Source organism: Haliotis rufescens, unplaced genomic scaffold (genome assembly GCF_023055435.1).
Source record: "Haliotis rufescens isolate VD_foot unplaced genomic scaffold, xgHalRufe1.0.p SCAF_27, whole genome shotgun sequence".
NCBI lineage: Eukaryota > Metazoa > Mollusca > Gastropoda > Lepetellida > Haliotidae > Haliotis > Haliotis rufescens.
Genome location: NW_025963968.1, coordinates 6,801,991 through 6,864,660, shown reverse-complemented (window position 1 = coordinate 6,864,660; position 62,670 = coordinate 6,801,991). Strand labels below are relative to the sequence as shown.

The following is a 62,670-nucleotide window of genomic DNA, read 5'->3' as shown; positions in this document are numbered from 1 at the left end:
ATCACACACACACCACATAGTAACAGCACTACGTATGCGTCACAGAAATATCTGCACTCGGTTTATCGCATACGAGAGACAATTCTAATTCAACATATATATATATATATATACTGAAACCCAATAGTCTTTGTTTGAAGGAAAGTAAATTTAAATCATTTATACCTGGGGTAAAATGCTGTTGTTACCGAACGACATCCTGAAAGTATCGATTCAGAATGTTTGACAAGTTGCCGTTCACCACTGCTTGTGATAAAATAAACATCATTTGGCAACGTATGAGCGGAAACTCAAACATTTTACCTTCCTTGTGTTTGAAACCTAAGAAGATAGGATAGCATTCACTCTCTCGGTTTAACTCATATATTGTATGATACGAATGCGTTCTGTATACAGCAAAAGAGGCGCTCACATTTCCTTTTACATTCCATCAAGACCATCTTTCCAGTGAAGATCACTTTTCACCCTGGTATCCAGCCTTGGCAATCTTGGAAGCTTGACCACTGTCACCGGGGTGTTAATTGGCTCATGTCACGGTGTAGTGACTTCGCGGTTCCTCGGCTTATTTCCAGCACCGCTCGGCAAAGTCCGGCGGTCGCTATGTCAGTACATTTCGTGTTGGATATTTAGTGGCCCGACTATTTCATTTCATTGTAATGCAATGGCACTCAAATCATGTATTGAGTGGATGTATGGTATCTCTTATATGTTCGCTGCCTTATTCTTGTATTGAAAATGTTTTTGTAACTATGATTTGCAAACATAAGGGGAATTTATATGAACACTTAGATATTTCCCATGTGTTTATGAGAATTTGTGCCTCATCAGCAATTGTTCATAGCTTGTTGTGTACACTTAATGATACCGTTGGATAGCATAGGTTCAGCGCTTTATTTTGAATCTTACACCTTCAGCATAGATATAGAATTTTGTTTGCATTGCTATTAGTGTTTTTCCCGCGTGACACACGTTGGCTAGCTATAGGGGGCCCTGTCAGGAGAGACTGGCCTCTCTGACACCCACGCGCTGTATATATTGACTTTTTTCTAGATATCGTATCTTCATCCTCCATGTTTCGTCAAATCGTTCATGATTGTCTCGCTACTGGAGTGGTCACGGTCGAGACTCAGGTTTCGTCAGTTAGTGTTTTTTGGGACTAGGATTGATCTAGAATCTGACATAGTCTGGTTGTACTGCACTAAACTTAGTTATTAGGGTTTGTAATACTCAGTCATGCTAGTAATCCGTGGCCCTGGATAACCAAGATTCCTGTGATTGCATGTTATTTGGAAATTTTAGTATTTCCTTGTTCAGTCAAAGTGACTGAAACTTTAGTCAACTAAGACTAGTCGATATCAGACTTAATTTTCTAACTTGTAGTCTAAGTGACTTATTTTAGGGATACACCCTCTGTGAGTATTTAACCCAGCCGAGGTTATTCACTCATTAGAGTGTGTAGTTAATTGACGCAGACAGACAGACAGACAGATTGTTTATTTGAGTCTCACCTCACAAAAATAATTACATAAAAAAGGACATAAAAGTGAGCCACCCGTTAAGGGTTACGAGAGAATTAAAATATATCACAGTATGTACAGCATAAATATATTGGTGTAAAAGGGGTATGAAAATATACTACCCGTAACTAGCCATATAAAAAAAAAATCGTTGGAGAATTAAAAAGCAGGTTTTGGCTGTAAAATATACATAATATTTAAAAAGTACAATAAGTTTGTCAGTATTGCATAACTCAAGAAAGTTGGGATAGCTAAAATTCACCTTTTCGTATGAACTTTCACGCAAATCATCGTACACAGGGCAACCAAGCAATACATGACATTCATCTTCAATACTTTCCTTACACTGAAAACAAACTCTTTCATTCATATTCATATTCGTATATCTGCCTGTTTCCAACTTCAGAGGAGCAGTACCTGATCTAAATTTGGAGAATGCAGAGCGGTAAGAATGAGGCATAGACATACTTACATAACTTTCACATCCATACCCATCTTTAAACATTCTATACGTACGTAATTTGTTACTGGTCGCAGCCAACTTAATTGGCTGTCTATGGATCTGGTCGGTATTTTGTCAAAGTGTTGTTATGTCTAATCATTTTATTATTGTAATACAGTTGCTTAGTTAAGCCGCTGGTATAGCTGCGCTAATTTAATGAATCAGTGATCCTTGTCAGCGCTGATTGTGTTTATCTTATCCTTTATTGTCATCAACTAGTACAATTAGCCGTTATCAAAAAGCGTGTGAAACTTTTACCACAGTTCCTTTATTACTTTATTCTCATTTTATGACACCCCTGATCATTGGAAGACAGCTCCGTGACAGTGCCAAAGCCCAACACACAAACAGCAAAGCCACTTCGTCTAATGGGAGCCTGGAGGTACCAATCAACAAAGAAATGATTATGAGTCGATATCGAAGGGAGAGGTGAATGTTATTATCACTGCAATCATATTTTACATTTGATATTGCCATTGAATAGTGTACTACCACTCTATTGCGTACTGCCATTGTAATTGTTGTGCAGTAATTTGTATAGAATTGTAAACCTAGTTAATTTTGTGATGTAATTGTTGATTGTATACCATTTGTTGTTTGTTTGTTGTGCACAGGTGTATTGTCCTTGTGTAACGTCAAATGAATTTGCTTTTATTTTTGACAAATTGTCCTGAAACCGAAAGACGATCGGCTGTAAAACACATCGATGTGCGTTTCCTGACAAGAAGGAGGGTTTGTGGGTATTAGGATGTAAAATTCCCAAAGGCCATGTGGCATGAAGATCAGAGAGCACGGCTAACACTCAACAAGAATTATTACCATGCATCAGAGAGCCAGTGTGTGATTTGGTTGTCGGTATGGGCGCATACGTAACATTTCCTCATGGGGCTCCACTAAAAGGCCGGATTCCCTGAGCGTGATTATTTCAGCACTTAACTTAAGTAAATAACGCTAACCTTCCCAAAGAAAACACATTGCGACATTTCGCAAATTGAATCGTGTCCAAATGATGAGGAGTTGTTGCATCTTATCAAATAGCGATCGACACTTGATCGAAACCCGGGAATGAGTAACTGCGTACTCCCATATTCGTCCCCATGGCCATTTTCTTTCTTAAAGAAATAAACAACATGTCGTGACTCTTTGGTGCTCCATCATCGGTGTTGCCTAATGGTAATTCCAACAAATTTCACAACATTCAAACCCGTTGCTGACTCGTATGAAATCAAATAGCCAACGATCGTCTCGGACTCGCTCCACTCGCCTAACCTGAACTGAGTTTTATATTATGGAGCTAGAATGTTCTGTTGAATATTTCTGAGTTGGTCATATTTTTTATTCAAGTATTATGAACATATTTATCGAGTCTGTATCCTATCTTTCTCTCTTTATTTCCAGACCAGTCTATCATAGCTGTCCTATGTTCTCGTTTTCTTTTCAGGAGAACAATTGAATTGCCTTTGCATGTGTTTATGACGGGTGCCTCGGTGGGACAACATACACTCACCTTTTCCCGAACACCTGGTATCGTTGCTTTTTCAAAGTGATTCATGAACATATGATTTAGTCGGAATCGTACAATGGATTCTGTTGTTAGCAGATATTTCTTATGATTATGGAAATGATTCTATCGCTTTTATCTAGGACTGGTGTATTCTTACGCCATCCTTATGACATTCACGGAAATTTCCAAAGTTGAATTTAGATAATATACTAAATCAACTTGAGTGATAAATATATTATTACTACACTCGTCGTACACACTTTCCTTACAAACGGTGTATTTAATTATTCTCGTTAAGTAGCCATTGCGGTGTGTGTGCGTGCGTGCGCGCTTTCGTGTGTGTGTGCTTGCGTGCGTGCGTGTGTGTGTAGGTAGGTGTGTGTGTATGTGTGTGGTTGTGGGGTGTTTCTATTGGTGGTTGGGGTGTTTGTGGGGGTTTGGGATGGGTCGGTTTCATTCCCGATGGCAGTGCTCAGATAAACAGAACCCGTGTTACCTGCTGAGTCAAAATGAATCCTATCAACCATTACACACTACTTTATCCTCTTTCACTGCAAACTCAGCACTCAAATTAGCACACAATTACTACTGCAAATACTTCTCACAAAACAACGTGGGCGGTTGTAACAGCACAGGACGTGGGTACTCCACGACATTCCTACACTGCACGAATGTGGGCGAGCAGATGACACTAGGAAAGATTAAATGCCATATATTGTGTATATACTGCCATTTCCCAGAGGTAATCAAATTCTTGCAGTGTAGGGACAGCATCTACGCTTCACATTAGACACATGATGCCCGAAGAGTCTCATTGCATTCCCAATAATACATTAAATAGGTACAGTAAGCAGTATTGCCGGAAGCACTCCTGTATGTGGGTTTGTAACTGGGGTTCCAGGGACGGAACTAATTTAGGCCCCTGGCAATTGTAAGACATACATGTAGCACCTTCGATTCAATTCATACACAACCCACTGATTATATTATATCCTAAATATTATGTTATGATACCAGACTAGCAACTACTGACTACCCTTAGACAGCGTCTTAGTTTAACACAGTTTTCGCACAGATTTCTGAAGATTTTGGAAAGGGGTTTGCAGCTTTTATTTACAGCTTCCAGCTATTAACTAGAAATTAGTACCAGACTTCGGAACATCGTCCATCTTTATGTGAAATAATTTGTTGCGACTTGACCATCAATATCCTGAAGATATCCACGTGACTGAAGAACAAAATCATTCCAGCTGCATTATTAATTACATCCCCTAAAGCGTTGTCCTTGGTTTCGCTCGCACGGTGCTGGCCAGCACATGAAGGTCAAAAGCACACTCTCCAACGCTGAAGAAGCTGTGAAAAAACTGTGCTCATCTATTTCAGTGTGAGTACCAATGTCGGAGGTGGACAGGGGGAGCATGATCGTTATTCCCCGGGGATGTTATTTACAAGAGACATTGTCCATATATGTCCAACCTCTGGTGATCATTTGTGTGTTGTTTAAGCAAATACCCATATTTTCTACTCTCGTAAGTAGTGTCATAAAGTATAGTTGTGCTCTGATCTTGTATAGTTAAAGTACGAGGACATTTTTCTATGATGCCGAATTTAAGACTAACCGTGTGTTGTATTTGAGAGGGGTTTAAAATCAATTCTATAATAAACGTCGCTGTAAACTGACAATAATCGAACAGAAGTGTCGTCTAATTCGACCAAGCTTATTCAAGAATAATAAGACATTCTTTTCTCATGTGCTCACCTTTGTTAAAAAGGCAATTTGGTTAATGGTTGGCGGAATTGTCCCACAAAGCTTTGCGTCAGACGACGCTTCATGAAGTAACCTGAAGGCATTTAAGTACACCAGATGTGAACAATGTTACATGCAAATACCCATTTATCTTCAAGAAATCGGATTCCATTTAAAAGAACTTCAGTTCGATGCTATAATTTTGTTTCGTACTCTCATTCTGGTTTATATTTGTATTCAAAAGTATTAGAGTTGTTGTGCTAATACTCTTCAGCGGCCTAATGCATTTCAGATTAACACTAATCCCTCAACATTATTAGCTTCACATCCAGTATTCAATATAAAGTGTGCACACATCGGTGTATTATATTTTAATGTATCCTGAACGCGAGAGGCCTTAACTAGATTATGTGTTTTTTCATAATGATCCAACAAACACACACACGCACGCGCGCGCACATGCACAGGCACATACATACACATACACACACATGTACACAAACACACATGTACACATGCACATACATACACACTCACATGTTCACACGCTCACACACATGTACACACGCACATACACACAAACACACATGTACACACGCACATACATACACATACACACATGTAAACACGCACATACACACAAACACACATGTACACACGCACATGCATACACATACACACACCATTACACACGCACACACACAAACACACGCACATACACATATACACACGCGCATACATACACACGCACATTCATACACATACACACACATACATGTACACACGCACATACATACACATATACACATACATGTACACATTCACATACATACACATGTACACACGCACATACATACACATATACACATACATGTAAACACATTCACATACACACACACACACACATGTACACATGCACATACATACACATATACACACACATGTACACACGCACAGACATACACATATACACACATGTACACACGCACATACATACACATACACATATATACATGTACACACGCACATACATACACATAAACACACACATGTAAACACGCACATAGATACATACACATATACACACACAAACACACATGTACACACGCACATACATACACATAATCACACACACACCACATAGTAACAGCACTACGTATGCGTCACAGAAATATCTGCACTCGGTTTATCGCATACGAGAGACAATTCTAATTCAACATATATATATATATACTGAAACCCAATAGTCTTTGTTTGAAGGAAAGTAAATTTAAATCATTTATACCTGGGGTAAAATGCTGTTGTTACCGAACGACATCCTGAAAGTATCGATTCAGAATGTTTGACAAGTTGCCGTTCACCACTGCTTGTGATAAAATAAACATCATTTGGCAACGTATGAGCGGAAACTCAAACATTTTACCTTCCTTGTGTTTGAAACCTAAGAAGATAGGATAGCATTCACTCTCTCGGTTTAACTCATATATTGTATGATACGAATGCGTTCTGTATACAGCAAAAGAGGCGCTCACATTTCCTTTTACATTCCATCAAGACCATCTTTCCAGTGAAGATCACTTTTCACCCTGGTATCCAGCCTTGGCAATCTTGGAAGCTTGTCACTGTCACCGGGGTGTTAATTGGCTCATGTCACGGTGTAGTGACTTCGCGGTTCCTCGGCTTATTTCCGGCACCGCTCGGCAAAGTCCGGCGGTCGCTATGTCAGTACATTTCGTGTTAGATATTTAGTGGCCCGACTATTTCATTTTATTGTAATGCAATGGCACTCAAATAATGTACTGAGTGAGTGTATGGTATCTCTTATATGTTCGCTGCCTTATTCTTGTATTGAAAATGTTTTTGTAACTATGATTTGCAAACATAAGGGGAATTTATATGAACACTTAGATATTTCCCATGTATTTATGAGAATTTGTGCCTCATCAGCAATTGTTCATAGCTTGTTGTGTACACTTAATGATACCGTTGGATAGCATAGGTTCAGCGCTTTATTTTGAATCTTACACCTTCAGCATAGATATAGAATTTTGTTTGCATTGCTATTAGTGTTTTTCCCGTGTGACACACGTTGGCTAGCTATAGGGGGCCCTGTCAGGAGAGATTGGCCTCTCTGACACACGCGCTCTGTATATATAGACTTTTTTCTAGATATCGTATCTTCATCCTCCATGTTTCGTCAAATCGTTCATGATTGTCTCGCTACTGGAGTGGTCACGGTCGAGACTCAGGTTTCGTCAGTTAGTGTTTTTGGGACTAGGATTGATCTAGAATCTGACATAGTCTGGTTGTACTGAACTAAACTTAGTTACTAGGGTTTGTAATACTCAGTCATGCTAGTAATCCGTGGCCCTGGATAACCAAGATTCCTGTGATTGCATGTTATTTGGAAATTTTAGTATTTCCTTGTTCAGTCAAAGTGACTGAAACTTTAGTCAACTAAGACTAGTCGATATCAGACTTAATTTTCTAACTTGTAGTCTAAGTGACTTATTTTAGGGATACGCCCTCTGTGAGTATTTAACCCAGCCGAGGTTATTCACTCATTGGAGTGTGTAGTTAATTGACGCAGACAGACAGACAGACAGACAGACAGATTGTTTATTTGAGTCTCACCTCACAAAAATAATTACATAATTAGCCGTTATCAAAAAGTCTGTGAAACTTTTACCACAGTTCCTTTATTACTTTATTCTCATTTTATGACACCCCTGATCATTGGAAGACAGCTCCGTGACAGTGCCAAGGCCCAACACACAAACAACAAAGCCACTTCGTCTAATGGGAGCCTGGAGGAGGTACCAATCAACAAAGAAATGATTATGAGTCGATATCGAAGGGATAGGTGAATGTCGTTATCACTGCAATCATATTTTAATTTGATATTGCCATTGAAAAGTGTACTACCACTCTATTGCGTACTGCCATTGTAATTGTTGTGCAGTAATTTGTATAGAATTGTAAACCTAGTTATTTTTGTGATGTAATTGTTGATTGTATACCATTTGTTGTTTGTTTGTTGTGCACAGGTGTATTGTCCTTGTGTAACGTCAAATGAATTTGCTTTTATTTTTGTCAAATTGTCCTGAAACTGAAAGACGATCGGCTGTAAAACACATCGATGTGCGTTTCCTGACAAGAAGGAGGGTTTGTGGGTATTAGGATGTAAAATTCCCAAAGGCCATGTGGCATGAAGATCAGAGAGCACGGCTAACACTCAACAAGAATTATTACCATGCATCAGAGAGCCAGTGTGTGCTTTGGTTGTCGGTATGGGCTCATACGTAACATTTCCTCATGGGGCTCCACTAAAAGGCCGGATTCCCTGTATCCTATCTTTCCCTCTTTATTGCCAGACCAGTCTATTATAGCTGTCCTATGTTCTCGTTTTCTTTTCAGGAGAACAATTGAATTGCCTTTGCATGTGTTTATGACGGGTGCCTGGGTGGGACAGGATACACTCACCTTTTCGCGAACACTTGGTATCATTGCTTTTTCATAGTGATTCATGATTATATGATTTAGTCGGAATCGTACAATGGATTCTGCTGTTAGCAGATATTTCTTATGATTATGGAAATGATTTTATCGCTTTTATCTAGGACTGGTGTATTCTTACGCCATCCTTATGACATTCACGGAAATTTCCAAAGTTGAATTTAGATAATATTCTAAATCAACTTGAGTGATAAATATATTATTACTACACTCGTCGTACACACTTTCCTTACAAACGGTGTATTTAATTATTCTCGTTAAGTAGCCATTGCGGTGTGTGTGCGTGCGTGCGTGCTTTCGTGTGTGTGTGCTTGCGTGCGTGCGTGTGGGTGTAGGTAGGTGTGTGTGTGTGTGTGTGGTTGTGGGGTGTTTCTGTTGGTGGTTGGGGTGTTTGTGGGGGTTTGGGATGGGTCGGTTTCATTCCTGATGGCAGTGCTCAGATAAACAGAACCCGTGTTACCTGCTGAGTCAAAATGAATCCTATCAACCATTACACACTACTTTATCCTCTTTCACTGCAAACTCAGCACTCAAATTAGCACACAATTACTACTGCAAATACTTCTCACAAAACAACGTGGGCGGCTGTAACAGCACAGGACGTGGGTACTCCACGACATTCCTACACTGCACGAATGTGGGCGAGCAGATGACACTAGGAAAGATTAAATGCCATATATTGTGTATATAGTGCCATTTCCCAGAGGTAATCAAATTCTTGCAGTGTAGGGACAGTATCTACGCTTCACATTAGACACATGATGCCCGAAGAGTCTTATTGCATTCCCAATAATACATTAAATAGGTACAGTAAGCAGTATTGCCGGAAGCACTCCTGTATGTGGGTTTGTAACTGGGGTTCTAGGGACGGAACTAATTTAGGCCCCTGGCAATTGTAAGACATACATGTAGCACCTTCGATTCAATTCATACACAACCCACTGATTATATCCTAAATATTATGTTATGATACCAGACTAGCAACTACTGACTACCCTAAGACAGCGTCTTAGTTTAACACAGTTTTCGCACAGATTTCTTAAGATTTTGGAAAGGGGTTTGCAGCTTTTATTTACAGCTTCCAGCTATTAACTAGAAATTAGTACCAGACTTCGGAACATCGTCCATCTTTATGTGAAATAATTTGTTGCGACTTGACCATCAATATCCTGAAGATATCCACGTGACTGAAGAACAAAATCATACCAGCTGCATTATTAATTACATCCCCTAAAGCGTTGTCCTTGGTTTCGCTCGCACGGTGCTGGCCAGCACATGAAGGTCAAAAGCACACTCTCCAACGCTGAAGAAGCTGTGAAAAAACTGTGCTCATCTATTTCAGTGTGAGTACCAATGTCGGAGGTGGAAAGGGGGAGCATGATCGTTATTCCCCGGGGATGTTATTTACAAGAGACATTGTCCATATATGTCCAACCTCTGGTGATCATTTGTGTGTTGTTTAAGCAAATACCCATATTTTCTACTCCCGTAAGTAGTGTCATAAAGTATAGTTGTGCCCTGATCTAGTATTTAAAAGTACGAGGACATTTTTCTAAGATGCCGAACTTAAGACTAACCGTGTGTTGTATTTGAGAGTGGTTTAAAATCAATTCTATAATAAACGTCGCTGTAAACTGACAATAATGGAACAGAAGCGTCGTCTAATTCGACCAAGCTTATTCAAGAATAATAAGACATTCTTTTCTCATGTGCTCACCTTTGTTAAAAAGGCAATTTGGTTAATGGTTGGCGGAATTGTCCCACAAAGCTTTGCGTCAGACGACGCTTCATGAAGTCACCTGAAGGCATTTAAGTACACCAGATGTGAACAATGTTACATGCAAATACCCATTTATCTTCAAGAAATCGGATTCCATTTAAAAGAACTTCAGTTCGATGCTATAATTTTGTTTCGTACTCTCATTCTGGTTTATATTTGTATTCAAAAGTATTAGAGTTGTTGTGCTAATACTCTGCAGCTCCTAATGCATTTCAGATTAATACTAATCCTTCAACATTATTAGCTTCACATCCAGTATTCAATATAAAGTGTGCACACATCGGTGTATTATATTTTAATGTATCCTGAACGCGAGAGGCCTTTACTAGATTATGTGTCTTTTCACAATGATCCAACAAACACACACACACGCACGCACGCGCGCACATGTACACGCACATACATACACATACACACACATGTACACACGCACACACAATTACACAAACACACATTCACATACATACACTCACATGTTCACACGCTCACACACATGTACACACGCACATACATACATACACATATACACACCAGTACACACGCACACACACAAACACACATGTACACACGCACATGCATACACATATACACACGCACATACATACACACGCACATTCATACACATACACACACACACATGTACACACGCACATACATACACATATACACACCAGTACACACGCGCACACAAACACACGCACATACATACACATACACACGCACATTCATTCATTCATTCATTCATTCATACACATATACACACACATGTACAGACGCACATACATACATACATACATACATACATATATACACACACAAACACACATGTACACACGGACATGTGTACACATATACACACACATGTACACACGCACATACATACACACATACACATGTACACACGAAATTCATACACATACACACAAATACATGTACACGCACATACATACACATATACACATACATGTACACATTCACATACATACACACATACACATGTACACACGCACATACATACACATATACACATACATGTACACACGCACACGCACACACACACATGTACACATGCACATACATACACATATACACACACATGTACACACGCACATACATACACATGTACACACGCACAGACATACACATATACACACACATGTAAACACGCACATACATACACATGTACACACACACACCACATAGTAACAGCACTACGTATGCGTCACAGAAATATCTGAACTCGGTTTATCGCATACGAGACAATTCTAATTCAATATATATATATATATATATATATATATATATATATATATATATATATATATATAGTCGATAACTATATTTCTGCAACAGCACTACTGCTACGACATTTGTGTATAATGTTAAAGCCGAGTGTTTTTGTACGGACCTGTACAGCAAATGTTAAGAAGCCAGGACTTGAGTGGCTTGCAATGTTTGTAAGGGGCAATTAGTAACCGGATACCTGATGAGACGGACTGAAAGTTGAATCGGATTCACTGAAACCCAATAGTCTTTGTTTGACGGAAAGTAATCATTTATACCTGAGGTAAAATGCTGTTGCTGCCGAACGACATCCTGAAAGTATCGATTCAGAATGTTTGACGAGGTGCCGTTCACCACTGCTTGTGATAAAATAAACATCATTTGGCAACGTATGAGCGGAAACGCAAACATTTTACCTTCCTTGTTTTTGAAACTTTAGTACATAGGATAGCATTCACTCTCTCGGTTTAACTCATATATTGTATGATACGAATGCGTTCTGAGACCGTTGATGCATGCCAAAATCGCTAACTATATCATCTCTCCGGTCAATGAATCAGTGTGCATTCAATTTTCTTTCTCAACTCCCCATGGAGTATACAGCAAAAGAAGAGGCGCTAGAAGGTGAACAATCACATAACATCTCATCCTTCCGGGTACCCATTCACTGCTGGGTAAAAAGAAACATATTTGGAACAAAGTCACTTGCCATGGGAGACTTGACACGTGCTGCATGTGCTTCAGTGTGGGGCAGTAGAAATACTTAGGAGTCATCTAACTACTCTCCGTGACCAACTTCGCCTGATTTGTGACCTGTTCGCTGTGCACAGGACACTTGCCACCACTGACCGCCTCCGTGGTCTTGTGGTAGAGCGTCCGCCCGGAGAGCGGATGGTCCAGGGTTCGATCCCGGGCCGCGTCATACCAAAAGAGGTTAACAGATTGTACTTGTTGTTACCCTGTCTGGCGCTCGGCATTAAGGGGCTAAAACAAGGACTGGTCGGCTCGGAATCAGTATACTGTGTCTGAGTGGGGTATTCATGTTAAACTGCGGCATGGTATCTCAGTGAGCTAGCACTATAAATTGGCATCAGTCCGGACTAGTACAAGCAGCCACACACATACACGTGCATGCACGTCGCTATATAAGTGCAATAATCTTGGAAGCGACGTTAAACCCAATTTCACCTCACTTGCCACCACTGAGTTCATTGCAGAACCCGAATAGACTAAGCAATGATACAATTTTTTAAAGACTATGGTAATTCTATACTTGTAATCTCTAACGAGAATTTAATTATTTTTAGACCGAAGTGTATTTGTCAGATGAGGGAAACCTCTATCTATTAAGAAAGAGGTGCTGTACTGTTGTTTTTTTTAGATCGATTGACGTGACGACAGATGCGGTGACACTCGTGCCGCGCTACAGACATAGCCAATGTAAGACTTCCAGCAATAATAGAACTTTCATTATCTCTGGACAATTTCACTGTGTAAAAATTATCCCTTGGCAAGCTGTCTGGTGTCCAGACATCGGTACAGTCTAGCTCATTGGGCGACTACAGTTAGGACTTTGCGTCATCAGGAATGTCTGGCTTGTGTTTTAATGGAAGTTTGATAACATGTAGTTGAAGTTAAGATAGCAAATGATGTTATTCCGTCGAACTGATATCACCCCATACAATATCATGGAATTCAAATTGTAAGTGTAATCGTTTGTTGATTAGGCTTTCAGGGCCCAAAGGCAGGGCTACTCGCATTAAACGCATGATACATTTTAGGCCAGGCGGGGGCACTGGTTAATTTCAGGATCTACAGCATCGGAATATAAACGCTTTAGAATGCAATCATGTACAGATATCGATGCGATTGAATTTAACCTATACGCCAAAGCTCATGAAGGTCAGACATGTTGTTGTCTTCATCATGACGCCATCATATGCCGTAACCGAAACATGCATAAAATGCATAGTTTTCATTTTTTCACTACCTATGTTTTATGTAATATCATAAGATCAAATCTGGATATGGCTGAAATATTGCCGATTTGCTTTAAAATACGTCACGTGACTTGTAGACCAATCCCATCAAGTGAAATAATCCATTCATGTTTCAGATATTTTCTGATTGATAATATATTTGAAAAGGATACATTTGGATAATGTTAGCTGAATAATACAAGAAAACAGTGGTCGAACTATGTTGTAATTTGTTCAATGGTAACAGTTTGAGGCCAACTGGAAGACTTCCATCCACACTATTATATTTATTGAGTAGGTGGGCGAGTACATTATACTAATCGTGTCTGTAATATGTAACTACTTTTCTTCAACAGGAACTTGTATCCGGAAATCGCAAACCATAAGTGTAACGTTAACATACATGAAGATCAATGCAGGACTAATGCCATGTGTCGTGAGGACAGGTCTGTGTGGTTGTTGGCCATTGGAAATAGATGGCAAGGGAGACCCAAAGGTCGTGTCACTTGCCAATCTGTTGGGTGTGGCCTCCAAAATATATTCATCGCATCCATTATCCTTGGTATGGACTCGATGTGAATTATTTCACATTAGTTCAAGTGATACGTAACCTCGATCAGTCCTTTCCATACAATTAACAAAATAACTAATACGAAGTGTGCTGCTTCTACTTTGGTATACCCTTAATGGAAGATGCACTTAGTATTCACTCCTTAATCGTAGTGGTTCCATCCAGTAGCGTTGGACCTTGCTGTTAACCTCATCTTTACCTAATAAGATCTATGTATAGTTCAGAATTCACTACCTCGTCCAGTCATGGCCGACGCAGTGAGGACAAACAAAGAAACGTTGGTCTAAATTTGAACAAATAAGGTCTATCCAAATTAGAACTTGCTGAGACCATTAGGCAACCCTAATTTAATTGATCCTAAAACTGTTTGCTAATTATCTTCCGTGTGATCTTGGACAGCGCCCCTGGTCTTCCGCCTGAATAGAAATAGCTTCATTTTAACGTAAACTTGGAAATGTAATTTGGAATCGCTGAGAGTAAACTAGTGTTACTATATCGGAGACCGCAGTGGTTCACTCAAGAGTTTTGAATAAGGTGACCAAAATATCTTGTAATGGGAGCAAAGATCAAAAGACAAAAATAGGTCGCATGAAATAGATGCAAGTCTGCATGTTCGTAACCTTATTTTGTTTAACGTCGCAGAGTGTTCTTAAGAATGTTTTAACGGGAAACTGTGTCCTTAACTCCTCAAACGCACCATCCACAATTCTTTTAATTTAGAAGGAGAATTAGTTAATTAGCTTGAAACAAAATACCACATGTTCTTTCTTTTTACGTTTTACGTAAAATGTTTTAATCAAAACATTTGCAACAAATGCATGACACAATCATACATCACGCAACAAACTGAAAAACAACCGTCATCAGGAGCATATATCTTCCTGTTGTTGTACCTCAGTCTATGTGCATATTGTTTCCACCTCAATGCTGACCCAGTTGCACTGACTGGTGTCAAGGATTTTCTGTGCCCGTCATCTCAACAAGCCAATCTGTTTATAACCAACTCGTGTCACGGTAGATAGGTCACATAGGCGTCAACATGGTTTCTATTTGTGTCTTATTGTGCCTAAACACGTTAGTGATACAATCAACGCCTTAGAGGAAGCTAATTGTCTTCATATAAAAATGACAAATTGTTTAAGTTAGCTATTTTTATCCTCCAGGAGGCTTAGAACAACGCCAAACTATTTGAATTGGTTGAATGGAAGCCATGGATATGGCTAGCACGTGTGGACTTTGCATTGAAAATATTTTTTCTAACATTGCGTACGGTGAATGTTATTCACAGTAAACACTTTGAACAGATTTCCAGTTATATCAGCGTGTCAGCTTAATGTGGAAGGAAAGCCCAACGGGTAGCAGGTCTCAGACCTTTACCATATTGTAACTCAGACGTGAAACCAACGAGCATGAGTTTTGTGCTGACACATCTAGAAACATAATCGTGTGAACCGGGATTCTAACCCACAATCATAGCAGCGACAAGGACGACTGGGTCACCCGTGTTCCCACTTAAATATTGCTGATTTGATGGTTATCAACACAGAATATATTTTGCAATAAAACATTATACATTTGAATTTATTTCAGTATTGGCGTTTCACATCGTTTATGTGTTACATGCAATGTTTTCCGCAGTCTACCAAAGGGAGACAGTGAAGTCGACACGAAACAGTCAGTAACCATCGATGCTTGCTAAACGCTGTATTGACAAAATATGCAGCTTTGAGTAATTTAAAAGAATGATAACTACTTTGGAAACAATACCGGTAAACCAACATAGTAGTGAATCATGAGATTATTTGTTATGTTGTTATATAGGTTATGTAATTATGTAATTACACCAAATGTCCGCGAACTGGTATAAGCCGTACCTATGACGAAGCCTTATCGACATTACGCCCCTAACTTACTTATTATCAGTTAATTAAAAAATATGAAATTATCTATTCAAACTGTTTATGTAAATAAAAGCGACAACAAACCCTTTCCATATTACGATTCCGACTGTATCATGAGCTTGTGTTAACGAATAGCGATGAGTGAGCGAGTGAGTGAGTATGGTTTTACGCCGCTTTTAGCAATATTCCAGCAAAATCACGGCGGGGGACACCAGGAATGGGCTTCACAGAATAGCGATGATGCAAGGTGTTCGCGAAAATGTGAGCGTATCCTATCCCACCGGTTGAACCCTTTCCCACCGGTTGGCACTCGTGAAGAGCAACCTCCTCGTGGTGAGTGCTGGGTAACGCTAATAGCTCTTCCCCCGTGTGGAACCGGGGTAGAATATTTCCACAGCACCCCATTGCTGGTCGTAAGAGGCGACCAAAGTTGGCAACCTGTTTGCCGTGGGTTGCGCCCCTGTGTCGGTGGAGGACGGGATTCTGGTGGTTGAGGGCATTGGAGCCAGGAACAAGTGTTCCTTTTGCCCAACACACCACTTTGACCCTTACTTCACCTAGACGGGTGGTAGAATGGGCCCGGTTCTATCAATCGGCTGGTCATGCCGTGCCCTGTGCATGGTAAATGTCAATTTTGATTATATTAGTATATCATGCAGTATATATGGCATATTATCGCGTTCTGCACATATCACAACTTTGCCTAGAGTCCTATGCCAGAAGGCGGTGGCTCATGGGCCAATCTGGCATTATTGACCTCCAGGTTCTGATTGTCATCAGATATTTGTATTGGGCAGAACCAACCTTACTCTTATTCTGTTTGACATTATTAGCTACCTGTGTTGGTATTGCTTGAGTATAGCACCCCTGTAACCCTAGTGTATGTAGTTGGCTTCCACTGCAATACTGTCCTTGTTGACACTCCATGGCGGGTGGGGAGCAGGGTTGTCGAATCTGTTTTCTTTCATCATGGCTTCCCCACAAAACACTGGTTCTCGTTTCAAAAATAAGAGAAGACACGTTGACACAGATACAGTTTCATCTTCTGATGATGAAACTTGTGTTACTAATGTAGATTCATGGCCTCGATTTCTGGTTGTGGAAGGTGTTCATGGCCAACCACTCAAGATCAATCCTTTTGTTGTTTCTAAATCTATACAAGGAATATGTGGTGATGTGAAGAACGTCACTCGTTTACGGTCTGGTTCTCTTTTGATAGAGTGTGCAAGGAGACAGCAGTCTCTAAATCTGCTAAATGCACATCATTTTGCGGATACTGAGATAGTTGTCTCTGTGCACAAGTCTCTTAATTCATGTAGGGGCATTGTTCGTGATCGGGCTAAATGTCTGTCTGACATGTCAGAGGATGAGATTGAGGTGGAACTGAAATCTCAAGGGGTGACTTCCGTAAAACGATTCACCCGGAAAGATAATGGCAGAATAATCAATACCACTACTTATCTTTTGACCTTTTCACTGTCAAAACTTCCGACATCCATCAAAGCTGGATATTTTAACATCGGAGTGGATATATATATTCCAAATCCACTCCGTTGTTTTAAGTGTCAACATTTTGGACATGGGGCCAAATCTTGCACTCACGATCCAATTTGCTCCCGCTGCAGTGGCAAACATGACAATATCGATTGCACCAATGATATCAAGTGTGCAAACTGCAACGGTGAGCACATGTCCTACTCCAAGTTATGTCCTGTCTTTGACAGAGAATCTAAAATTGTGAAATTAAAGTACACAAACAGCATTTCGTTTTCTGAGGCCAAGAAATTGGTAGCAGACCAAGCTCCCAATACTCCTTCCTCAAGGTCATACTCTGCCACAGTTTCTTCTGCCATCAAAAAGGTGAATACTTCATGTCAGACAGCAATTAGCTGGGTCACGGATCAGCAAACTATGCTCTACTCTCTTTCTGAGATGACAACATCCGCTGCAACACAGACTGTTATACCATCTCCCCCTCAGTCTCAACCAGCTGACCTACCTAAACCAGGCCCTGAGCGAGATACTGATTCTATGCAAGATGCTGAACCTGTGCCAGATATTAACACAGATCAAATCATTGCAACGAAACGTTTAACCAATAAAGAAAGAAAACAGCAGAAACGAAAAGAAGCTAAGGCCCTTAAGCATATTAAGGAGTCTTTACCAATCCCTATAGAGGTTCACAACAGCTTTGAACCTCTTGAGATGGAGGTCTCCCCATCGCTGCCACTACAGCGTAGAGGACCTTCCCCACGCTCACGTTCTCCAATTGAGCCTCCATGAGTTGCTCTCCTAATCTAATCCAATGGAATTGTAGAGGACTTCGGCACAATTTCACTGATCTTCAGCTATTAATTCAGGATTTCAAACCATCTGCATTTTGTTTACAAGAAACTTTCCTTAAAACTACTGATAAATTTGATATAAGACAGTATGATTCATACCATTGCTTTTCCCCTCCAGGGGATAGAGCAACTGGGGGATCTTCTGTTATAGTGAGGCAGGACGTCATTCACAGTCCTGTTCCTCTCAATACCCCTCTTCAGGCTGTTGCGGTACGTGTAACATTAAATATTGTTTTTACATTATGTTCATTGTATGTACCACCGTCGTTCTCTCTTCGACAGTCTGATATTCAAGCACTATATGACCAACTCCCTAAGCCATGTGTTATCATGGGAGATTTGAATGGCCATAACCCTCTTTGGGGTAGTAATGACACTAATAATAAAGGAAAGATACTTGAGGATTTTCTCTTGAATAATGATTTGTGTATTTTCAATGATGGTACTCACACCTATCTACATCCTGCAACTGGCACTTACTCTTGTTTAGACCTGTCAGTTGTAGATTCCAATTTACTTCAGGAATTTGAATGGTCAGTCCACAATGACCTATGCGGAAGCGACCATTTTCCTACCATTTTACAATCTGTGACACCATCTGATGTTTCTCCGTCATCACGATGGAATTTTACTAAGGCAAACTGGGCTTTATATGCAACCCTTTGCACTAATCATCTAAAACCTGATGGTTTTATTGATGTTTCTGATCCTATAAAACTTTTTTCCGATAAACTAATTCAAATAGCTGATGAATGTATTCCGAAGTCCTCTTCAAATCCTCACATACGTAAACCATGGTTCAGCAATGATTGCAAACTAGCTAGGAAGGCAAGGAAAAAAGCTGAACAATATTTCCGTCGTCATCCTATGGTCCACAATTTAAATAAATTTAAAATATTAAACGCTAAGGCAAGGCGTACTTTTAAACAAAACAAGCGTCAGTCTTGGCAAAATTATGTCTCCAAGATAAATTCACGTACGCCGATATCTAAGGTATGGAACATGATTAAGAAAATTAAAGGTAAGGGTTCTAAATTTGGTGTTCACCACCTTAAAACTGGGAATGACTTATTAACCGATACTTCAGATATTGCTAATAAACTTGGTGAAACTCTGGCTCAACATTCTTCCTCCTCGAACTATGCCCCTAAATTCCAAAAATATCAAAAGCAGCAAGAAAAGAAACCTATAAATTTTAATTCAGATAATGGCGAGGATTACAATGAAATCTTTTCCATTCATGAACTCAATACTGCCCTTGGGCAAGCTCATGACACTGCTTCAGGGTCTGATAATATACATTATCAACTCTTAAAACATTTACCGCAGTCCTGTTTAGAAACCCTCTTGATGATCTTTGATAAAATCTGGACGTCAGGAGAATTTCCTTCTTCATGGCGTGATGCTATAGTAATTCCCATACCTAAACCTGGTCGTGATCATACTGATCCTTCCAATTATCGACCAATTTCATTGACTAGTTGCGTTTGCAAAACCATGGAACGCATGGTCAATAACAGATTAACCTGGTACTTAGAATCCCATAACTTAATCACAAATATCCAATGTGGATTCCGTAAAAATCGCAGTACCATTGACCACTTAGTTCGACTGGAGTCATTCGTTAAGAATGCCATTGTAAATAAGCAACATGCAGTGTCTATCTTTTTCGATCTAGAAAAAGCATACGACACTACATGGAAGCACGGTATTTTAAAAGACTTACATGACTTTGGATTGCGAGGCCGTTTGCCTCAATTTATATCCAAGTTTTTATCTGACAGACAATTTCAAGTCCGCGTGGGAACTACCCTGTCTGATCATTATAATCAGGATCAGGGTGTCCCACAAGGCAGTATTTTGTCTGTCACATTGGTCAGCATTAAAATAAATAGCCTCTCTAAGGTTTTAATTGACTCCATTGATGGATCTTTATTCGTGGATGACTTTAACATATCATGTCGTGGTAAAAACATGCATACTATCGAAAGACAATTACAATTATGTCTCAATAAGATAAATAAATGGTGTTTAGAAAATGGTTTTAAATTTTCGAAATCCAAAACAAACTGTTTACACTTTTGTAGGAAATACAAACCTCATAAAGACCCTGAGTTAGTTTTAGATAGCACTCCGATTAAAGTTGTAAAAGAGGCTAAATTCCTGGGTATTATTTTTGACCACCATTTAACCTTTTTACCACATATAAAATATTTGAAAAATAATTGCCTGAAGGCCCTTGACCTACTGAAAGTTGTTTCAAATTCCAAGTGGGGTGGGGATCAGAAAACCCTACTCCAATTATACAGAACACTAATTCGCTCTAAACTGGATTATGGCTCCATCGTCTATGGTGGAGCCTGCAAAAGCAACCTTAAACTTTTGGATACTATCCATCATCAAGGTCTAAGACTATGTCTTGGATCTTTCCGAACTTCTCCTATCCACAGTCTGTACGTTGAAGCGGATGAGCCATCTCTTAAACAACGCCGCATTAAATTATCCTTACAGTATGTCTCTAAATTACGCTCTAATAATTCGAATCCAGCATATGACTGTGTTTTTCACCCCCTTTATGAAAATCTCTATAAAAACAAATCATCGGTTCTACCCCCACTTGGAATAAGACTTCAATCTGATATTTCAGCTGCTCAAATTAATCTTGAAGATATAGCCCCCACGCAGCTTTTGTCTTCTCCACCTTGGCAGTTGGTAAAGCCAGAGGTGGATCTGACATTAACTAAATTAAAGAAATCGGAAACAAATCCACTTATTTATCAACAAAAATACAATGAATTAAGAAACACATACAGTACTTACAAATCTATATTTACTGATGGATCCAAGGATAGTGGCGCTGTTGCCAGCGCCACTGTCATTGGATCTAGGACTATCTCCTCCAGATTACCCGATAATAGTTCTATTTTCACGGCAGAGGCCAATGCCATTTTAACAGCTTTACAATATATCAGTAAACAGTCAAAATATAAGAAATTTATCATATTTTCCGATTCTCTTTCTTGCCTGCAGGCTATCCATAACGTATCCTGTCAACATCCACTTTTAATCAAAATTATTGAATTATTTAATGAACTTGCTACTGGCCAATACGACATCGTCTTTTGTTGGTTGCCCAGTCATGTGGGCATCAAAGGCAACTCAATGGCTGATGCTGCTGCTAAAGCAGCACTCAACAAATCTGTGACACCACTTCTTATCCCATACACTGATTTTAAACCTGTAATCAGATCTTATATTTGTGATCTTATGCAAAAGAAGTGGGACTCCCAAGTCGGTATCAATAAATTACATGTAATTAAACCAAATATTGGTTACACCTACTTGGGCTGTCAGTCCAGATTTGAAGAGGTCATTATGCGACGATGTCGTATTGGCCATAGCAGGTATACACACGAATATATTTTAAAAAGCGAGGATCCTCCATTTTGTATCCCTTGTGGTGAGAGAATCACGGTCAAGCATGTTCTGCTTGACTGTATTGATTTTTCCATCACAAGGGATAAATATTTCAGTGCAACTTCAATAATGGATCTTTTTAATAATGTTTCGTCTCATTTAATAATTAACTTTTTAAAAGAAATTGAACTGATAAATAAATTTTGATGTACATAATCGTTTCTTAATTTGATAGTGTCTAATTGTGAACTGAGATTGTTAATGGCTGTACCCTTGACGGGGGTTAAAGTACTGTAAAATTATTGTCCCCCTGAGAGGGCATAGTAAGTCCATATCATTCGACGTCTGTTATTCCTATCATAGTTTTAATCGTAGAATATATGTTCTTTTAAATACAGCTACATTCCCTAATCGTCGCCAACACCTGAAGGGATGATGTAAATCCTGCTGGGGTCCATGCAGGTAGCAAAGGTACTGTAAGTCCCCATGGTCCCCAGTATGGTGATCTACCTTCAGTTGCTGCCGATCTTTAGCCCATTTTATAATGTATTGTCCTGTCTAGTGATGTATTTTTATGGTTCCCTGCTAGTTTTAAATAATAATCTGTGATAAGTCTAGTTATTTTACTGTCCCTTGTCGACAGGTTTTTATGGTTTACATGTATTTATTATATATAACTTTTGAAAGTCACGATATGGCTGAAATATTGCCGATGTGACTTAAAATCTTAACTCACTCACTCACTCACTTTCCCACCGGTTGAACCCGCCCAAACACATGCAAAGGTAAGTAATTTGTTCACCTGAACAAGAACATGGAAACATATGGTCAAATTATATAGGGACATGCATCGGACATATTTTTTGTCACTGGTGGGTCATATTTAGAACTATCCTCAACATATCCACCACAAAATGTTTTGAGGCTTTGGTGTGGCTTTAGAATGTTGTGACCGTGATCCAAAAACTTTTGAGGTGTATGACGCTCTTTGAAATCTTGGTGGAGAGAACATGCTCACATATACCCGAAAAGTTGTGAAATGTAAGCACCAAAGGGGTGGAGCTGCAGGAATATTGCTCGACATAATGGGTAGGTTGATTATTGGAAAGTTGAAGTCATCCCTCTTGTGGAGAGTGTTTTGTCACTCTGAATCTTTTGCATAGCTCTAAATATGAGACAGATGAACACAACGTTTGAGGTTGTATGTGAATTCCTTCATAAAATATTTAAGTTTTTTAGAAAACCTGTTGTGTCCATCTGTAGCTCAACAAATAACTGGACACGTCGTCTTGTCACAGAAATGTGTCCTCGTGTACATCATTATTTATTAAAATAAATAAGAAAATGATAACAGTAGCTCTTGCCTTTGCGTCGGCTATCCAAACAAACTGTCCACATGTAAAATCACCACCGTTCATATTGCCTCGTGTATTGTGATCACATCACCAAGACAAAAGCAGGGGTCATATCCTCGCCTGATTTGTCCAATTGTAAAAGCCGTTTACTTTATGGTTCCTTGTCATTTCCGACAACTACATTTGAGGCTGACGTTCTCGTCGCAGTAAGATGACTGTCATCAAGCACATTCAGATACATCACGCTTGTCGCCATGTCTGGGAGTGCTAGGCCTACATTGAATGCGAAATGTCACTAGAATGGCGTCGGAAATGGCGGGGGATGTTGGAACATAATATTATCTTGTCTGCATACCAGAACCTACCGCCACTCATCAAATGTAACTTCTGATAGGTGTTTATAGGAAGGCTGGAAGTTCCAGTTAAAACAGATGGCATTTAAAAAAAACAGCAATATCACAGTGGGGGACAACAGAAATGTGCTTCACCCTAAAATTACTGGAATATTGCTAAAAGCGGCGTAACACCACACTCACTCACTACATTGAAAACAGCATTTTACCCTTTTAATGCTTAATGTCCTCGTTAATCCACATCTCTGAGGCACACATTTCAAGAAGTGACCCTTGGATTTCCCTATTATCTCTCGTCTTCAACACTCTCTTTGCAGTGGAATAAAATATAATTAAAATCACACACACACACAGAATACACCAGACAGTTTATTTATACATCGTTCAACGGATCATGGTCACCTAACCTCGAGCAACCTGATAGTTATCAATTTTATTTTTTGTTATTTAATAGTTTTTAAAAAGGGTTTGTCTTTATTATGATTTTTTTTATATATCAGTATTTGCAAACCCAACACTGATCAATATTGTCGGTTGTCAAAAACCTTTCATTAATTTATGGCTACATGAGCTAATAATATGTCGGTAGTTGCATATTTTATCTCATTGTCTGTGTATAGGTGGCAAAAACCCAACCCAGAATACGCACACAAAAGTATGTTTCAAGTTCAAGGAGAGATTATGAAAGTAAGTTGTCAGTTTGCCACTATCTATAGTTATTAGTTCATTGTCATATGACCTACTTGGCTACATTCTGTACCATACCAGTCCTTCAGGCCGTTAATTCTTAGTTTAGTCATATGTAATTAAGCTGTGGAGACATGTGCACATTTCACACGTCTGTCAGCAGTATATAACAAGCTTGCCTAACCTAAACAGATATAGTCATGCAGCAGGTGCCAGTGGTAGTGTTCATCACAGTCCTCCTGTGCGGGGAGGTGATCTCCGACACCACAGTCACCATCTACAATGAGTGGCTCTCCCAGGGTGGACGAGTCCATTATGAGGTGGACAGATGGAACAAATTCAATGGTCTCCCTAACTCTAACCTGATCTCTAAATGCAAAGGTATTGGTGCCGAACCGGGGCGCTGGATGAACAGAGACTTGAATGGCCATCTATTTGCAAATGTATGTAACCCTTGCGTTATTGCTCTATAGAAAAAATGTATGTCGAGATTGATTGATCATATAACTTTTTTTTTACATTGAATCTAAAACGAGGATCTGAGTGAATAGTAGGGTAAATGTATGTAATGTCTTTATTGAGTCATAATAAAATCTTTCAGAAAGTTTCATGGAAGACATGTGGAGGGCATTTACACATTTGGCGCATCAGTTTCAAAAAATATGTCCGGGGCAATTCCCGATTTTGACTTGTACCGCGTGTTCCCGTGTTTTTTTTCAGATGAAAAATTTGCTTGTTTTCCATGTGTTTGGGAAGGGTGCAACATGTGGGGCAGGATACGCTCACCTTTTCGCGAAATCATAGTATCATTACTGTTCGATACATAGTCATTCATAAACACATGATTAGTTGGACTCGGATAATCGACTCTACTTTTAGCAGACATTTGTTGCTGTTAAGTGAGAACTAAAGTGATTTAACTTGTTGTGATTACTCTGTTATACCGTGTAACCTCACTGGCTCGAACATCACTACGTTACTGTTCCAGTTATAATCCTTGACATGTTGGTATTTTAGCAACATTACGGATAACCTGATGCATTGTTTGTGATCAGTAGGACTAATCACGTACCAACGATTTCGATGTAGCCTGCAACCTCGGGGTATCGCGGTACCTGTCATGTACGCTAAACGGAACAAAATACACTCAATAACCTTTATGATTATTCGTGTTCTCTATATCAGATGTCATTTATTTTATCTAAAAATGCATATTTTACTAAAAAAGGTTCATTATTTTTATTAGAAGCTCCGAGTAAAATCCGGGCCTTGCGCTCAGTTTGACAAGGGAGAGAACTCCATCGTATCGCGGTACAGATAAAAGTTGTGTAAGGAGGTCCGAATTGGACAAAAAGAGGACATACTTCTACCAACCACTTAGTATGATCATGCCAGACATCAGTGATTTGTCCAGACATGTGCAAAGACAGCACAAGTAAAATTCCAAATGTGTTATCAGTAATAGGTATTCAATGCATATTTACCGAAATGTAACAGAAAAAATATTTTTAAAATCAACAACAAAATATTTGAAATGATATTCTAAGATTGTTTTGTTTTTTAAAATGGATGACAATAATTTGTCACAAAATGGGAAAATGTTAACAGTCAACAATAAATATATAAAAAGCACTCCTAGTATGCCAAAAGTATGTATTTATCTTTTGGATTCTAGTGAAGAACATATTTCTAAGTTTGGCATTATGGCCCTTATGATCTCCCAATTGATTTTGGGCACAGAGCGGGAACAAATGTGCGGACTACGTAACTTCCGTTACCTTACTAGTCGCCATGAAAATGCAGATGATCTAGTTCAGATCGATAGAGAAAGTTTACTTGGGGAACAGCGGGTTATATCGTTGGCCATTGACAGATGGGGGTAAGGCAATATTAAAAAAAGATGCCAGAAGTAAGTATCAACACATTAATAACTCCTTACTTACAGCAGACGGAACATTCCGAGGAAATTAAAATTGTTTACGAAGAGAGCACTTCCTGGTTACTGATTTACATTAATAGAGAGATGTGTCCCGCGTGAACTACCGGAAATCACAAATGCCGCGATACGATGAATACCACGGGGTCCGAGTATACGTGTAGCACAATTTATATAAAATTCAAATCTCAGTTAATTAGCAGTGCTCTGGATATGTAACATGCCTACGTCTGTAAGTTCAAAATAGAAAGGAGACTAGTTTGCATGGTTTTTTTTCTAAATTGCAAGGTTTTTTATAAAGAGGTGAAATTCAACTACATACTTTGCAGAAGTGTTAAATGGTTTCAGATGAAATAATGTTGAAGATACCGCTTCATATTCCAATTGATAGTAACCCAACTCGTAATCGCTTTGAAATATGCACTGACCTCTAACTGAATTTTCCAATGTTTCAACTGATCAAAATGGCACAATTCATTAATTATTGCTTCTTTTAGTCATTTTGACTGGTTATTTAACAATCATCGATAATTACTTGTGCTCGAACAACGGTATATGTATAAGGATACATATATGAATGCAATTCGAATCATGTGAGAGCAATATTCATAACACTGTTGACTCACAGTCATGTTTCAATAAAACCATAATCAAGTTAATACAGTTCCATCTGCATGTACTAAACAGTGGCACCAAAATCCCAGTCACCATGGTTACCCAGACCCACACTACCTACAAGACGGTGGCCTCCAGAGGAACACCTTTAACAAGTACATGGAGCAAGTCCATGGTTTTGGAAATGGCGTCAAGAATATTGTATGGGTAATAAAAGGTATGTCATGTTACCATAAATCAATATTACAATGTGTTTCTTCACCATGATAGTTTGATGAAAACTAATTTAAGAATTTAACAGGCTCGACACTACTTTACAGTACTACTAAGTGTCAAATCTTTAACTCGATCGGCTGGAGGAACGTAATCAGTTTAATACCTGTACAACTGAGGGTTGATTAGCTCCTGAGATTTCCGGATATTGTAGCCGATGATGTTTGTTCAAATGGTTGTGATGGTGTCCCACTAAGCGTAGATTGTCTTGCTTTAATTTATTGGATTGGTTCCGAGGAGTTACATTCACAATTGTGTGCAGAGAAGTTTTGCTCTTTCCTTTGTCCAAAACATGCCCTATGTACAGTAAGAGCAGAACTGGTATTTTATTTTTAAAAAGTCATATATGTCATCTTCTGTGAAAGGCGTTGAGTTATAATAATATATTTCTTATTAGGTCTCAGCTGGCCAAATTGGATCGACAAGTCACATCATCAAGGCAAGTTCCCAAATAACGTAGACGCTGCGGCAGAGTTCGTATCTCTGATGGTTCAGAGTGCCAAGGATTACTCCGGAGGACACCTCCCAGCTTACTTTGAAGTCATAAACGAACCCGACGCTTCATGGCAGGCCCTTGACGCCAATACTGTCTTAAACTTCCATAGAGATGTGGTTTAAAAGCTAAAGTCAAGATTTGGCATCAAGGTGGGAGGTCCAACATATACAGGCTACACAGTCAGAACAGATGCCAATAATTTCCGTTTGTGGAAGGGAACAACACAGTTTATGGACATGTCTCTCGATCACATGGACTTCTTCTCCTTCCATGCTTACAACGATATCAATGTAAACGGCGGTAGTCACCACTTTACTGGTATCAACGAAGCACGATTGGTTGCCTTGATTGACATGATAGAAAACTACTCTCATATAAAGAAAGGAAGGAACGTTCCTCTTATTATCAGCGAGTTTGGCAGAGGCGGAGTTCATGGAATCAGTCAGGAAGCCCATTCTGGAATTGTAGATTTTGGAACTCTATACCTAGGATTTGGACAAATGTTTACTTATCTGAACCTCAGAGAGTTTATGGAAAGAGCTGTTGTTTTCCTTCTAGCCAATGAGCAATATCCAGGTCACAATAGTCTCAACTGGTCCCTTTTCACTAAGGATGGCCATGAGACAGCACTTGCAAACTACTTCCGTTTCTGGAAAAACTTGTACTACGATCAGAAGTTTCTAAGATTTTCAAGTGCGTTCACCGGAAGTGAGAGAGTAGTTTCACCTCTAGCACTCGCAAACCCAAAAAACAAAGATGTTATGGTCCTCCTTTACAACTATGGGACGAAATGGCAAAACGCAAAGCTGGACTTCCACAATGGCTGGATCAACCCAACAACAGGTGTCTCTTCTTGTCTGCAGTACCAGAATGGCAACCCAGTAATGCACTGGAATGTCCACTTTGACACCAACAAGAACAATGGGCATGTCGGTCTCCCAGGAGAGGCAGTCTGTTTCTACAAGTTCAGCACCAGCTATAATTTTGGAGGCGTCAGGACTAACAATGAGAATACCTACTATGGGAAGAATATGGTCATCCCGATCAATAACGGACATGCGCAAACCACGGTTCAGGTACATGGATCTGGCTTCCATTCTGCACGTCTTAGGATCGGTGTAAGCAGGGACAAGAGCCAAAACGGGAAACCAACTGTCACATTTAATGGCTATACACTGTCATCATCCTACAACCTGTACGATTCAGACAAGTACAACGCTCCAACCAAGTGGGAATTGTGGGAGTTCTCGGTGCCTGCAAACAGAGTTCACTCTTCCAATACAATCGGTATGTCCTTGGGAGGGAATGGAGGACACGTTAGCTCTGTCGCACTGATTGTTGGATACCTTCAATAATAAAGAATATGCATGACATATGACTTTTGTTCCTCTCATATACAATGTTATTTCTATCAAATGAATATATGGTACCGATTTAGATATATGTGTCCACGAGTCGGCGCCCATTCACTGAAACGTAATTGGTTCTTCTCATGGTTTCTGATAGTTTAGCTACTGATGTTATTTTTCTTCCATTGGTCCATAAGGATCACAGTTCTGAAGAGGTCATGGGTGCCTCGTGCTTGTCAGTAGCAATTGTGTGGCCAGTCTTTGTGATTAAGATGACTGCGAGTTATCGTACTCCGATGAATCAATTATGTGTGTGATCTGGACACCAACTCGGTACAAATGGTAAAGCATGCAAGAGTGAGTGAGTGAGGAGGTTTTTTTATACAAGTATACTAACAATTTTATCAGTCGTAGACATCTACACTTATATGAAACCTAAGTAGGGTTGATTTGATTGTATTAATGCAGCGAACGTTTGTTTAAAAACGGTCTTGCTGACCATATGTTTAAACAGGTTTAACAATGGAATGAGACATCCACTGTACGTACTTTGTTAATGTGTATCTAATGAATACTGCTATGATGCAAAACCGACGATATAAAGATCTAAATGCAAATGCTCTTATTTTTGGACATTTCTATTTTTTCATTCTGCCATGACATTGAAGAATCCTTGATTCTGATTGGTTGAAAAGAGGCTTTTTTTGCTACGGAAACACCTTTTAAATATATTAAGCCTCTTCACACAAGATACGAGCGTATAAATAGTTCGATAGCATACATATCAATTGATTACCCATAGAAACTGTGCAACGTATCGATATAGCCATTATTACACGCTGGGTCTCTTATACAAGACGGACTTGCGTCTAATAGAGCTTATACGGAAGTTTGTTATTGGATGTATTTGGCCACGATATGATGTTCTAGGTCGTAACCCTGAACGCCTCGACGATGAGATTACAAGACTTAACGAAGGCATATATTTTCCAAAAAAGACGATAAAGTTTATGAAACTGTTTGGGACAGGTAATTTCTTCATTGAAACAACCGACAATAAATGTAAAATATAACATTATAAAACGAGTTTGAAAAATTTCTTCCATGACAATTTGTGGTTCACAAACCTTCACAAGCCATCTACGGCAATACCACCGTAAGTATTTGACAGGAGGGGATTTGAAAGTGCATGAGAAAACACTCCTCCCTTCAAAAGGCCACGAACAAAATGTCCTGACATCACTGAAGTCACTGAACATATACTTGATCCAAACAACTAATCAAACATGATGAAATTCATTTCAGAACACGCACAAGTCATACACGAAACACTGTTTTGGGGCCACAACTGTCACGTTCTTTCACACGCTGGCATCTAATCCGTGAAATCTCAAATTTGACAGGTCAAATCATATCCCGCAACATAGTCGGCTTGTCTGCAGCCTGACAAATTGATGATCAGCCATGCTCCAGTTCCATTGGCAATCAAGTTGTACCATCAGGCTCATTCCTAGAAAAGGTACAGGTTCATGTTGAACCACATCACAGATCAGGGTTGTCATCTTGTTTCGTGCAACTTGTCTGAGGCACTGATGGCACATGATTAAACGAATAGGACTGATGCGGATTTGAGGTTTGTTGCAAAACCCTTTCCATATTTATGAATTTATCATCGCCAGTGACGAACCAATGGACTATATTGTGCGTAAAAGGCAAAATAGTGGTGACAATTATATGACTGGATCATTGAAAATCAGTGATGACAAAAAGGATAAGCATGTATATATGCTGTATACAAGTGTGGATATTCTACTGCTTCTAAGTAAAGAAAAACGTTAAAGAAATATGTTCGTTTTAATATACTCAACAACAAAAGTTCCTGGTCCACCAATATTTTAGTGTATTTTCAAACAAGTAAAGTTTGGTTTTCAATATTGTAGTGCATGTATGGAATCAAGCCACAAAAACGCAACTGCTACAGAAAAGCATGCATTCCATGCAAAAGTCGACTTTTATGCAAGCCCCATGCATTTCACTACCCAAGAATGGGTATAAAAACATGTGCGTTAACGGGATTCCATATGCATTGTTTACCATCGTGCTGACAACATCCACTCAGAAAAACAACAAAATTTCGCAATTATTCAACATTACGAAATGCCACGCCTGTCCGAAAATGAGCGTCTGCTTGAAGCAGGATCGAGTCAACGTGATGTTGCAAGACAATTTAACGTCCACAGAAACACCATTTGGTGTCAATGGCAACGTTGGCAACAGACGAATGCAGTCAGAGACCATCCTCGGAGTGGCAGGCCACGCGTAACCAAACATTGACAAGACAACTGGATTTGAACAACACACCTACGAAATCGATTCCAGCCAGCAATAGTGACTGCAAAAAGCATCCCTGGCCTTCGACGAATATCTTCACACACCGTACGTCGTCGCCTCAGATGATTGTCGGCAGGGATTGTCGCCAGAAACCCGCCAGACGTCCCATTTTGACAGGAAACCACCGTCAAGCACGTCTACAGTGGTGCAGACAGCGTCTACGCTGGACGGCCATGAAATAGGGACAAGTTCTATTCACTGACGAGTCTCGTTTTCACCTCAGCCACAGCGATTGACGGATTCGAGTGTACCGACGTCGAGGTGAACGTTACGTCAATCATTGTGTCACGGAAGAATATCGGTACGCCTCATATTGCTCGACTTTGTTCAGGATTCTCTTCAACAAAATAACGTGAATGTCATCCCCTGGCCGGCTCGCTCCCCTGATCTCTCACCAATCGAGCACATGTGGGATGAGATGGATCGGCGCCTTCGACGTCAACCAAGTGTTCCACAGACACTCCAGAAACTTCGAAACGTGCTCCAGCAGATATCCCACATGACTTTGTGCGACGCCTGGTCCATTCCATGAGACGAAGATGTGTTGCTTGCATCGCAACCAGATGTGGACACACACGCTATTGATTTTGTAAATTGACATTTTGGCATGTTCATGTATTTTATGAAATCACGCATATTCTGAAGTCAGTATGGCAAATTACACCATTTGAACACTTACAGGAGTCTTTTATCTGTTGCAAACCGAAATTGTTTCAGATCTGATAAAAAAAAAAATAACTTTGCATTAAATCTTTTCAATGTCACAGGAACTTTTGTTGTTCAGTATATTTCGGCCTTGCCTTCTTGAACTTCAACCAGCACAAATTACATGCCCAAGCATTGGGAGCAACTACCCGCATAGAGTGCTTGACTGAGCATCAGTCATTACTGATCCAGCATGGGATGCATTCGTGTATATGACTTATGCTTCTGAGCATCAGAAACAGTATTTGGCAGCATACCATTAACACATAAATATGTACAGCAATGAATGATGGGGGAAAATAATCCCAGAAACATTATGGATATTTAACGGCCTATGGATATTTAACTGCCATTTAAACAAAAAATGGTTGAGGAAAAACATAAAACCTTATGGGTATGTTTTAACTACCGTCTATGAATCATCATGATAATCCCTATCCCCACTGACAGTTACAGCATGTACAAAATGATTGGTAAAGACAATGAGTTGTACAAACATCAACGATGGGGTATCAGACAAATTCCCCCGGACTTTAACCGTATTAAACTTCTAAAGCACAACATGACACTATAAGCACTGAGACTGAACATGGACAACAGGTGGTGTTGACTGAATCCTAAAGATGGATGAAAAGTGCACAGTTTGAACAAGGCAATGAAAACAAGGCTTGGGTTTAAACAAGAGAGGAAGCAATGACCCAAACAAGGACTAATCAAACCACCATCTACATTATAAGTAAACTAATCCAGAAGCCCACACTAGATATTAAACTAGGTGAGTGAGTTAAAGTTTAACGCCACATCGACAATTTTTCAGCCATATCGTGACGAGACAAAATTTGACAATATATGATTAAACTATATAAATCTCTGTCGTCGAAGGACAGTATAATAACTAGTAAATAACAGATTTACGTAAAACTAGTTAGAGAGTATGTACAAATAAATTAACATTCTACAACACAATATCAAAACGGGCAATAGATCGCTTACAACTAAAGGTAGATCACCACACAAGGGACCATGGGGACTTTTACTACCTGCATGGACCTCAGCAGGATTTACATCATCCCTTCAGTTGTTGGCGATAGCTGACAAATCTAGACAAACATTAAAACAACACATATGCGATGATTCAAAAACATGGTAGAAATATATATACATTGAAGGACGTGATCTTACAAACCCTCTCAGGGGGACATTAATTTTACACTACCTCAACTCCCTTTCAGGATACCGCCATTAACAATCTCAGTTATTTAATTTATTCAAAAACCTGATTATATACCAAACATATCAATTCCAATTTATTAAATAACTCAAATTTCCTTTAAGAAACCGATGATTAAATGAGAACTTAGATTAAAAAGATCCTTTAAGAATGAAATTTTGAAATAGTTATCCCTTCAGGGTCCTTATGCGGCTTATATTTTCTGCAGAAATGAAAACAGTTAGTTTTTTATTTGAAAAATGTGAACCCGTTTTCAAGGGACCATTTATGAATTTTATTGAGACAGATTTGTAACTGCCTCTCTATTGTATGCATATTTTTCCACAAGAACATTATAATTAAAATCATCCACGAAAATCGATCCATCTACTGATTCAGTTAAAACCTTTGAAAGACTATTTAGTTTTAAACTAGACCGCCTCCGTGGCTTAGTGGTAGAGCGTCCGCCTGGAGAGCGGAAGGTTCGGGGATCGATTCCCGGCCGCGTCATACCAAAAGACGTTAAAGGATGGAACTTGTTGTTGCCCTGTCTGGTGCTCGGCATTGAGGGGCTAAAACAAGGACTGGTCGGCTCGGAGTCAGTATACTGTGTCTGTGTCGTGTATTCATGTTAAACTTCGGCATGGTATCTCAGTGGGCTAGCACAATAAATCGGCATCAGCCCGGACTAGTACAAGCAGCCACAAAAACACATGTGCATGCATGTCGCTATATAAGTGCAATAATCTTGAACGCGACGTTGAACCTCATTTCACCTCACCACACCTATTTCTATACTGAATAACGTGACAGACAAAATACTGTTTTGCGGGACACCCTGATCCTGATTATAATAGACAGACAGGGTGGGACCAACTCGGACACGAAATTGCCTGTCCTATAAAAATTGTGATATAAATTGAGGTAAACGACTTCTCAAACCAAACTCATGTAAGTAGTAGTAGTAGTATGCGTAGCATTAGTAGTAGTAGTAGTAGTAGTAGTAGTAGTAGTAGTAGTAGTAGTTTCTTTGTTTGTTGTTGAACGCCGCACTCAGCAATATTCCAGCTCTCTGACGGCGGTCTATAAGTGATCGAGTCAGGACCAGACAATCCAGTCGATGACAACATGAGCATCGATCCGCGCAATAGGGATCGACATCAACCGAGTCAGCGAACCTGACCACCCGATCCCGTTAGTCGCCTCTTACGACAAGCATAGTCGCCTTTTACGGCCAGCATGGGTTGCTGAAGACCTATTCTACCCCGGATCTTCACAGGAGGTAGTAGTAGTAGTAGTAGTAGTAGTAGTAGTAGTAGTAGTAGTAGCATTAGTAGTAGAAGTAGTCGTAGTAGTGACAGAAGCAGTAGTACTCGTAGTTGCAGCAGTTGAAGTAGCAGCAGTTGAAGCAGGTGTTCATATTGTTGTAGTGTAAGTCAGTGAGTTGAATTTAACTCCGCTTTGAACAGTATTGCAGTTAAATCAAGGCGTGCCATCTCAGTGTTGGGGGACATCTTGAAGTGATAGAGGTCTCAGACGTTTGCCACTTTGGTGTCTCCCACCAGCATATGGTATAGTGTTGACAAATCTACAAACCTGATCGATGCGAACCGGGATTCGAACCCACAATGATAGGTTTCTGGTGTGTCCACGGGACGCACGCCTTCACAAAAGAAGCAACCGCCTTCTGTTGGATTCCGCTCGACACGTTTAATTAAATAACGATTCGTTTACCCACGTTTCTGGTTGCTGTTCTCTGTGCAGTATTAAAAGATAAACCTACATGTAAACACTGTGCGTCTATTACACTTGATATTTAACAGTTTATGTCACTGTTCATGAAATATGTATCTTAACATATGTCACTAAATCTTTATAATTAAAATACGATATTTTCAATTGTTTTAATTGTGCACCCCGTTGAAAATTACTTAAACACAAAATAACTCAAAGCAAATTAACAAGTTTCATATCAATCTAAAGTAGAGGGTTGTTTATTTCCGAAATGGTTTATCTCTTGACGTCCGAAACACATTCCATTAAAGTTGACAAGCATGGCAGGTACAAAGTTAAAAAGCATAGCTGGTCGGACAATACTGACTCAATTTTGCAGCAACACCTTATTAATTGTGGAGGTTGAAGTATGGGACCATCTACAAAAGATTCAAGAATGATCAACTGCAAATACGATTATTGGTAACATAGTGTGTGTGCAATGGTTTTAGACACCATGTTGATTTCCAAGGCTTGTTACACGTGTGCCGCACGTCCGGCACGTCCAGCGGGGACGGTGTTGCATAACTCTGTCCGATAGGGTGGGAGCTTGGCGACATCTCACTGAGGACCCATTGTTCAATGTCCTCGTGATTTGATTATATGCTTGAACTTCACGAGAAGTTACTGCTGCTAGTCCCCGGTCACATGCTCTTTGGCCGGGCCGGGGTTCAGGGAGCAGCCATTTAATTTTCAGGGAGGTAGGGGGTGGGGAGTTTTCATATAATAATCAAGCCCCTATATTACTGAAAATATATAAGGTGTCCTTTTTTGTATTGACGCATCAAGATGTCTGTGTTGAGGTTTGTTTTGGAACAACTATTGGGGTTTCTAAACATTAAATAATATGAGGGTCTCAAAAATCAAAATCCACCCCCACACCCCTTTGAAAATCAAATGGCTGCCCCCTAATAGCTCACTTTAAAACACAGATACTTCCCCAGGACTGTCACGATTGTCGTTTATCGCTTCGTTCTTACGCTTTTCGCAAATTTGTATCATTGTCATTATTTACTACCAGGTATGTCGTCTTTCTTTAGATCGCTCGGGTTGATGCAGCAGCCATCCCAGGGACCCCCGGCTTTGCAACCACCCCAGGGACCCCCGGCTATGCAACCACCGCAGGGACCCCAGCTTGTGCAGCCGACGCAGGCACCACAGGCGACTGTTGCTAACCAGACGCCCTCGTCGTCGACCCCTTTTGCCACCCCGATGTCATCTACACCCGCAGTCACAGTGGCAACACGTCAACGAGGGCCGGCGCCGGCCCCAATGAATGTGAGCAAACAGTTGTTTTTTGTATATATTTTCTGATTCAACCCATACAACCCGTTCTACTCGTGTGTGTAATATGTATATAATGATTGTGTTTCGTTCTCCAAAATAAATCAACGTGAGGAATCGAACATCGATCAGCATATTTATGCGTACACTTTAACAACCAGGCTACCCTACCGCCTATTATATGTTGTGATTCAGTTATATCGTATATGTACTTACAATTTGAATATATAAGTGAAATATTTATATTTACAATTGGCTGACATCCTAATTTATTGTGGCAGCTTGTCGAGGCCGAGCTGCTCCGGTTGAGGGAAGAGAACCGGCGACTCCGGGAGGAGAACCGCGAGGTTAAGGAGGAGAATCGCAAGATTAAGGAGGAAAACAGAATACTGAAGGTAAATTAAGTCAGAAACAAGAATGAATTCAGGTTTAACACAAATGTGAACAGCATAATAGTCTTGTGGTGGCGTGACACCTTGATGTTGACACAGGCCGTAAATACAGTGTTGGTCATACGTCTTCTGTCTGCACAATGACGTAATCGAGTCTCTGAACCGCAAGATATTCTCTTCGACTATTAATAGAACTACTAGATGTATTGTAATCAGTTCTCGGAACTTCATATTTATGAAAACGAGAGATGTGCACATGAATTCGTATTCCAGCGTACATGTACTTAGGAAATAAGCTAAGGCAAAATGAAGGTTTTGACATTCAGTTCATAATTCACATTGATTACTAAGCGTTGTTTTATTGTCAGGGTTATACTTTGTTAGACCCGTGAAGATCCGGGGTGGAATAGGTCTTCAGGAACCCATGCTTGTCGTGAGAGGCGACTAAAGATATCGGGTAGTCAAGCTCGCTGACTTGGTTGATGCATGTCATTGTATCCCAATTGCTTTAGATCGATGATCATGATGTCAATCACTGGATTGTCTCGCCCAGACTCGATTGTTTACAGACCCCCGTCATAAAGTTAGTAGTTATATATTCTTGAATATAAATCTTCCTGAAGAAACAAGGTATGTTTTAGGGTCGGTAACAGGCATGCTTACTGGAAAACATTTGTTTGGGCCACCTGGAGTGTCCACGCACGCTGTACAATATGCATAACGAACACGTAAACTGTCTGTGTTCACATGAAGATAATATCAACTCTTACATTCCTTTTTAGGGTTTCCCGTTGACAGCGTCGGCGGCACCCTCCACGTCGGCGACACGCTCCACGTCGGCGACAGTGACTTTAGGCACTTTGGCTTCACAGAGGGGTCCAACTGTGAGTATATTATGAAGTTAATTCTCATTGACAGTGTAAGATTCATCTATTTTGAATAACTCTCTTGCCATGTAGCCACAGATGCCTGAATTAATCGTCCTTGATATTGTAGGGTTCAGCCCCACCATCGCTTTTTCTTCCTTCCCTAAGCATTTCAGTTATACCTCATATTCAACATTCCTGTGCATAACAGTGTTCCACAAAAACATATCTTTGGGATACCGGGATAGAATGGCCCACAGCAACTCATGCTGGTCGTTAGAGGTGACTCAGTGGATCGGGTGATCAGGCTAGGTGACTAATACCCCGTTCACATGCACAACATTTACTAATGTAAGTCATTTTCCACATGTGTAACTATACATACGTGTGTATATGTAAATTAACTATGAGTTCACATGAAAATCAACTAAGGTGTTTAAACAAAGTATGTAAATTGTGTAAGGCACACATATTCGTCAGTCTGTATACGACTTTCAACACGAAACAGGTTGTTTTCCAATCAAAGTTGAATGAGAAGTTACTTCACCGAAAATCTTCGCGTAAAGCAGCATGTGTTTGATTTAAATTGTACACAAAGTTTTGACTCCTTGAAACCAAAAGAAAACACTGTCCGCTCAACTCTGTATATACGATATAAAAGTTGGCAACTGTTGACAATTTGTTTGCTGTTGGCAAAGGACAGATATTAATTAGATTATCCTCTTACGTTAACATAAACGTTCATATTGCAACATATACACACAGTGCAAATTTACATTTGCACCTGCTCCAGAAATGCAAATTTGCTCCTGGTGTAAATATACACAGTAAACGCGTTCACATGACAAGTATACTCACGTAGGTTTTTCTACACACATATGTATAGAGGCGCATGTGAACAGGTATTAATTGATTTCCTGCATCGCATCTCGACGCCGTGGACCGTTGCTCACAATATCGATCACATGGTGATTATATTCGATATTTATTTTTTCGTTGTTTAACTTCTCACTCAGCAATATTCCAGCCACACGTGGTCCAAGCATGGTGATCTTCCTTCAGTTGTTGGCGATGTATGGCCTTTTCTAATATTGTACTGTAAAATATACTCTTTAAAAAATGAAACGCAAAGCCAGATTTCATAGAACCTTCATAGTCAGTCGCAAGCTCCAACGTTCATACAGTTTGGCCCTCTCTATATATTTAGGTTCTTTCTCCAATGAACTCACACAATTGTAGTCAATTCTTATAATTTTTATGACACTTTTTTGACCTAAGAGGACGTAGACTTTCATCTATACACAATCATACTTAGTACGTGTGACTTTATGTTAATACGGACAGACATACAACAACCAGATTTACCACGGAATAAAATAGTTCAACAAAACGAGAGGTGACATGAGCTTATGTATGCTTAACAGGAACAACCTTTGTAGTATACTTTTGTCAGTAGTTTCAAATAATATCCTCAGTAGACGAGAAAGGTCTGTTAACAACAAACTCAGTCACAATGACCGCGCGTCGTTATACACTTACATCAAGTACGAGACGTCACAATGCCCGACACGATAAACGTGACTGCAGAGATATCCAAAGTTTTTAATGAACTGGTGACTATTACAAGTGTTCGTCATTACTGATCAATTGGCCGATCACTGAAAGGTGATTGTAAAGATGTGTCGAATAGATACTAAGGTACATTCGTATATTGCTGTAGACTGTTACTGTAGTCTTGAGACGGATCATGTTGATATCATGTTCTTTAAGATGGGTTGTAGCGAGGATATCTTTGAACGGACATGCCATTAAACTCTCTGACCTGTCCCAATGTATGCTAAAACGCTAACTTCAAGATTAAATGGTCTAAATGACAAGAAACAACACTTCTGTATTTATTCGCAGGGGTTCCCCAAGGAATGTGGAAGTAGTCCGTCAGTTTTTTGTTATTTCAGTCAAGAACACAGTATCGTTACAAAACGTATGAACGTCAAATTGTGTAGTTCATACACTTATGAATGTCAATTTCTAGGTCATGTGACCGACCTCTCGTCCTAAATTAAAACATTATAAGTGGTTAGAATGCATGACTTATATACTAAAGTGCTGTGGTTTATGTAACGTGATTGATAATCCTTATTTAGTTACGACTAAGTGGCTCACAAACCGTGTCGAAGACTCTTTAAAGGATAAGTTCCTTCAAGAATAGCGATGCAATATCACATCTGGTTCTATATGAATAATCAAACCTGAGCCCTCCTTTGAGAAATACCACTTACTAAACCAAAACTCATCTTTCCCTCTATCAAAATTTAGAAGTTGTAATCACATATTCCCAGTATGAGTATTGTTGGATGCAGTGTTACATAACATTCAAAGTATGTATACAATTTCATAAATTGTTCTATGAATATCAACTAATGTTAATTTTATCTGTAATCTTGTACTACCGAGTGTGGTTTTGAGTAAATAAATGAATTTGAATCTAAAGATGTTTTCCTTGAAATTGCGGTTTGCCTTAATAAAGTAAACTAATTCTTTTTGAAATGTCAGGATAGTCACTACACCAGAAAATGTAACTAAGACTCAAATATTCGTTTAGAAATCATTGTCTGTGAAACACGTACACTTCCACAAAAGCCAACCCACTCCTCCAAGTAAAAAAAAGTTTAAAGGTATCTTATAATGATATACGTGTTTCTCAATGGGTATTTTTTTTTCTCCCAGACGCAGGCACAAAATAATATCCGAGACCAACGGCTCAGACAGAACACTCAACCAGCAGCGGCAAAGACAGCAGCAACAGCACCAGCAGAGACAACAGGAACAAAGAGAGAGACAGCAGCGACTTGCGAGGGAAAGACAACAGCAGCAACAGCAGCAACAGCAGCAGCAACAACAGCAGCCCTACCAGGACCTGTTGCGCGTTTTGGTGGAGGCACAGAGGACTTCGGTAAGATTTTATTTCATCTATTATAAATTTGAATTTCACAATAATACTGACTTCCGTAATCAAGCATTGTAGAACCACTGGTTTGTAAAGTACCGACTTGCAATATTCCTTAGACACGCCAGAAACTAGGATTGTCAGCACCATACCATGTGCTCGAGGGTTTCACCAAAGTGGTAAGCGTGCATCGTCTATCACTGAGCTTTCCTCATCGTATTATTCCTGGTAAGTGGGACTGTTGAACCCTTGCCTAGAGTAAAGGTGTAAGTATTGTTTTCTTTCATTGCAGAGAAGAGGCCGTGTGCGTAAGCCGGCAGGAATGGTGCAAATGACGCTAGGAGGAGGAATGACTAGTATGTTTGTTTGTTTTGTTTTATTTTAATTCAATTCAAAATATGATATTACAGAGTAGTACATTCAGTAGCACGTCATGTCGTATATTTGTTAGGTGGAGGTTACATGCCTATACAGCAGACAGCAAAAATTAAGTTGGCTACAGATGGGTTGTCACACAGAACGTGTTATGTTATTCCATGTGTTAAGCCCATTCTCGTCCTCCGCCCTGATATCAGTCGAATAATGCTATACAAGCACAATGCCCAACTCACTCACCCACACTTCCCCCAGTGAAGAGGCGACTAACATGATCAAGTGGTGAGGATCGTTAACTTGGTTGATGAATGTCATCGTATTCCAATTGTAGAGATCGATGAGCATGAAGAGTCACTGGATTATCTGGTCCAGACCCAATTATTTACAGACCGCCGCCATAGCTGGAACATTGCTGAGTGTGGCGATAAACAGACAAACAAACATTTCACGGAGTTCACCCTATATTACTAATACTGCTACAACTACTGCTTCTTCTACATTCTCTCGGGGTGACTGTCCCAGGGCAGACGAGGTAACCCAGTACCTAAATTATACTTGCTGTCGAATACATTCAGGGCCAGTTACAAAGTGTGATTGTGCCCGCGTTGATCATTCTACCATCCCACCGACCCCTGTTTCAATGGCAGTCAAATATTTGCTGACATATTGCTGAAATATGAGGGAGTGACTGATGCAGAACGCCAGTCTACATGCAATGGTAATTCTGCCTCACTTACACATCTCAGATGCCTATAATCGTGTGTTAGATTCCTGATATGCCCTGATCATCTTTCTAGGTTTATCGGCATCACACCAAAGTAGTAAAGTTTAAAACCTGCATTACTGCTCGCTTTCCTCGAAGATGAAACTGGTTTGTTCACTGAGAAAAATACCGCACCATGTGTTAACATGAATTTGATTTTATATGGAATTGGTGTGTCAAACAATACACTGTTGACATCAACTGAAATCAGTAAAAGTGTGGATTTATGCAGGATTAAAAAAAGCGAATCAAATAGTAAACTCTGAATGCATGCTGAATATAATACGGTGAAACGTTTATTAGCTTGTTTGATATGTGCTGAAATATATTCACATTTGTCAAGCAGTCGTTTCAAATATGTCTTTAAATTGACATTTTGATTTGCAAAGTTATTGTTTCTAAAGGCGGTGTTGGTAGATTCTTGAAGATGTAGATAAGTCTTTACATTGAACAAGTAACGGGTGTTTCCACGCTAGTGCTTTAATTGGTTGTTTCTACACATGTCACTGAACTTTCTCCTTACCGCTTCAGGCGTGGTTACAAGGGAACAGCAAATGTTTATAAGAAAAAGGCGACGATAGACGCTGTCACTAGATGCCATCCATGTGCAGTTGCACAAGCCTCAGCATCACCATCCAGCAGCCACTGGTCTCTCCATCAACCATACAGCAATCAGTTCCTCCTTCAACGAAAGCGACCACGTCAACCTGGTGTTACCGCTCCAGATGCAGTACGTAAACAGAAGCCATAGACCAATAATTTATGTCATAGAAATTAATGCTTTCCGGCAAACATTGTTACCATCATATGGAATCAAGTTTTAACTTCTACTTCATATCCCACTGTAACAGCTTTGTCAGTATATGCATTCCCCATACTCGACCTTCCACTATCAACAACTTCGATAAGGACCATGCACACGCGAATAGATCGTCATATATGTTTTATAAACGTTACTAAATAATTCTGAAATTAACAAAAACACTGTTTCTTTTCCAGGTGGTGGTCACGGCTAGCTTCAACACCCTCAGCTAATAACACCGCTTCATGTGCAGGAATTGACACCCTCTCATATACTCTGAATACTTCAACGATAAGATACATGGATATAAAGTATTTCAGAAACCTACACATACCAAGCATAATCCAAAGATGACAACTTAGCATGTTGGAGTTATCAGGAACTGTATTTGTTTATGGACATTGGTACAGCGTCCTGCTTTTGTCACGATCGTCCACTTACAACTCCTTGATGTTCATGTGTACCTCCCAGATGACTCGGCAGCTCTTAGGTGTTGAGGGTTGTTTCATGTTTCATGGCTCATATTCCTACCTGAAACACCCGCTAACACCTTCCAGTTGAACGATGACTCGGTTGTATTCACAAGCATCTTGTCTGGAACTTGTATTTGGATATGTTTGTACTCACGTTGAAATGGGCGTGTCAAATTTCTCTCTCTCAAAATACCTTTTGGTTAAATCATCTCCCAGATAATATATATTATATCCTTGATACTATGAGTTGAAGAGGTCTCTTCCTTGACATGTGCGGTGTTGTAGTAGGATGTTGGCAGTATCAGTCTACCAGTAAGATGGATTTTGAAAGGGAGAAAGTGACAAGGTGAGTTTCAAACTGCACCCATTTTGATAGTTACAATACAGGACTCGATTATAGACACTATTCCAAACTACTTCCTCAAGACATTCGGGACCTACAGCCTTCCTTTCTTAAGGAGTAGAAGTCCGCCTATCTGTCTTTTCATTTACATAACACACCTTCTGTTCTCTGCTCACTAGTAACATTCGAACAATTTGTAAATGGATTAAAGTTTGTTAATTGTATGTGAAGCAGGCGCATGACCTCTCGTCCAAGAGGAACTGTTCTGATACATACACATGCTATTGTCACCCCTCGATATATTTTGGTGAAGGGGTGACTATAATTATGAGCTTGAGTATATATTTTTTCGATTCAGAAATTATGCAATCACAATAACATAAATTGACGACATGTGCAACGAAGGACTGTCATTCAGTGAACTTATGCAGAGTATAAACGCGTATCAAATCGAAGACTCAATATATGTCGAGTACGATGACGTTTATTTTATGTGTTGAAATAAGTCAGTAGTCAATCAGTCGTTCTAGATATAAAACGTTCAATTAAGAATACAATTTCCAAAGATACTTGCAGAAATATATATGTGTGTGTTACAAAAGGAGAAACTAAGACGTTCGACAAGTAACATATGTTCGTATTCGTAACATATGGCGTTTGTGTTAACACAAATCATTTCCACTTCAGGTGTCATCACCAAGTACCAGGACGAATTTATTCGAAACAAGCAGCGCGGAAAGATCACCTGCCTCAGGGCTATCCTCTACTGCCATTTTGTCTCAGTTGCCATCCTGTCTCAGTTGCCATCCTGTCTCAGTTGCCATCAGCCTCAGTTGCACCTTTACCGTCAGCGACCACATCAACCACATGAACCTGGTCTTGCCTCTCCAGACGCTGTAAGTAAGACTGAAGTTCATGTAACAAATCATGTATACCAAAGGAATTAATTCTTTATGAATAGAAATTTCTGCTCTATATCTCACTTGGGCAGCTGGCATGTTAGAGCCTGCATCCCCGATATACTCCCATCCACTATCATACAAAACATTAATAAGGTCCACACTCATGTAAATTGATCGTGATGTTTGTTTATAAAGGTCACTGAATAATTCTGAAATAAACTGAATTATGTTTCTTCTTCAGGTTTGATGACAAGCTACCTTCTCCAAAACCTCTGCCAATCACACCACTTAATGTGCAGGAATTCATACCCTCTGATATACTCGCCAAGTCCGTGATAAATTGATCCGTATAAGTGTAGATATCAACACTTTTATGTTGTCTTGTTAACTTGGACGACCAGATAATGAGTCGTGAAAGTACACAAAGTAGTTCGGAAATCTGAATCTGAACATGATCATGATCCAAAGGTTACAACTGAACATGTTGGTCTTATCAGCACCTGTTGTGTGTAATTCTGGCACGATCGTCCACCAACAAGTCCGTGATGGTGTCCATGTGTACCTCCAGATGACTCGTCAGCTTTGAGGTGTTGAGGGTTGTTTCATGTTTCATGGCTCATATTCCTACCTGGAACATCCGCTAACATCTTCTAGTTGAACGATCACTCTGTTGTATTCACAAGCATCTTCTCTGTACTTGTATTTGGTGAACGTATTTAGTCAGGAAATTGTTTGAATGATTTTGAAACAGGAAGTTCTTACTCATCGAAATGAACGTGTCAGATATCGCTGCTATGTCAGTAGAAATATCAAATTGACTCAACTCAACAAAGTATTTCAGATATAATTCTTCATACTATGAGTTAAAGACGGATATTCCTAATCATGTGCGGTGCTATATGATAATGGCATTGAGGGCTACCGTTTTGCTCAACTGTGAGGTTGGCCTGGGGAGCTGTCTGTCAAGGGGATGTAAACACATCTGTCTACCAGAAAGATTGATGTCTGCTGGACGGAAAACAATGCCAAGGTGAGTTTCAAACTGAACCTATTCGATGGCTACAAGTATGAGACTAGCTTACAGACAGGCTGTTTCAAACAACGTTCTTTAGAAGTAAGAGTCTTTTCCTTTACAGAACACACCTCAATTCTAAATAATTATTCATGTGTTTATGACATGACATCTGATCAGTCTGTACATATTCAGGTACCCCTGGCACATCTGCCCACTACACCCGTCTACCACGCCTGTCTCAGCTCTTGTCTGGGTGAGTATCTGGTCACTGGGTTTAACTGAATACGCAATGAAGACAATAGACATCTAGACACATCTCTATCGTACACTACAACCCTGTCATATATCCGTAGGCGAGTAATATCAAGATAGTAATATAGAATATCATCCATAAGGGCAAGGACATTGTTGCAAATATCTTCATTAATTTTCACTGAACATGACATTTCTTATTCCCTGTGTCATCCCATTATTCCATTGTTTTCAAAGGGTACAACAGCAACGTCACGTCCACATCAACACATTGTGTGTATATACTTACTGATGACGTGATCATTTTTTAAGACGTCAGTCTGTTTAATTTTATGTGACGTAGTTTCAAAAATGGATCAACTGAGTTGATGTCTCCACTATAGTCTGGAAGTTAATTTAAGGTACCGACGTTTACTACAATATCTGAAAAAATATTGGACCTACTCCAATCAACTCATTGAACTCTCATAAAAACACATGCTCCCCTGCACATCCCTTAGGGGCATCTCAAAACAGAATAGGAAATAAAAGTTAGATTTCTTTGATAAGAAAGTTGTCAGGGACGTGATTCGGAAAATACGAAAACTAAAACAAATTCTCATTACAGAGCATGACTTAGATATTTCCAAATGGACCAAAAAGACGAAAGGGTCGAAACTAGCAATGTGTGAACAACCAGATATCATTCTTTTGCGTATCAATTATTTGCGCACTATTAAAAAGAAACGAGAAGGCTATGAGCCTGTCTATTTGGACGAAACCTGGGTTAACGCCTGCCACACAGCGGCTTACCAGTGGTCTCACCCAGATACCAGAGAGCCATAGCGCAAGATCCCCCCTGGTAAAGGGGAGCGCCTGATTGTCCTCCATGCAGGCTCCCACAGAGGTTTCCTCCCTGGGTGTGATCTAGTGTTCAGATCCAGATCAACAGATGGCTGAGACTGCCATACCGAGATGAATAGTCAGGTTTTCACTGCGTATGTTGAGGAGCAGCTCCTCTTAGCACTCATTGCTCGGCCCACGAAAGCCAAAAGAACTGACTACTACCAACTGGTTCTTCAGAACAAACCCCCGCCCTCTTATTTGATTGACAACATGTTGAGAGAACACGGTCACGAAGTGCTTAGACTTCCTCCTTACCATTGTGACTTGAATCCCATCGAACTAATCTGGGGTGATTTGAAAAATATGGTCGCACGGCAAAATAAGACCTTCAAGCTTGCCGACGTCAAGCAGATTGTCTTGAAAGGGATGGGAGAAATTACGATGTACAGATGTTGGGCAAACTGTGTCCAACATGTTATCAAAGTTGAGGAAGAGTATTGGAAACAAGACTGTATCCGACCAGATACTGTCCAGCCTGTTGTTGTTCATTTAGGTGACAGCACAGACTCCGAATCTGACGAGGGCATTTCGTGGAACCAAGAATAGTGCAATACATATACCCCTGTTTCACTACGACATGTAATAGCCCGAATTACTACGGATATGAATTCTTACATATGCGTACATATTCTTAATCATTTCTTAAGAATCTTAAATATATCTTATTTTATTCCAAAACATTCTTGTAGTTCGTGGGATTCCTGAGAAAAAATTTGCTTATCAAAGAATTTCTAGGAATCGTCTACGAATTTCAGGTTTGTGCTTTGTAGTACATGTCGTAATCGGATCTTGTCCACTTTGTGCAATTCTTGGCTCAGAATTTGATTCTCTTTCACCCGAAACAGCCCCGAAAGTCTCGAATCATCTACGAAAATATTAAAATATTTTCTTCGAAACCATAAACCAATGATTTGTCTAAATGAATAATTACGTATGATATATTAAACCTAATAACATGATGCATGAAATATAATAATGTGGCAAGGAATGATACATTGAAGTCAATAACACTGACCTGAAAAAGAATGCAAAAATAATTGGATAAATATTATTAAATAACTGCTTGATACGCCCAACGCTAACACCGTATTCGTGCGTGAGTGATTCCCGTGCAACCTTTCGAGTTGATTGGTTCAACTGTGTCATAAAGACCTGTGACGCAGGGGTAGCATTATGCAGATGGCTGTTACAATGAATGCTCGTTCCACCCGTGACGAACAGGTCTGGTTGTTGATGAAATATAGTGATAGCTAAATAGACAGATTTTTTATTCATGCACCGATTGTCTTTAAATGTAATATCCAGTTATGTACGACTGTTTAATAGTCTCATACCAACTTTGATTGGAGTAGGTCCAATAGCTTTTCAGATATTGTAGTAAACGTCGGTACCTTAAATTCACCTCCAGGCTATAGTGATGAAGAAACACGTTTTTTCCTGTAATGACTGTCCTAATAAATAGAATAGCCTACTCGCTTCACAGAAGGCAGGTTTATATGTCCCATGTAAAATACTGAACGATGTCAAGGATCGGGACAAATTAATTCACTCAGGACAGGTAATCCGTCGGTCCTGCTGCAATGATCTGTTTAATGTTTCGGTGTGGATAATACAGATATAAATATATACATGAATATATACATGGATGATCTTTCTCCAACAGGCATTTCGTCCGAATAACGATGGACTAGTTTGGACTCTCCCAGCTGTATGAACTCCCAAGGACTGGAGTGGCCCAACAGCCATGCTGCTTCTTCCTGTGATTGTCACACAAAAGACAACACGACAATCAGTATGATCATGTTCACCACACTGTAGTTGTAACTGTATCATATTGTCAGAACCCTTGGTAACAAAGTCTTTCATTAATTCAACTTCCTTCGCCTTGATCAGTTAATATTGTCTTCAATGTCACCTGGTTTTTAAGTACAAGTACTTCTAACGTCAGTGCATGGGTGGATTTAAAGCGACACCAACCTTATGGTTTCGTACCACCATCACTACATAGCATGTAACCAACTCTGCTAAGGAAAATGTATTAAATGTATATTGTATTACAACTTATTTTGGCCTCAGGAGGATGGATATATACAGGCGTAGTTGAGCCATGCTACCCTGGATATATACATTTGACTAGCATTCTAAATAAACAATCTTTCATATTTTGCCTAAGAATTAGAATTCAAAGCTACCAAAGGTCAGTGTTCAGACCTGTTGGGGTGCAAATTTCCGCCCTTGTTTCATATAAATTTCGAAATCTTTTTTTTTCGGCCTGCCAGAATGAATATATACATATGTGGCTGAGCCATGCTGCTCTGGATGTATTCATTTGAAGCCTTTAAAACATATCTAGGGATCGGTCAAAGATCAGTACATCAAGGGATATCAAACCCAAGTCAAGGTGTCGGTTTCAATCAGAAGGTTCAACAGGTCTGGGTCACCATTTGTCGTGGTCATTGAATATTCCAATGCTATTAATTACAATAACCACTGTGCTAGACTGTCACCTCAGGTAACACGTTCAAGGTGTTTGCTGGCTTGGGTTCGATCCCTCGCATGCTCACAATGTTTTCTGCTGTTCTGATCTTCCTGAATACTGCCGAAAACTTCAAAATCCACAAACCTGTGATGAACATGTTCTATGCATATATTCTGTTACCTTCGTTGTTTCTGCGTGAGTCTCTGCATGAGTCTCTGCATTTTGAAATGTTCAGCAACCCATGCTTGTAATAGACGACTAACGGAATTGGGTGGTCACGATCTCTGACTTGGGATACATTGACGTGCTTCTACCAATTGCGTAGATCGATGCTCTTGGATCAATTCATGGACTGTCTGGCCAATACTTGATTATTTCCAGACTGCTGTCATATAGTTTGAGTATTGCTGAGTGCGGTGTGAAACATTTGGATGTGTAAATTTGTGCTTTCTTTGTGTTCTTCTCTATTATAACATTTGTAAAATATTTTTGAATAAAGTTTTAGAATTGGCTATATCGTGTTGTCACCTGGTGTTGCTGCAATGTCCTGTCACGTCGCTTTGTTGTGCCTGGATCTGCTGATCATGGTTCGAATTCCAGATTCCTGTTTGTAAGCACCACGCCCGTGCTGACTAGTTTTACCAGTGCTTGTAGGACCTACACTTTCTTGATTTCCTCCCACATGTTGTTGACACGTTGTGGTACAACTGCAATACTGTTCCAAATGGCCTGAAAGTCCGAGTGGGGTACCTTACTACAAAGGCAAATGTTAAAATAAATGTGGCAAATTACATTCCTCCCAAAATCAGCAAAGTAGACAACCGGCTCTGAAATGCTGAGCGACAAAAGAAATGCGAATAATAAAATAGATGAATGAACCAAACATCAACGTTGTGCAGCAGTTAAGGCTAATGACAGGGGCACACGATGATAAATGCTATCTGACTCCTTCCTTCCCAACTCTTGCCATTCCGACACAAGCCAAAAAGAGACTGGTGTCGCTTTGAAGGAAAGCACATTGGCATAAACACCAGTGTTGCTTCAGACAAGAACGATACTTCTATCCAAGCGTAGAACAAAAACATACATTTTTCTTAAAGTACATAAGCATGCAGTTCAACTCATTTATTCATGTTAAGATTCAGATTACAAATTAAAATTTTAAAATTAGATGAAAAGAACTGACAATCTTATATTCAAACACATTGGGGATTGAGAGTTAGACTTGGGCTCCATTAAGCTTTGCTTGTCGTTTAAGGTAACCTATTTGATCGAGTGTTCAGGCTCCGTGACTCTGTTGATTGCATGTCAAAATATCCCGATGGCATGGATACCTCACACTATCAATTACTGTTCGTTGAATTCATCATCTGTAGTTGGCAACGTATCCAGTTCACATGTCCCAAAATCTCTATACCAAGCTGAAGGTCATCTTCCGACAGGCATATAAATGTTACAAGTTCAATATTTTAGAATAGGATAATATATATACATGTATGTTTAGATAGGAGGAAAAGTTTTCAAATGACGGGGTATCTTTTAAATCTCGACAATGATGACGAACAACGACCGTCCAAGTCATTCGAATACTGGCCACGTTTCCTCGTGATCGAGACTCATGACAAGACGCCTTTGAAACTTAACCCCTTTGCGGTTTCAAAAGGTATACATGGTATAGCAGGTGAGGTGAAAAATATCAAAAGATTGCGTTCAGGTTCTTTACTTGTAGAATGTCATAGGAAACAGCAATCCACCAACCTCTTGTCAACCGATGTGTTTGTAGGAGTCCCGGTTTCGGTCTCACCTCACAAAACCCTTAACACCAGCAAAGGTATTGTGAGAGACCGGGATAGGCTGTTTGCTGACATGTCAGAAATAGAAATTGTCTCAGAAATGAAGGAACAAGGAGTAACTTTTGTTAAACGTTTCACGACCCGTAAAAACTCAGAAACCTTTCAAACAAATACCTACCTCTTTTCGTTTTCGTCTCCAAGTGCGCCGAAATCAATAAAGGCAGGATACTGCAATATCACTGTTGATACCTACATTCCCAACCCACTGAGATGTTTCAAATGCCAAAAGTTCGGCCATGGTGTAAATACATGTACATTGTCCGTAACGTGTGATCACTGCAGTGAGACTACTCACGTGACGGAAGATTGTGACTGTTATCATAAAAAGTGCACCAATTGTTCGGGAAATCACTCTTCTTTTTCAAAAAACTGTCCAATTTTGAAGCAACAAATGGAAATTAATAAAATCAAATTCACTAGAAACATCAGTTTTGCTGATGCTAAAAAACTTGTACAAAACACAGAACCAAAAGAAACCTATGCCTCAATCATCAGGACACCAACTCAAACAACCCTGAAAGAAACCACTTCACCTGTGCAGACGTTGTCCATGTCCTGCCAAACGGACTTGACATGGGTCAACACCGATCTTCCTCAAGTTCTCACACCCGTACAGTCTACTCAGACAGCAGAACTACTTCCTCCCACACCGATACCAGCTCAAGCTCTCACACAATCATCTTCGTTATCTCAGGAACATTATTCATCTAAATCGGTTCTAAAACCTACATCTGAGACCAGTGTGATACACGTTGAAAAAACTATACTCAAACCGCCTTCAGAATCGTCTAAAAAATATCAAAGTGGCAGACCCTCGAAAGGATCTGACAACCAAATCAAATTGTATAACAAGTTTGGATCCCTCGAGGACATGGATGTGTCAGAAAACATCCTTCATCGGACGAAAAGCTTGTCACCTTCAAGGAAGGTAAGGGGTAGATCCCCAGTCCACCCACCAAAAAGATAGGTCTTTCTGATAATATTATACAATGGAATTGTAGAGGACTAAGGACTAATTTTAATGAACTACAGCTATGAGTCCAAGATTTGAAACCATCAGCTTTCTCTTTGCAGGAAACATATCTAAAACCGACAGATAATTTTGACTTACGTCAGTTTAATGCATATCATTATTTTTCTTCTCCGGGTGACAGGGCCACTGGAGGTTCTTCAATCCTTGTGAGGCAGAATGTAATCCATAGCCCTGTTACACTCAAAACTAATCTACAAGCCGTTGCAGTTCGAATTACTTTACACGTTGTTTTTACTCTGTGTTCATTGTACATACCGCCTTCATCAACTCTCAGGCTGTCAGATCTTCAAGCTCTCTATGATGAACTACCTAAACCCTGTGTAATAATGGGTGATCTAAATGGCCACAACCCATTATGGGGTGGTACAAACACTAACACAAAAGGTAAGATTCTTGAAGATTTCGTATCTAATAATGACCTCTGTATTTTTAATGATGATTCCCACACTTATCTCCATCCTGCAACTGGCACATACTCTTCTTTAGATTTATCTCTAACTGATTCATCTCTACTCAACGAATTCGATTGGTCAGTTCACAACGACCTTTGTGGAAGTGACCATTTCCCTACTATCCTTTCACCAATAGATCCAACTGATATTCCACCTTCAAAGAGATGGAATTTTACAAAGGCTAACTGGCCTTTATTTCAGACGTTATGTTCACATAAACTTCAACCTGAGTTTTTCAGTGATCTTACCGATCCTATTCAGGTGTTCTCTGACGTTTTAAATGAAATTGCTGATGAATGTATACTGAAGTCCTCTACAAATCCACATATCCGAAAACCATGGTTTAACACCAATTGTAAACAAGCTAGGAAAGCTAGAAAAAAGGCAGAGATATATTTCCGCCGTCACCCAACTGTCCACAATCTAAATAAATTTTAAATTTTAAATGCAAAAGCTCGTCGTACTTTCAAACAAAATAAACGCCAATCTTGGCGCAATTATGTATCTAAAATAAATTCCCGAACACCCATGTCTAAAGTTTGGAATATGATTCAAAGGATTAAAGGTAAAGGCTCAAAATCTAGTGTTCCCCCTTTTCAAGACGGTGACACATTAATAACTGATTAATGTGATATAGCCAATAAATTAGGAGAAATTTTAGCAAAACATTCATCCTCATCAAGGTATACCCCCAAATTTCAGAAATTTAAAGATCAACAAGAAAAAAAGGAAATTAATTTTAACAGTGATAATGGTGAGGATTATAATGAAATATTTTCCATTCATGAGCTGCATACCGCCTTAGGGCAAGCTCATGATACTGCTACCGGTGCTGATAATATCCATTATCAGTTACTAAAACATTTACCTGATTCATGTTTAGAGACTTTGTTGACTATATTTGACCATATTTGGACAACGGGTAATTTCCCTTCATCGTGGCGAAATGCTTTCATAATTCCAATACCGAAGCCTGGCCGTGATCACACTGATCCAAGTAATTATAGGCCTATATCACTTATTCGCTGTGTTTGCAAGACAATGGAACGAATGGTCAACAACAGACTTGTATGGTACTTAGAAACAAATAATCTTTTAACACATATTCAATGCGGTTTTAGGAAAAACAGAAGTACCGTTGACCATTTGGTTAGATTAGAGACATATGTGAAAAATGCTCGAATAAATAAACAACATGCTGTATCTTTCTTTTTCGAGAAAAAGCCTATGATACAACCTGGAAACATGGTATTTTAAAAGATCTTCACGGGATGGGATTGAGAGGCCGTTTGCCATCTTTTATATCTCGGTTTTTAACAGATAGAAATTTCCAGGTACGTGTGGGATCCACTTTGTCTGATTTTTACGATCAAGATCAAGGTGTACCCCAAGGCAGCATCTTATCAGTAACGTTGTTTAGTATAAAGATAAATAGTTTAGCTAAGGTTTTGATTGACTCTGTTGATGGGTCGTTATTTGTTGATGATTTTAATATTTCATGTCGAGGTAAAAATATGCACACGATTGAAAGACAGTTACAACTTTGTCTAATTAAAACCAATGTTTGGGCAGAGCAGAACGGCTTTAGGTTTTCGAAAACTAAAACAAATTGTATCCATTTCTGCCGAAAATATAAACCACATAAGGACCCAGAATTACATCTAGCTGGAACTCCAATTAAAGTCGTAAAAGAAGCTAAATTTTTGGGAATTATTTTTGATCATCACCTTACGTTTTTACCACATATTAAATATTTGAAAGCTAAATGTCTGAAGGCACTAGATTTATTAAAGGTCGTTTCTAATTCCAAGTGGGGAGGAGATCAAACGACCCTCCTTCACTTATATAGATCACTTGCCCGTTCTAAGCTCGATTATGGCTCCATCATTTATGGTGGAGCCTGTAAAAGCAACCTTAAATTACTCGACCCCATACATCACCAGGGTCTGAGGCTTTGCCTTGGATCTTTCAGAACTTCACCGATTGACAGTCTATATGTTGAGGCCGATGAGCCATCCCTGAAACAACGCCGTATCAAACTTTCTCTACAGTACATCACAAAATTATATTCCAATCAGTCTAACCCTGCATACAATTGTGTATTTAATCCTCTTTATGAGGATCTGTACAGTAAGAAGTCCTCTCTTATTCCGCCTCTTGGAATAAGACTAAAACCTTTTATTTCTGCTGCTGATATTAAACTTGAAATTATATCTCCTTTCCGCCTGCTTTCGTCTCCTCCTTGGCAATTGGTAAAGCCACAGGTGGATATTACCTTATCTAAACTAAAGAAATCTGACACTAATCAATTACAATATCAACAAGAATACAATCAGTTAAGGTGTAAATATGATACTTATAAATCTATTTTTACTGATGGATCCAAGGACGGTGATGCTGTTGCCAGCGTCACCGTCATTGGATCCAAAACTATATCAACTAGATTACCAGATGAATCTTCAATTTTTACAGCAGAATCAAAGGCCATATTAACTGCTGTAGAATATATAAATAACCAATCTAAACATAAAGGATTTATTATATTTTAGACTCCTTATCCTGTCTTCAGGCTATTAAAAATACATCGTGTCAGCATCCAATTTTACTCGACATCATAGAACTACATAATAACCTTGCGACTGGCCAGTATGACATCGTCTTTTGTTGGTTACCCAGCCATGTTGGAATTGTTGGTAATACAATGGCTGATGCTGCTGCTAAAGCAGCACTCAACAAATCTGTGACACCACTTCTGATACCATACAGTGATTACAAACCTGTCATTAGATCTTACATCAAAGATCTAATGCAGAAGAAGTGGGACACCCAAGTGGGTATAAATAAATTACATGCAATAAAAGCAAATATCGGTTATACCTACTTGGGTTGTCAGTCCAGATTTGAAGAGGACATTTTAAGACGATGTCGTATTGGCCATTCGCGTTACACTCATGAATATATTCTAAAAGGTGAAGATCCTCCATTCTGCATCCCTTGTGATGAAAGAATCACAGTCAAGCATGTCCTGCTTGACTGTGTTGATTTTTCCATCACAAGGGATAACTATTTCAAGTTTAAATCTATGAAGGATCTTTTTAATACTATTAGTTCTCAGGCACTCGTGAAGAGCAACCTCCTCGTGGTGAGTGCTGGGTAGCGCTAATAGCTCTTCCCCCGTGTGGAACCATGGTAGAATATTTCCACAGCACCCCATTGCTGGTCGTAAGAGGCGACCGAATTGGGCAACCTGTTTGCCGTGGGTTGCGCCCCTGTGTCGGTGGAGGAAGGGAGTCTGGTGGTTGAGCGCACTGGTTTTCTGGAACTGTGTTCCTTTGCCCAACACACCACTTTGACCCTAACTTCACCTAGACGGGTGGTAGAATGGGCCCGGTTCTATCAATCGGCTGGTCATGCCATGCCCTGTGTATGGAAAACATTGATGTCATTCATGTTTTGTATTTTTTGACACCTGTAAATGAATGTTCTCATTGGAAATTATATGTACACTTTTGCCTAGAGTCCCATGCCAGAAGGCGGTGGCTCATGGGCCAATCTGGTGATGTTGACCTCCAAACTCAATATGTATCCAATTTCTTGTCATGGGCAGAACCAGCCTGGCACTTATTTTGGTATACAGATATTGCTGTTTGTGTCATATTTTCTGGAGTATAACAACCCTGTAGCCCTGGTGTTTGCATCTTGAAGATCCGTTGCATGGCAACACTGTCTATTATGATACTCCATGGTGGCTGGGGAGCAGGGTTGCTGAATCACTTCAACATAATCATGGCTCACTCACAATCTGGTTCAAAAAGACGCCATTTAGACTCAAGTTCGTCCGATGACGCTGATACTCTTCCACCTGATTCCTGGGCTCGATTCCTTGTGATCGAAGCCACAGATCATGAACCGCTAAAGCTGAATCCCTTTGCTATATCCAAAGCCATTCATGGATATTGTGGAGAAGTTAAAAATGTCACACGTTTGCGTACTGGATCTCTTCTGGTGGAATGTTCGAGGAAACAACAATCCCTCAATTTTATTATCAATTAAACAATTTGCTAATGTTGAGGTTTCTGTTTCAAAGCATAGGACATTGAACTCTTGGCGTGGCATTGTTCGCGACAGGACATGCTCCCTTTCAGACATGACGGAAGATGAAATTGTTTCCGAACTCAAATATCAAGGAGTACAAGCCGTCAAACGTTTCACCCGAAAGGATGAGTGAGTGAGTGAGTGAGTGAGTTGGTTTAAACGCCGCTTTTAACAGTATTCCAGTTATATCGCGGCGTGTCAGCTTAATGTGGGAGGAAAGCCCGAAGTGATGCAGGTCTTAGACGTTTACCACTTCGGTGAAACCCACGAGCACGGGTATGGTGCTGACAAACCTAGAAACATAATCGGGGCGAACCGGGATTCGAACCCACAATCATAGGTTTCTGGCGTGCCCAAGGGACGCAACTCTGCACAGCGAATCGCGGCGCCTTAGACGATGCAGGTCTTAGACGTTTACCACTTCGGTGAAACCCACGAGCACGGGTATGGTGCTGACAAACCTAGAAACATAATCGGGGCGAACCGGGATTCGAACCCACAATCATAGGTTTCTGGCGTGCCCAAGGGACGCAACTCTGCACAGCGAATCGCGGCGCCTTAGACGACTAGGCCACCCGTGCCCCCCCCCCCCCCCCCCCCCCGAAAGGATGAAAAATCTAATATTGTCCTAACGAACACATATTTGTTCACGTTTGCTCGTCCATCAGTTCCAACTTCAATTAAAGTAGGTTATGTCAACATCGGAGTGGATATGTATGTCCCCAATCCACTCCGATGCTATAAATGTCAAAAGTTTGGTCACGGTTCGAAAACCTGTAGACGCCCCGTTGTTTGCCATCGTTGTGGTGGCAAACACGAGAGTGCGGAGTGTACTGAAGATCTCAAATGTTCAAACTGCGAAGGCCAACATATGGCCTCTTCCAAATCCTGTCCTGTGTATCAAACTGAGACCAAAATACTGAAACTTAAATGTGAAAAAACATCTCTTTTGCCGATGCTAGAGAGCTTGTTGCCAGTCAGGCAACAGCTCCTTCAACTCTAAATTATTCTGCTGCTGTGTCCAAATCTTCAAAAACATTTTCATCTGTTCTGTGTCAAACCGATTTGACATGGGTCAATTCTGACAGACCTGTTACAAGTGCTTCTGTCCGTGACATTCCAATCTCTGACAGTAAATCCGCATCATCACCATGTTGTGTTCAGGCTGAAACACAGACTTCATCTGAGGCATCTCCTGACGAGCCATCTGTTCAGGAGCGTAAATTATCAAAAAAGCAAAGGCAAAGGTTAAATAGGAAACAATCACCTAGCACCCTCTCTTCTTCAGAAGTGTCTCTTCAGAACTCCTTTAGTGCTCTAGACATGGAGGTGACTCCATCGTTAGGCACTAGTGATAGGAGTTCATCTTCCTCACGTTCACGTGAGAGATCGCCAATCGAGCTACCATGAGTCACTCATCAAATTTAATTCAATGGAACTGTAGAGGACTTAGGAATAATTACAATGAGTTACAACTCTTAATACAGGATTTTAAGCCATCTGCCATATGTTTACAGGAAACATATTATAAGGATACTGACAAATTTGATATTAGAGGTTATACCCCCTACAATGTATTTTCCCCTCCTGGTGCTAAAGCCACTGGAGGTTCTTCAATTCTAATGAAACAGGGCGTCATCCATAGCCCCGTTCAACTTACTACTCCGCTTCAAGCTGTTGAAATCCGTGTGACTTTGCACATTGTTTTTACATTGTGCTCGCTATATATCCCACCATCCTCTTCTCTCCGACAGTCTGAACTTCAAGCTCTCTATGATCAACTCCCAAAACCCTGTATCATTATGGGTGATCTAAATGGGCACAATCCGATTTGGGGAAGTGTTCAGACGAATAATAAGGGGAAACTTTTGGAAGATTTTATTTCTAACAATGACTTATGTATCTATAACGATGGCTCAAACACTTATCTACATCCCGGTACAGGTACCTACTCTGCACTGGATTTATCACTCACTCACTCTGATTTATTAAACGAATTTGAATGGTCCGTCCACGAAGACCTCTGTGGCAGTGATCATTTTCCAACTATTTTAAAATCTGTCTTCCCTTCAGATGTTCCTCCTTCAACAAGATGGAACTTCACTAAGGCCAACTGGCCTTTATTTGAAATGCTTGCATCCAACAAATTAAAACCTGATCTATTTATTAATGCGAATGATCCTGTATAATTTTTTTCAGATGAATTAAACAAAATAGCAGATGAATGTATTCCTAAGTCCTCTACAAATCCACATATCCGTAAACCATGGTTCAATAATGACTGCAAACAAGCTAGGAAGGCACGGAAAAAGGCTGAACACTATTTCCGTCGCCATCCTATGGTCCATAATTTGAATAAATGAAAAATCTTAAATGCTAAAGCCAGGCGTACGTTTAAACAAAATAAACGGCATTCTTGGCAACATTATGTTTCCAAGATAAACTCACGAACGCCCATGTCCAAGGTATGGAACATGATACAAAAAATTAAAGGTAAGGGTTCTAAATGTAGCGTCCACCATCTTAAGAATGGGGATGAACTATTAACAAATAAATCGGATATTGCAAATAAACTAGGTGAAACGTTAGCTAAACATTCTTCTTCCTCAAATTATGTCCCTCAATTCCCAAAATTTCAAAAACAGCAGGAAAGGAAAACTATAAATTTTAAATCAGATAATGGGGAAGATTACAATGAAATATTTTCGATCCATGAACTTCATACAGCTCTTGGACAATCTCATGATACTGCTACAGGAGCTGATAATGTACACTATCAACTCCTGAAGCACTTACCAGAACCGTGTTTAGAAACCCTTTTGTTGATTTTTGATGAAATATGGACAACAGGTAAGTTTCCTTCTTCCTGGCGTGATGCCATAGTAATACCCATACCGAAACCTGGACGGGATCACAGTGATCCCTCAAATTATAGACCCATTTCATTGACCAGATGCGTTTGCAAAACCATGGAACGCATGGTCAACAATAGATTAACATGGTACTTGGAATCAAATAATTTAATTACAAATATTCAGTGTGGCTTTCGAAAGAATCGAAGTACCATTGACCATTTAGTACGGTTAGAATCATTTGTGAAAAATGCAATCATTAATAACCAGCATGCAGTGTCTATCTTTTTCGATTTAGAAAAAGCGTATGACACAACGTGGAAACACGGGATTTTAAAGGATTTACATGATTTTGGATTGAGAGGCCGTTTGCCTGAATTTATATCCAAGTTTTTAAGTGGCAGACAATTTCAGATCCGCGTGGGCTCTACCCTGTCTGATCATTATCATCAGGATCAGGGTGTCCCACAAGGCAGTATTTTGTCTGTCACTTTATTTAGTATAAAAATAAATAGTCTTTCAAAGGTTTTAAGTGATTCAGTAGATGGATCACTTTTCGTGGATGATTTTAATGTTTCTTGTCGAGGAAAAAATATGCATACAATAATCCTCTTTACCAAGATATTTATAATAAAAAAACGTCTCTTGTTTCACCACTTGGAATCAGAATCCAGTCTGCCATGTCTGCCGCTAATATTAAACTGCAAGATTTAGCTCCCTTTCAACTGTTTTCATCACCTCCTTGGCAAATGGTAAGGCCAGAAGTTGATCTCACATTAACCAAATTTAAAAAATCTGAAACAAATCAACTAATTTATCAACAACAATATAATGAATTAAGGAGCACTTATGATACTTACAAATCCATATTTACAGATGGATCCAAGGATGGTGACGCTGTTGCCAGCGCCACTGTCATTGGATCCAGAACCATATCAACTAGATTACCGAATGACAGTTCCATTTTTGCAGCAGCTTTGGATGCAATATTAACTGCTCTCAAATATATCAATACTAAATCCAAACATAAACGGTTCATTATCTTTTCTGATTCACTTTCCTGTCTTCAGGCAATTCAGAATATATCTTGTAAACATCCACTTTTACGTGAAATTACATAACTACATAATGATCTTGCGACTGGCCAGTACAACATCGTCTTTTGTTGGTTACCAAGCCATGTTGGTATCACTGGTAACACAATGGCTGATGCTGCTGCTAAAGCAGCACTCACCAAATCTGTGACATCACTTCTCATCCCATATAGTGATTATAAACCTATCATTAGATCTTACATCCGTGATCGGATGCAAAAAAAGTGGGACACCCAAGTCGGTATCAATAAATTACATGCAATTAAACCAAATATCGGTTACACCTACTTGGGTTGTCAGTCCAGATTTGAGGAGGTCATAATACGACGATGTCCTATTGGCCATAGCAGGTATACAAATGAATTTTTATTGAAAGGTGAGGATCCTCCATTTTGTATCCCTTGTGATGAAAGAATCACCTTCAAGCATGTCCTGCTTGATTGTGTTGATTTTTCCATCACAAGGGATCAGTATTTCAAAGTTTCAACTATGAAGGACCTTTTTACAAAGGTAAGTACTCATTTTATTCTTGATTTTTTAAAGGAAATTGAATTAATTCATAAATTTTGATTATTATATATTTTAAATAAATACATTCCTTTTATAATTGGTTAAATAAATCAATAACTGAGATTGTTAGTGGCTATATCCTCGAAGGGGGTTAAAGTAGTGTAAAATTATTGACCCCCTGAGAGGGTCTTTCAAAGTATATTTATTTCAGCCACGTTTTTATTCGTAGATATGTTCGTTTAACTTTGGCTAAACTTGTCAATAATTGCTAACAGCTGCAGGGATGAAGTAAATCCGGCTGGGGTCCATGCAGGTAGCAAAAGTACTGTAAGTCCCCATGGACCCTAGCATGGTGATCTACCTTCAGCTGCTGACGATCTGTGGCCCATTTTTATATTTTATCGTCATGTATTGTGCTATGCTCTTTTATTATTCCTTACTAGTTTTATATCTTTTTTCTGTGATAAATCGGCACTCGTGAAGAGCAACCTCCTCGTGGTGAGTGCTGGGTTACGCTAATAGCTCTTCCCCCGTGTGGAACCGGGGCAGAATATTTCCACAGCCTCCCATTGCTGGTCGTATGAGGCGACTAAAATGGGCAACCTGTTTGCCGTGGGTTTGCGTCCCTGTGTCGGCGGAGGACGGGAGTCTGGGAGTTGAGGGCTCTGGTTCCTGGAACTGTGTTCCTTTGCCCAACACACTACTACGACCCTTACTTCGCCTAGACGGGTGGTAAGATGGGCCCGGTCTTATCAATCGGCTGGTCATGCCAGGCCCTGTGCGTAATATTGTATATGCACTCCTGTGTTGTATTATAATGTATACTTTGGACTTGGCCAAGCATACTTTGTATGAATTACCAATTTTTGATGGAATAAATTGCCTAGAGTCTTACGCCAGAAGGCGGTGGCTCATGGGCCAATCTGGTGATGTTGACCTCTGTATTCTGTATGTCTCCAGTTTCTTGTCATGGACTGAACCTGCCTGGCACTACATCTGGTAGATAAATATAGCTATTCAAGTCATATTTGCTGGAGTATAACATCCCTGTATCCCTGGTGTTTGCATGCTGGAAATCCGATGCGCTACAACACTGTCCTTGTTGACACTCCATGGGGGGTGGGGAGCAGGTATGCTGAAACACTTTTCTTTCGCCATGTCTACCAAACAACCTGGTTCAATTCGTAACGATAAAAAAAGACGTCTTGAAGATGATGATTCTGGGAACATTCCCACCAACTCCGATTCATGGGCCCGATTCCTGGTGATCGAGGCTGCTGACAAACTACCTTTAAAACTGAATCCGTTTGCTATTTCTAAAGCTATTAACGGACACTGTGGAGAAGTGAAAAATGTCACTCCTCTCCGTAGTGGTTCTCTTCTTGTGGAGTGTCTGAAGAAACAGCAATCTCTAAATCTCTTGTCGATCAGTCACTTTGCAAATGTTGAGGTTGCTGTTTCAGCACATAAAACTTTAAACTCCAGTAGAGGCATTGTTCGAGACAGAGCTCGATGTCTTTCGGACATGTCTGAACAAGAAATTGTTACAGAGTTAAAGGATCAGGCAGTGACAGCTGTTAAACGTTTCACCAAAAAGGTCAATGGTATTATCACTCCCCTGAATACCTATCTCTTCACATTTGATAGACCAAGTATCCCTCGTTCAATTAAAGCTGGTTATGTTAATATCGGAGTGGAGGTGTATGTCCCCAATCCACTCCGGTGTTATACTTGCCAAAAGTTTGGTCATGGTTCCAAATCTTGTGATCGACCTCATGTTTGCCAGCGTTGTGGTGG

The 62,670-nt window shown here is 39.8% G+C and overlaps 2 protein-coding genes across 3 annotated transcripts; both read left to right on the top strand.

The window, feature by feature from the left end:
- The first annotated feature begins 24,614 nt into the window (after window positions 1-24,614).
- LOC124150558 (beta-porphyranase A-like) lies at window positions 24,615-29,151 on the top strand. 2 transcript variants are annotated; one of them, XM_048402622.1, is made up of 3 exons: window positions 24,615-24,901; window positions 27,082-27,226; window positions 27,680-29,151. In XM_048402622.1, exons 1-3 carry the CDS (start codon window positions 24,659-24,661, stop codon window positions 27,898-27,900), a joined length of 609 nt encoding a protein of 202 aa, XP_048258579.1. In that variant the 5' UTR covers window positions 24,615-24,658; the 3' UTR covers window positions 27,901-29,151. The 2 variants fall into 2 exon arrangements, with proteins under 2 accessions (XP_048258579.1, XP_046378453.2); XM_046522497.2 differs by having other exon boundaries at window positions 24,632-24,901.
- A 7,078-nt stretch (window positions 29,152-36,229) lies between these two features.
- LOC125384135 (ras-interacting protein RIP3-like) lies at window positions 36,230-44,600 on the top strand. The gene is made up of 8 exons (XM_048402568.1): window positions 36,230-36,484; window positions 36,772-36,885; window positions 37,665-37,766; window positions 39,654-39,682; window positions 40,476-40,701; window positions 40,988-41,051; window positions 44,139-44,347; window positions 44,595-44,600. Exons 1-8 carry the CDS (start codon window positions 36,230-36,232, stop codon window positions 44,598-44,600), a joined length of 1,005 nt encoding a protein of 334 aa, XP_048258525.1.
- Window positions 44,601-62,670: the final 18,070 nt, after the last annotated feature.

Bases quoted from the DNA above. Each gene is read 5' to 3' on its own strand.
- LOC124150558 (XM_046522497.2), top strand. From the start codon at position 28,009: ATGGACATGTCTCTCGATCACATGGACTTCTTCTCCTTCCATGCTTAC.
- LOC125384135 (XM_048402568.1), top strand. From the start codon at position 36,230: ATGTCGTCTTTCTTTAGATCGCTCGGGTTGATGCAGCAGCCATCCCAG. The intron at 37,767-39,653 runs GTGAGTATATTA...ATTTATTCGCAG, and splicing joins CTTCACAGAGGGGTCCAACT to GGGTTCCCCAAGGAATGTGG. The intron at 41,052-44,138 runs GTATGTTTGTTT...TTTCCACTTCAG, and splicing joins GCTAGGAGGAGGAATGACTA to GTGTCATCACCAAGTACCAG.